Source organism: Phodopus roborovskii, unplaced genomic scaffold, assembly GCF_943737965.1.
Source record: "Phodopus roborovskii unplaced genomic scaffold, PHOROB, whole genome shotgun sequence".
NCBI classification, from domain to species: Eukaryota; Metazoa; Chordata; class Mammalia; order Rodentia; family Cricetidae; genus Phodopus; species Phodopus roborovskii.
The window spans coordinates 34,571,796-34,643,884 of NW_026126410.1; the positions used below are offsets into that span (position 1 = coordinate 34,571,796).

The 72,089-nt window shown below is 42.0% G+C and overlaps 1 protein-coding gene across 1 annotated transcript; it reads right to left on the reverse strand.

The window, feature by feature from the left end:
* Nucleotides 1–6,030: 6,030 nt before the first annotated feature.
* Basp1 (brain abundant membrane attached signal protein 1) lies at nt 6,031–52,716 on the reverse strand. The gene is made up of 2 exons (XM_051182584.1): nt 52,507–52,716; nt 6,031–7,655 (listed from the first exon to the last, which is right to left on the reverse strand). The coding sequence occupies exon 2, from the start codon at nt 7,644–7,646 to the stop codon at nt 6,972–6,974; it is 675 nt and encodes a 224-aa protein (XP_051038541.1). The 5' UTR covers nt 7,647–7,655; nt 52,507–52,716; the 3' UTR covers nt 6,031–6,971.
* Nucleotides 52,717–72,089: the final 19,373 nt, after the last annotated feature.

A 72,089-nucleotide genomic window follows, 5' to 3' on the forward strand; every position in this document is an offset into this window, starting at 1 on the left:
ATGTGTGCCTCAGAGAATTGAATAATTTTCTTAAACTCATAGATCAATACATTAATGCCAGATTGACTCCCAATCTTGTGAAAGTCATGATATCTCCGCTGAAGCCCAAAGTAGGGTTCATCAAGCTTCAAGCCCTTCCATAAGAACTGCAGAATCAGGAATCACAGTTCAGGAACTGGGTGGCATTTTTCTGCTTTAATATGTCAGAGATTTTTTTTTTTTTTTTTTCAGGATCTCACGGTGTAGTTCTGGCCTGGAATTTACTCTGCAGACCTGGCTGGCCTGGCAGATCCTGCCTCCCAAATTCTGGGATTAGAAGTGTAAGCCTCTAAGCCCAGCCAGACAAAGATTCTTTTATAATCAAATGGAACAGCACTTAAGAACCCACTTCTCTTCCTTCTGTAATCAGCTTGTGGTAGGACCTTCTGGATTCTTTTTGAAAGGCATTCAATGTGAGGACCATTTTGAATTACCTCACATTCTGACTACATCCTCTGTTAATCTCCCCATCATTCTTACAGACCAATGTAGGCAGAAGAAACATACACAAAACACGGGAGAGTGCCAAGGAACTTACATTTGTTCTCCCAGAACAAGTGAAGTACAAGGGTTCTGAAAAGCCAAAGGAGGCATGCTTGGATTGTGTGTAAGATGATGCATCTAGGGCTGCAGAGGTGACTCTGTGGTTAAAAAGTACCTGCTACTTTCAAAGATAACCTAGGTTCAATTCCCAGCACCCACATGGCAGCTCAAACTCCACTTCCAAGACATCCAACACCTCTTCTGGCCACCATGTACATCAAGCACACTTGTAGTGCACATTCACAAAACAATTGTGCACAGAAAATAAAATTAAGTAAACCCCTAAAGAAGGGCACATTTAAGATGTTTACACTTTTTATCATTCTAATCCATTGTAAGCCTGTAGCCCAGTGTGGAGTCAGTGGGAGGCAGGCAGACAGTCAGGCAGCGATTGGGAAATGATTAACCAACAAGAAGTAGAACCTGCAACAAAATGTGGAGAAAACAATAAGTAAAAGACAAAATTGTTACAATGTTCTGACTAGCCTCAGAAATTAAGGCAAGTCTTTTATATATGTTCTAGTAGTTCATCTTACAGTGATATTGCTGGGGGAGGGGTTGTTTTTGTTTGTTTGTTTTTGGGGTGTGTGTGTGTGTGTGTGTGTGTGTGTGTGTGTGTGTGTGTGTGTATTTTGAAAAGCTAGAATTTGCTCTGAATGCCAAGGCAATTTCAGCTCCTAGAAGAGAAGGCAGCTGAATAGATAACAAGCAAAACGCAGTCTCTATTATTCTTAGCTTTAAAAAAATTTTAAATACCCTCTGGGAATTTGCATACTAGTCAGACTTCAGTGCTGAAGTGGGTGGTTCCGGCTGAGGGCTGAGAGCAAGCTCTATTCTGGGATGTCTGTGCCCAGGCTGAGTAGGACAGAGATTGCTCCATGCTGCTATGGAATCTTATGGAATTGTAGAGTCATTTCTTTTAATGGGGTTCACCTGTCAAGTCAAATTTCCCAAACCTGTGCAAAAAGCTCTGGTAATAAGTCATGCCATCCCTTTTTCTTAGCACAGCTCGAAAACTGGACTGTTTCTGTCAGTGAAATGGTGAAACGTAGTCTTTCTCTTCCATTAATAGGATTGCTTTCTCTTCAGAACCAAAGCTCGAGGATCTCTCCCCCCCCCCCCTTCACCTCCAGCCCTGCACCCACTCCTTTTGTTAACAAAAGTGTGTCACAAGTCAACATATTTTTCCTCAAGGCAAAACAGGTGCTTTTTTTTTTCCTTCTTTGAGTAACAGCGTTATTATGTAGCTGGATTTCAGGTTATGTGACTCTTAACTACACAATGTCAAGCCTTCATCATTCAATTACCAGCCAGGAGTTTTTGCTGCCTCTTTAAATCTTTTGTATTTGAATAAACTCACAGTTTAAAAGGCTAAGACTGCGGAAGTTGCTAATACTCAACCTTTCCTTATAGTGTTTGAAACTCAAGATTTTAGAAATTGAATGAGTAAAATAAATTGGCTTAAAGCTTTAGTTTTTCTATGCACAGAGAAAACTTGAAACTAAAGATTTCTCATTTTGATTGTTATCTGAAACTCTGGTTAGCAATCAATAGGGTATACACTTTTTGTTTAGTTTGGTTTCAGTAAGAAGGTTACGGTGTGGGGGGGGGTTAATCTCTTAATTCTTGGAAAATATGGAGGCAAAACTGAATGAAAAAAAGCAAGTATGAGTGTCCTTTTAAATGACTTCAAATCTGGTCAGATTAATCTGCCCCGAGTCCCTCGGCATTTTAACACACTGACCTGAGGGAAGTAAAAGAAAAAGAGATGTGTTAGATAATGCCAGTTGATTTATATGTAACATTAAAAGTGAATTTCCTGAATCCAGAGGAGAAGCCAGGGGGAATATAAAATTACTTTCTGACAAAACAAGCTGAGAAACGAATGTGATGTTTGCATTTCAGAAAAATATGGAAGTTGAGGGTAAGTAAGATCCAAAGATATATGTATCCTGTTTTTTCGGTTTTGTTTTTTTTTTTTTTTTTTTTGTATTCATGAATACAATTACACTAGGATTTTTTCTTTTCCAGGATTATGTTCTTTTCAATCAGATTCTCTCTAGGAATCTCCTTGAATACAGATATGGATGAAAACAAAAGTCTCCACGATGGAAACTGCTCTTAACAACAGGGATACTAGAATGAGGAGGAATGTACTAATCCAATCAGCCTCCAGGCTCTGAGATGTCATATGCCACTGAAAATTCTGTCCTTAAAAAGTAAGAAAGCATATAATTTTATCGTGAAGAATGGCTTATTTTAAAACTAAGACACACCAAGTTGTCATGAAAACCTTCTATATTGCCCTTTTCACTTTTCCATTAGCAGACAGGGCTTTGAAAGGACTCTCTGGTAAAGAAACATCCATTGCTAAACACTTTAAACATCAAGTGCTGACAGTTTCAAACAAAGCAAAACCATCACTCTTTTTGCAAAGGTCCTACCAGTTGGGCATTGTGGCATATGTCTTTAGTCCCAGCATTTGGGAGTCGGGGCAGGCAGATGTCGGTGAGTTTGAGGCTAGCCTGATCTACATGATGTGCTCCAGCCCAGCCAGGACTATATAGTAAGTTTGTGTCCAAAAAAAAAAAAAAAAAAAAAAAAAAAATACACCTGGGATGAATCCTAAAACTACTAATGATGTTATGGTGTAAAATTTTAAGATTATCCCCTAAGGGTCCATTTTTTAATATTGTGCAAATTAGTTAAAGTAAATCTCAAATGAAATACATCTGCAATGTTATTGTTGAAAGACCTAACCAAATCAAAACAATGGCAGTGGATCTCACCAATCCTAACAGACTGGGTAACAACCAAAATTAAAAGGCCAATAAGCTTTCTAATTGACCTTTTCCCCAATAAATGAAATAACTGAATTTGCTGTATGTCAAACTCTGACATCCAGAAAGGAATAATATAAAACTAATGTTCCATTCAAGGCAAGTTTTGCTGATGAACTTAAGTTGCAATGTTGTGTGTCTTGGTAAGGAGCCTGTGTTCTAGTTTGCTATGCTATTTCACTCAGAGAAGATTAAAGCTCCAGGATACCCAAGGAAAGCAGACTCTGGGTACCTGGGAATCTAGAACCTAATAGCTGGCCCAACTTTGACAGCCAGAGAGTGTCTAGATCAGGTAGTTGATAACCATGTCCTTACTGTCCACCCAGCCTGGTCTTTACTAAGCAAAAGAGACTCCAGGAAACTGAAGGAGGCCCCTGCCTTTTTTCCAAGTTCTCCCTTCTTCAATGGCTAGAAGTTGTTTAGAGTGACCTCCTCTAAGCTTGAGGTCGCATCAGATGGTCCCAGGATGCATGCCACAACTCAGCTCTTGTGGGAATACATCCATCGCCAACATTCAGAGGTAACATCACCTACAGGGTAGGACCACCAAAGAGGATGAACAATCCCAGCAACCTTGGAAACATTCATTTTGATTCCTGTTCACCCCCCCACACACACACACAAGATACACACAGGCATCCAGTGAAGATGAGCCCTAAAGCCATTCATGTTTCAGAAAATATTTTGATGCCCAAGTTAATGAAGCAAATATGTGAAGAGTTGGAACTTGCTAAACACAGCCTACGCACTGAGGTGCCTTCACTTTATATGATTAAGGAAGGAATGACCTAGGTTAGTCCCAATTATATTATACTATGAGTACCCAACACTGTTTCCTTCCTATTGGAGCCCATCATCACGTGTCCTAGGTTTTCTACTGAATATAACAGTTTCAAGCATTTTTTTAAATGATAAAATTAAATAACATACACAAGATAACAGTTAGATAATAAGTGGAGAGATGTGCTCAGATTTGAACTGTTTCACACCACATCCTTTAACTCTATACATAAAGTGAAGTGTGTCTCCTTATTTCATTTATCCCACCCAGAAACTTAGGAAGATGATGTTACCCCGAGAGCTCAAGTTGATTATTTTCACCCAAAAGCCTGTGGACATTTTAATTAAAATGGTGGGAGGAGAAAATAAATCTATTGAATATTACTTCCACCAAGCATGTTTTATTGCAATAAACGAATGCCATTTAATATTCATAACTATTTTGCAGTCATCAATAAAAGTTAATTGATTTTTCAGAAATAAGTCTTCTTTTTAATTTTAAAGATAGTCTGCAGTTTTATAAAGGTCTTCCAGTTTGTTGAATCTGTCACCTCCCTAATACCAGAATCCCGCCCCAACCTGATTTTATGTATAACACCCCCCCCCTGTTATTCTTCTTACCTAAAACAGTTGGTGGGTGGTTAATGTTTTTACATAGTTCATGTGTGCTGTACTTTCATGCATTAAGAGTTCACAGCCTGAACTTGAAAAGTACATTAACTAAGCAATGAGACCATTTCTGTTTCTCCAGATGGGGTACTGATTCTAGACACTCAGAAATATCTGGGGAGGGTCTCTTTCCTTTGTGTAGCCCGCAGGAATGGAGCCAGGCTGACTCAGATCCACAACATCACTTGAGGTCCACGGCCTTGACCAATTCTACAATCGTCTTAGTGGCACATGAAATAGGAAACTGTTATTTTCCTAGGCATTTCTCTGATTCGAGCCTGAGAAATCCTTACAGTGGCTAGGTTTCTGTATGTAAAGTAGTTTCCAGTATCAGATTGGAAACTTACTCTCAGAGACCCAAGAGACAGTTTTCCCTTACACTCAAGAACTGATGTGTACTCACTGACTCTCACAGAAGCTGCCATCTTCCTCCAGCCTCTGTTCTACATGCAGAAAGGGGAACCCTGAGCATAGATGGTCACTACCCCAGTAATGAAGTCATCAGGGGTGACATATTTACACTTCTATTCATGGTATAGATGGCTCAGTGGCATGTGCACAAGCTTCTACATGTTTCAGATATCACAGGGTTCTTGTCTCAGAGGTCACAAGGTTGATGGTCCCTTGAAACTGAAGCAAGGGAGGTCTAGAGAAGGTGGAAGCCACTGGTAGAAGAGCAAGCAGGCAGCTTTCTCTTGGCTGTTATTGCATTGCCTTCATAGTATTCCCGATCCCCAGCCTTGCTCTGCTATCAATGAAGCTGAAGGAGGGGGCAGGCATAGATGCTAGTTCATGGCTTCACAATTTGTACACATAGGAAGTTTCTATAAGATCATGTTATTCTTCCCAGCCTTCAAGAGACAGCTCTTGACTGTCATTTAATGTCTCATTCAAAATATTCACTACTTTAAAGTATTAATAATTACGTCCACCCTATCCAACGGTTGGGTGTAAACCCAAAGAACTTTTCTCTGTTCATCTTACGGGATGACTGAACTGCACACTGACTCCACTGTTTGTGGTGTTTTGTTTGGTTTTTAAAGATAAGGGTCAAGAAGAAGACTTAGGATCCTGCTTCACACCTTCATCTAATCACACTCAGGAGAGAAAAAACACCCATTACAGACAAGGAAGGGAAAAGAAAGCCAACAGTCTTCACTACTTTTTAATTGTTTAACTTTATTACTGTTGCACCATTTATACAATTACATATAATTTCAATGCATCCATTGTACATTTTTTATTTATATTTTTTATTTTATTTTCCATTTTCCAATGGGTGGTATGTTGGTGTCTGTGACACAGACGGCAGAAAACTGGAACTTCAATGAAGGCAGACTTTTTTTTTTTTTCATTTCCACTGACCAATAAACAGAACTACAGGTGCACCCAACCACGGACATGCATTAACTCGTCATGAGAAATCTAGGTAGGCTAAGTATGATGAGAGAATGTTTGTTACTCCCAAAAATATCTGGAGAGGAAGAATGGAGGGTTGGCATCGAGATACATGTGGACAAGCTAAGTGGGCTCCGTCTGAAAGTTGGCATTCATCCACAACGTTAAAAAGAAAAAAAAAATACCAAAACAAGAAAGGCTGTAAATTAAAAAGGAAACACAGAAAATACTGCTTTCATAAAGATCTGATTGCCTTGGCACTGGCCCTGTGGGCAGAATCAAAGGCTTCCCTCCCCAGCTGCATTGCAGGAAAGATGTTGGGGTTTTCGGGGTGGAGCGCCAGGGGACAGCGGTTCAGGTACAAATGATGTACTTTCAGACAATGATCTCAGAAATCCAGGACTGACTGGTCAAGTTGACTGAAGGTATATTAGATATTTCCCCACAAAAATACTATTTGGATTCTCCCCACCCCCTCCCTCCCCTGATGGGACACATCCTCTTTTTTTTTAATTTTTTTTCCTTTTATTATTTTTTTTCCTTTTAATCCCTTGGGCAATACATATCCTTACTTCCAATTTGAAACAAGTTAGTTATAGGATAGAGAGACAGAGAGAGGACAGAGTGAGAGACAGAGAGAGCGTGAGACAGGTCGTTTGCAAGTGGCCTCTTCGCTTCGGCTAGGCTGTCCCGGTTGGTTGGTTACTCTTTGACGGCCACGCTTTGCTCGGAGCTGGCGGCGGCGGGCGCCTCAGCCTGCGGCTCAGGGGTGGCGGCGGGGGGCGCGGCAGGCGCGGGGGCCTTGGCCGTGGAACTGGGCGCCTCCGAGGCCGCGGGCGTCTCCTTGGACGAGGGCGCGGCCTCGGCGCTGCTAGGTTTAGAGTCTGAAGCCGGGGCCGCGTCGCTTTTCGCCTCGGGGCCGGCGGGAGCCTCAGTCTTTTTGGCCTCGCCCTCCTCCTTGGCCGCGCCTTCGGGCGCGCCCGTGCTCTCGGCACCCGCGGTGTCGCCGGCCTTGGGGACCTCGCCGCCCGCAGCGGGCCCGGGCGCGGCCGCCTCCTGCTCGGTCGCCGGCGCGGGCTCGGGCTGCTCCTCCGCGGCGCCCTCGCTCTTCTCGGGCTCGGCCTTGGGCGCCTCCTCCTTGGCCGCCGCCTTGTCGCCCTCCTTCTCCTCCGCCTTGGCCTCGCCGTCCGCCGCGTCCTTGGGCTTCTCCTCCGCGCTCTCTTTGACCTCTCCGGCGTCGGCGGCCGCCTGGGGCTCGCTCTCCTTCGGGGTCCCCTCCTCCTCGGTGCCCGCGCCTTCAGCCTTCTTGTCTTTGTCCTTGGCTTTCTCGTCGTTCACATTGTAGCCCTTCTTCTTCTTGCTCAGCTTGCCTCCCATCTTGGAGTTCTGCAAGGAAGCACAAGGAGAGACAAAGGGGTGTTAGGGACGGGCAGGCAAACTTACAGGACCAGGGCGATGGAGTGGCCTGGATGTCACATTCAATCTACCACAATTTAGAAGTAACACTTCGAAACAAAGAACAAAGAAAGGAAAGTCTCAGCTGCGAAGCCTGCAGGCCAGCAAATGAAGGAACTCTTAATGGAGGATCAAAGATTCAATGAGTGGGCCCGGCTGCCAAAAGGGAGGACAGGTGGTATGGTATTGGTTTCTACCTGTCTCCTTATACCGGTTTTAAACATCCAGGAATGAACACAGCAGCACAAAATGGCAGGGATAGCCATTTTAGAACTACAATACAGCTGGTTAAAAACAACAAAACCTTATAATTTATCCATTAACTTTCTGAGGAAACCGCACAGCATACATCACAGATCTCTCACCCATTGCTTCTGAAAGCACGTTCTTTGTAGCATCATATGCGTATGAGAAATCACAAAGATGTTGCTTTCTTGAGAAATTGTGATTGTTTTTCGTTAATGAAATGTTAATGTTAAATGCTAACAATCCACGGCTCCTGTTGGTCCCCACAGGAAAAGTAGAGAAACATAGTGTAAGGTTAGAGTAGAAACTCTCGGTGAGTTCACCTGGTTTGCTCACTCCTGGCAGGACCCTGAGTTCTCTTCACCCAGCTATTCCCCACCCCTTACTATCATCCATTCAGAGCAGAAAATGTGTTTTTTCTTCACTACACCTCTTGGGATCATGATTCATGACAGTGAAATAACCCACATTTTTTTTTTAAGTCGGGTGTTGCATTGAGTAATATTCTTCAGTCAAAATGTGTCTCGCCATTCTATGCTAATTTCCTGTCTGGGATGACTTTAAGAGTTGGAGGAGACAGAAAAAAGAAAAGAAACAAACACAAAGATGACTAAAATATTCTTCCTATTTTCAAGAAAGGTCTTTATTGTGTCATCCAAGAATTGTTGCTATATTTCTTAAATGGGAAAGAAATGGCTTGGAGTCTTTACTCACTTCAAGCAATGGGTCCCATTTTCTGTTGCAGTAAATATATGTGGTTGAAACCACAATTAAAAATATTTTACCACAAAAAAAATTACCACTAAGCAATAAATGAAAACACAAACTCAAGTAATAAATTGTAATTTGTAACACCTTCATCGAATTCTTAGACATGTTGCCAAGTGTTTACAATTAGGAGCAACTTCGGTTTCTATACTGCAAGTTACATTTTGTGCATTAGGTTGAGCCAGGAAATAGAAAATCTGACAGGTCTACCTTTAGATTTTTCTCCTAGTTGTATAACAGAAACCACTGCACCAACCTAGGCATTATAGCTTATTGAAGCAAAGAGCAAATGTATTCTCACTGTGAACAAAGAATGGAGTTCTGGGTTCTGACACCCACAATATGAAATTCTATATAGCAATCCCCAAAGGTTTAAAGTCCTGTTGGTTTACAAACCTAAAATCTAGGGTACTAAAATTGGTTTTCAGCAGCACAATTAAAGCCACATTCTATTCTTTGTCTTCAGCCCAGCTGTGCCTCTTTTCTTGGTAAAAATCGAACAAACACAATCAAGGTGTAAGAGAACGAGTCTCAATAATGTCGGTTTTTAAAACACAATCAGCCAGCGCTTTCAGCTGATTTACCTGTGTGAAACACAGCAGAGTTCCAGGAGGAGGCTTATGAAATGCACTAGAGTCCCGGGAAAGCAGTTGTCTGGTGAGTGAACACCAGTTGAATATGAGTGAACACCTACCCAGCACACAGAGGTAAATTAGAGTTACAAATTAAAATCAAAGGTGATGGGAACAATCCTAATCCTAAACAATTTACCTAAATGTTTAACCTTCTCGAGAGCATCATAAAATGGTATGTCATTAACATCCTCCTTTTACCGAAAAGGAAATTCTAACTAGCTGAGTTCCTGAAGCTGTGCAACAAAACAAAGGTCATAGCCAAAAAGAATGTGTTAGTTCAAGAAGCACCACCTGGCAGGTGATGGGGGAAATCTACCCATTAAGAAGCTGATTTGGCAAGGGAGCTGTAAACCTAGGAATGTTACCTTCCTGGATTCCAAGGCAGGACCTCCCAGAATGGCCCAGAGCTCAACATGTTAAGAGGATAGAGAATACAGAAGAAGCTTCCTAAATACTCTCTACCCTAAGCCTCTCCTTCAATTTGCTAGTGAAGAGTTTTTTGTTTTGTTTTGGTTTTTGGTTTTTCAGGATAGGGTTTCTCTGTATTGCTTTGTCCTGGAACTTGCTCTGTAGACCAGGCTGGCCTCAAACTCACAGAGATCTGCCTGTCTCTGCCTCCTAAGTGGTGGGATTAAAGGCATGCACCATCAGTGCCCGATGTGAAGCTCTTATTAGATCCTTAAGACTTGGCATCAAGCAAGGATCAAGGGCATGGAATTGAATAAGTCCTCTCCTTTCTATGACTTCTAGTTTTGAAAGAAGTGATTTAGTCTTGAAAGTTGGAACACTGAGTTTTTTGAGTTTTAAAAAAGTAAAGATAGCCACAGGGCTGGAGAGATGACTTGCCACTTAAAGGTGATGGCTCATTGGAGGGACTGGAGTTTGGAGCCACAGCCAAGTAAGTATCTGTAATTCTAGCACTAGGAATGTAGTGACTGAGGATGCCTTGAGCAAGACAGCTAGACTGGCTCGTTAACCAGCTCTGGGTGCCTCAACCAACTCTGGACATCAATCTTGAGCCTTCACACAAATGAGCCAGCATGTGCACACACACACACATAAGCACACAAACATGAGAAAGGGGGTGGGTAGGTGGAGAAACGGGTATCTTGAGCCAATAAGTAATCTGTCTTGGAAGTTACTTAAGCCTAATCCAAAGTGGCATCCAAAGCACCAAGCTTGTCTTCAAATTTCCTCACAGTTGATATCTACCAGCTATGAGTGGCACTTTGAAAAAGCATGGGCAGATGCTGAATGCACAGAGTGAAGATGTTTGTTTTTATGAGAACAAACTCTAGAGTTCATTGCAGTTTTGACACCTCCACAGGAAGCAGCTTCTACATTTTCTTATAAAAGGGCAAGAACATCCCCTGCCACAAGAGCCATAGCTATAGAATACAGTTTAAAATGCACATTAAAAAACAACAACAACAACAAAAATAAAAAAAATTAGCAACAAATTACAAAGAGAAAAAGTGTTCACTATATAAAAAAAAATAGTGGGCAAGAATGTCACAGGGCATTGGAAATTAGGCCATAGCTGATCCATGAATCCCACCACCAAAGTAAACCTTCCTTGAATCCTATGAGCAACTTAATGGACCTTGCTGTGTCTCTATTTCCTATAAAATAATAAATGTCAATTTTGTGGGCATTTAAAGTGACACAACAGTATATTTTTCAATTCCCAGAGAATTTCGCACTTAGAAATGCGAAAAGAATAGAAGAAATTAGGTTCTCCATAAATGAGCTTTAGAACCAGCCATTAGAACAGAATAGAAGAAATGAGGTTCTCCATAAATGAGCTTTAGAACCAGCCATTAGAAACACTGTAATTAAAATACTGTTTAAAAAAGCAAACACTTCTTAAAATGTGATCAGAAAGATGTTTGATATTCATTTTTCAAGCAAGCCCCTGCTGTCCTTGCAGATGTGCAGGAGAAATTTGCACAGAGCGCCTGGCACCAGAATCAGTTCACTTCTCTGCTCAGAACACTTTAGACCTTCATAATTTTCATGACGTTACAAGTCTTTCTAAACGCAACAATAATTCATTATACTAAGAAATCTGTTTCTAGACAAAGATTTGTAAAACCTTAAGTTAGGAGCTGGGCATAGGCCTGTAATCCTGGCAACTGCAAGGCTGAGGCAATGGTGTCTTGTATTCCAGGCCAGTCTGAGTTACATGGCAAGATCTTGTCTCAAAAACAAAACAAAACAATTATATGTGCATTATAAATCCATTCCTCCACATATGAAGTAGTCCTGAATGGTCATGAAGGAAGCATCATTTCACTTACCACTGTGTCCTCAACACCTTTCTGTCAGTTATTTCAAGGAAACAAGAAATTTCACTTTTTTTTTTTTTTTTTACATTGGGATGGAAAAGAATCTACATTCCTTACTTTAAAGGTCATCAATTGCTTCAAATTTATATATAAAGGATTAAAAAGAAAATCTCATTTTTATTTTGGTTATAACAGGAAGTAACATGGCAAATGTCTTTTCCTGGTGATTTTCTACACATGAATTTTTTCATATCAAAAGATGAAGCTGCACTTTAGTATGTTTAAAGCACTGACATATATATTAGAACAATTCTAATATATTCATATGTGATATATTCTAATTTTCCCATGACTGTCTTCTGCTTTTCTCTCTCTTTAGAAACTGGGTCTCTATTTAATTCATCACCTTTGGATACAAGCAGTATTCCAGAAGAAATGTTTGAAAGATCTGCTTTCTGTTGCAGAAAGAGAAAAAGTCTCTCCAACAGCGTTAGCAGGTGCAGGCAACCTGGGGTGAGGATCAAGAAAAAAGAGGAAGGTGCCAGAGAAGCACAAGGAGTCAGTGGCAGTTGTTGATCACAACAGCCCCATTGCATCCATCTGTCAGGGACAGCAGGGCTTGTGTCCATGCAGCATGAGTCATGAGCAGGCCACTCGTAAGACCAATTTCACAGATACCACACTCATTGATGACCCATACTACATCTTGCTCATTGTCAAGCAATGACTTTTCCTAAGGAATGCTTATTTAGGAATTTTTGCAACACTTTGAGAGCATGTACATGTACATGCGTGTGTGTGTGTGTGTGTGTGTGTGTGTGTGTGTGTGTGTGTGTGTATGTGTACAGGCACATGTAAAAACCACAGAACAATTGTGGTAGTTTCAAATGAGAATGGCCCCTATGGGCTCGAATGGATGAATGCTTGGTCCCTAGTTGGTGGAACTGTTTGGGAAGGATTGGGAAGTGTGGGTTTTGGAGGAGGTGTGACACTCAGAGCCAACTTTAAGGTGTCAAAAGCCCAGCAACTCCCAGTTAGTTTTCCTTCTCTGCCTCCTGCATGTGGATCAGGATGTAAACTCCCAGCTACTGCTCCATCCAGTGTCCTGCCAGCCTGCCTGTGACCCTTGACAATCATTCCTCAGGCACAGTCACTCTGGTTTTCTTGATTTAGTCTCTCACAGGCCTGGAACATGTCAGTTTGCCTAGATAAGATCCTCCTATCTCCCCAAGGCTGGAATTACCAACACACAGCATGCCTGTTTTATATTTTTTTTGTTTTTTTTTTAAACCTGGTTTCTGAGATGGAACTCAGGTCCTAGTAGCTGGCTCAATGACTTCCCCAGCCCCCGTTTTGACCCATCTAAAGCTACATTTCTTTAATGTCTTCACATAAAGAAACACCTTCCTAGCCAGATAGACTGGGTACAGTGATTTCTTTTGCCCTAAAAAGCAGCTGGAAAAAGTAATAAATATCCTTTAAAAAATTATCCTTCACATCGTCCTCTAAACCAAGTATTAGGATTCTAGGCATTAACAGGTTTATCTTATAGGGAGAAAACTATTTACAACTAATTTCAATTTCATAGAGAGGAGAAATGTAATCTTTTATATTGGTGCTCAGCAAACCTTAAAGATAAATTGGTTCTTGATCCTAGGAATTTAAATTTGGAAATTTTATAGCTATACAAAATTTAAATGGGTGCAAAGATATTTATCTTTTATGTATATTTTAAACTCAGAGGATTAAAGGTAACAAACAATTCAGAAATTATACTCAAGGCACTCTTACAGATATGGTCTGAAATGTTTTCTTGTTTATTGCTTCCTACCCAGGAAGTCTGTCAGAGAACAGGAATATATACCCCTTAACTGTTCACATTATGTAAGTTGTGCTTATTTTGTATACAATCCCCAGGACACAGCAAGCCCAAATCAGCTCTGTGCAATTGTCTTAGAAGCCCATAAAACCACCCTAATTCTCACCAACTACAGTGTGATTTGGATGCTGACAAAAATCAGCTCATCCCAAACATTCTTGAGCTCACATTTTTTTTAATCTTAAAGTAAGCCAGTCTATCAGTACAGCCAAATAAATTAAAATTTACTTTTTCTATCTTGAAAAATAAAGGTGGATAGGTCAATCACAAAACAACTTTTATGGAAAAAATTATAAACTATACATTTTTTTTCTTTTTCTTTTCAAACTTTCATTCAAGATGAAGTTTGCTTAAAAGTGGCAAGACTTAATTATTGAAAATTTGCTGTGAATCTAAGCAGGGCATCTTCCCTCTGGGTCCCAATTTCCCTGACCAGTAAAGTGATGATATTGAAGGTTTACTCAACATTGTCATGGGTTGGGAGGGCAGTATGAATGTTTATAGAACTATATGAAATGCTACATAGGATAAAAGTATGATATTATAAAGTTCTAGGTGCCTGTGATCATAAATCTAAGGCCATTTTGTTCCTTAAAAATTGAACTGACATGTACCTGGGTTGTTATTGTGATGAAATGTCTCACTATGTCAGTATTTATGACCCTTGTCAAAAACTAGAAATAAGAAAAGAATAATTTCAGACTATCACAAGAGTTAAAATAAAGCTGTATGAAATATGATCCTTACCAAGTATTGACCAAATAACAGAACTTTTTAGGAGATATTTTAATAGTATGTCAGCTAGTGAGTCGGAATGGGAGTTTGCACAGAATACATCACAGATGGAATCATAACTGTCAGAAAATACAGTTTCATTAGCATCCCTGGCATGGAATTATTGACAGTGTTGTGATTGTTTATAGAAGGTAGTTGTTTCCCTTTTCATTACTTTAGGTATGTCATCTACCACCATCCAAGGTCCTACCCAGCAGGATTCACCCTCTGCCAAGGGAAGAGACATGCCAAAGCATCCTTTCTGTGTCATGCCATATCCGTTCAAAACCAGCTTAAGTAGAAGGATGGCACATGACCCAATCCCATAAATTAACATGTCATTCAGCTTAATGTTGTGTTAAAAAAAACAAAAAACAAACAAACAAAAAAACGTTAAGTAGGCAGAGGTTTGGGGTCCTAATTTCTATAACATATCCACCTGACCTGTCTTTCTCTCAAAAAAAAAAAAAAAAACAATAACAGCTAACCTAATAGAAACAAAGAAATCCAAAACCAGTACAGAACCTCCAGAGCTAAATGAAAACAATTTCCTTTAATCACTCTATATCCTATGAGAACCATTTAAATCTATAAGGTCAGTTTTAAATAATCTAAGAGAAACTAAGAAATCTGTTTCCTGAATATAAAATACACTGTAAAACGTAAGTCTGTTATTGTGAATTAGGAACTATCGCGCCACCACCACTTCCAGAACAGTCCATAGAGAAAACATTGTCTGCGAGCCTCAAGAAGAAGTGACCCATGCAAATAGAGCCCGTGTGCTTTCGGAGGTGGGGCCATACTGCTTCCAGGGACACTAACTCTCACAGCTGAACCACATATAGGTGAATAGTGTACGAACCACAAAACTTGCTCTCGGGCATTTGCTGGAGGTGAGCAGAGTCACCTCAGTAGTGGCGATTCCTCCATGCACCTGGTGGCTCTTCCATTCCTAACCACAGACTCCTTAGTCCCAGGACAGAAAGCTGGGGGACAATCTCACAAATAACCAGGCTGATCTTCCCAGGGAGGTAAATGATCAAATACTGAATTCTGTGAAGAGGATAGAAAGAAAATCCCTCCACAGAAATAAATGTCAAGATATTACAGCACAAATAAGGGCAAATTTTTGCCACAACTGTTCCCTTTTCACCGGCCTAAGGGCTTAAATACACAAACAGCATCCTCTCCAGTTAGTACCTCTCTCCTAGGAAGAAAACATTTTCTGTTTTGACTTTAACTGAGCTTAGAAGCCATGGGAATTATTTTCTAAGGGAAAAATATTCAATTCATCTCTAAATACCCATGGCCTCTCTAATAGACTCAGGAACAATGAAATTATCTAAGAAATTCTTATCCTCTGCTTCTTTTCTCCAACTGAAAGGATAAGTTATTTCTATATTCACTAAAATGGGAAAGCTACATCAAATAAAACAAGGACACATTGCCATTTTGACGGAGTTGTAAAAGGGCAACATTTTTAGGGCTGAGAATGCAGCTCAGGTGATAGAGACTGCTTAATCTCTACAGGAGGCCCTGTGTGTGGTGGTCCATACCTACAATCCCAGCACTCAAGAGGTAGAGGAACACCCATGGCCAGCCTGGTATAGAGAAAACCATGTCAAAGACAAAACTTCCTTTTCTTTTTTTAAGTTTTTAAAGAACAACGTTTAGTAAGATTTTGTTTGGAATATAAACTGGGGATCTTGAAGACCAGTTGTGGCTTGTAAAGCCACAGGCCTTGCTTTGAGAAGAGCAAGGCAAAGCCGCAGGGACCTGAAGCACAGATCTTTTATTGTTGCATGAAAATCAACAAGTGAGAATGTTATCGGCAGAGGGGGAAAGAGATGCTCATCTTGAGAGATGTCAAGTGTCCACACCTCCAGATACTGTCTTTGGAAGAGCTTCTGCTCTGTACCTTACAGAAACTGGATTCCCATATTTACCCTAAATATACCATCCGAGGACAGGGAGAAAAGCATGCAGCAGCAGAGGAAGATGCCTTGCTTCCGTTTCTAAAAAGTGAAAGCCATGACGTGATGAATGAGGGGATGAGCCAAGGTCTTGTCTTTGATTCTAGCAACCTTGGCCCTGGACAAATTGCTTTGGAGAATGGAAACACCATATGACTCAATTTCAGGAGTAAAGAAGAGTGGTTGTATCCTTTTTAGAAGGTTACCCCTGGCAGTAATGGTATTCTTCAACCCCTGCCAGTAATACCCACCTAAAACGCATGACCAGCCCTACTACCTCTATACTCTTTTGGTTTTAGTCAAAAAGAATTGCAGTACATGCACAACTCAGCATGTAAGTGCCCTTACTTAATAAGCATGAGTACCTAAGTCCATATCCCCAGAGCCCACCTATAAAGCTGAGATTGCGTATACATGTGACTGTAATCCCAGCCCATCAGGGCATGAGAAACAGGAGGATTGTGGGGGATTGTTGGCTTCCAGTTAAATTCCAATAGTTGACTGTGTCTCCGGGGATTAAGAAGAGTGATACAGAAGTGATGTCTTCCCCTGGCCTCTTTGTATACAAAGGGACATGAATAAATAATGTGTGTATACACCATGTGTGTGCAAGCATGCTCTTTATCTCTCTCTCTCTCTCTCTCTCTCTCTCTCTCTCACGCACACACACACCATGCTTTAAAAAATAGAATGTTATGTCTTTAAAAACAAAAGAACTACAGTCATACAAAATTCGAGACCTCATAGACCCATGTATCAGGATAGTATCTGATCCATATATAGGTCATTGTGGAAGTTGTTCATGTGGTTTCCTGATAAAAGGCGGCTTTTGTGGAGCTCTTGTTAGCGTGTCATTTCTCTGTTCTTTAAATTAAAACACATTCAATGGTGTGCCTCGGTGTAGATAAAGGAGAATGGGAGAACTCCAAAAGAAATCAATTTGTGGGTAGGAGAAACAAGAGTTTTATTAATTTAACAAGCCTTCAGCCCCTTGAGACAGGTCTGAATAATGATATGTGATCAAGCTTCCTCAAAGGCCCTTGTACTGATTTGGGTTATCCCAATGGCCCTCAACTTGGCAGCATATAGAACCAAGGCACTTACATGCCGGTGTTTTTCCCAACCTGTGTTCTGAAGTTTGGACGAAGATGTATGGACTTGTAATTCATGCATCTGGCATGTATGGCATGCAGGTAAGCATAATTTGCAATCCCTCATTTTTCACCTGAGCAGAACTTTCTTGGTACTATTACTATGACTTAGGCTGCCCAGTTCTTTGAGAGAGTGAAGAACAGAATCCCCAGTCAGAGTACTGCCCCTCTTCAGAAAATGCACAGTTGCTCAAGAATGCAATTCCAGAGCATTAACTGACATTCTCCATGGTATACCCAATTCCATTCCTCACTAGCAAGTTCTATATTAACACTATGCCACCAGTGAATACAGCTTTGTAACTTAATAGAACTCACTGGCATGCATTAATCAGAGCACATTAACAGCAAGAAAATAAGAAAATGACATCAAACTCTTCCCTGTGATCTAAAAGCTAATATGTCTGCTACTTTACAGGTTCTCTCTATTTGTGTCTTCTTTCTTTGCAGTAATAATATCTAAGCCTTTCTTACATAAAAAGCTGCCAAACACTGCAAAATTCCTATTTTGAAAATGCAAATTTGGATTAATTGGCCATTTCATCTAGAATCCACAGAATAGAATTAAGTATGATCTCAAACATTATTATGCAGACAATTTCAAATCTGCAGCAAAACCTAACACGAATATACAACAGCCTGCTCAGAGACTAGAGTGTTAGTTACTTCAAGTGCATTACTCAGGACACACAAGAAGTAATCTTCTGATTGTGTTTCTATCTTATAATCAGAAGAAAATAGGTATGCCGTGGAAGTATGTTAGGCCCCAATCCTCCATTCTTGACAAAGTTTGGTACATGGCTACAGTAAACTACATCCTTGGACAAGCAATTGTCACTCTGTTCACACAGAGCTGCCAAGTTAAGCACTTTCAGACACCAGGAAACCAACTATTGACTTTTTTTTTAGAGCAATATAAAGTTACATTTGGCCCATGAATTACACCTGCTGACACATTTATCACTAGACAAGTTGGACTTGTAATTACTCAAGATGGAAGAATCTACGCTATTTGTCAAATCTAGCTATAAAAAGGTGTGGTGATATAAACATACCTCTAATTGCAATACTGGAGCTGCTGAGGGAAGGAGATTGAAATCTCTAGGACAAATTAGGCTACACAGCAAATGTTTCTCTCATACAAGCATCACAAACCACCACACCACCACCACGACACCATCACTATACTCATGTATACACACACACACACACACACACACACACACACACACACACACACACACAAGCTGAATCATGTTAGGAGTCTCCCCTTACCTTAAAGAAAGAATTAGTAAAGAATAAAGAGGCAAGAAGTGTTTATAGTAAGTATAAATAGAAGGGTCTAAAATAGTTTGTCAGGCCCACTGATTTCTATTTTAAACAAATGACTGGTTCCTTTATTTTAAATGCTCAAAACTTTTATTCTAGAATGGGAGAATGAGGTGAGGACAATGCAGCCTGTGTGTTTTGGCTATCCTTACCAGTGTGTGTCCATCATAATGATTTGCTGTCAACTTTCTTCAATGCCTGGTAAGAATCTCCATTATTAGACTTACCGTTTGTCACTGTCTGCTCAGTCAAAGCTTCTATTCAGCAATTCTAACATCACTACCACACAGGGACAGCAATGTTCTCCAGGAAAAGAGAAGTGTATTAAGAGTTGTCAACCCAGCCTAAGTTCCCAAGGCAAACCTTTGAAATATCATCAGTGAAAACTGAGAAAAGCATTTTGAAGACAAATTATCCCTTGCCACAATAAAATATTCCCAGTGTTATGAAAATATATTGGGAAGAAAGGAAGGAAGGGAAGAAGGAAGAAAGGAAAGAAGGAAGATACATACATTCATGCTTCTATAACCCAATTTTTCAAACATGATCAAGATGAATTTTTTTCTACAAAAGCTCAGAAATGTACAAGAATACAGGAAGCCTCTGCAGCACAAAAAACAACGGTTCACAAGTGACCTCCTGGTTGTACCTCACCCACCATACAGCAGCATACTCAGGGCATCTCTGGTGATCTCAAATAAATGAATAAACAGCATGCACGGGAACCTGGAGAAATTAGTGTGATTAAAACACTCTAGAAAATTAATCAGGATGGGAAAGGAGCTTTATTTCAAGCATATGAAGCAAAAGGGAATGAACATAGCATACAGAGACAAAGCTTACAAATACCATGAAAGTGAAAAACAAGAGATGACAGTTGGAGACAGAGAAGCAGGGAAAGTTTATTGATTAAGTAGAAACATCAAAATTACTTGCATATATATGACTTATTCTTCCTAACATGATTTTAAAGGCCGATCTTTGTATCTTTGTATAAGTCAATATAGTAACCATTCTATAATGAAGAAATTATTACTAGTCCCACCTAATAATTGATACAATTTGACCTCCTCTGTGACCTTGCTACTGGCAGGGAGAGGGGTGCTTGACTCTCAAGGAAGGCCCAGATAATATCTGAGCAGCATGAGAGGACCCCACCTCAATCAACATCAAGAGTCGCTGAGCAAAGTGATTCCAGGAATCCAGACTATTGGTAAGGCTGGTTTCTCTTTTGCAGCAATTTGGAAGGACTGACATATATATGGGAATATGAGATTAGACCAAGAATGAAGAAACTAAAGTAGAAAGATGAGAAAGTATTTATGGAGGAAGGTTCTAGAAGACTCAGTGATGTATGCCTAAACTAAGCTTCTTAAAGAGAGACTGTTGCTGTTCAAAGGGGGAAGGGAAAGAGAAGTGAATTCAACTCTAATGGTTGCTCCCTCACTCAATCCCATTCTTTTCGAGATGGCTATGGTGAAATATAAACTATTCCAAGGCAAGCACTTCACAAGATCTCTGGATAATGATGTTGGATTATAAGCTTTCAGAGTTCTGGCTTCTCATTGGGCCAGACATTTATCCTCTTGGCTCTTCCACAGTCCACATACAAGGTCTTAAGCACAGGGCACAAAGGGACAGGCATTCCACCAACTGAAAGACTACACAACTGACCTAGTGGCCATCAGACATGGAGTGGCCTTGTTGTGACACAGTGTGTCATGTAGCAGCAAACAGGGTCACAGCATCCCCCCTGGTTTCAAAGGCTTCTCAGATTTGAAGGCACTAAGCAAGAATTAAAGTGTATTATTTTAAAGCAAGACCAAAAGGGCTTTGGTTCATGTGAACCCTTATTCTCCTTTATTACAAAACCTGGTTTGGGTCTAGATAAACTATTCATCTTTAGTCATTCATCATTTGATTGTTTAGTCCTTTTATATTCTATTATGTTGAGAGTTTTAGCAGTCAAATATACCTAACGACCTAAAGCTTTTCTTCAATACTTCTTCAAATCCATCTGATGTATGTAGAACAAAGGTTTTGTTTGGTGTTTGTTTTATGGTAGTTACTGTTCAATGGGAGCTTGATAAATACTATAAACTCACTATACTTAGGAACATGAACCACTCTGGCTATAAAACTATAAGATGAAAAGAATCAATGATGTTTACACACTGAATTGTGTAAACTCTTCTTTCACGTAGCAGTAGAAAAATAAGTATGCTAAGCTACAGTGGAGATTTCCATTCCATTAAATGAAACATGACTAGGTCCTAAGCAACAATCATGGCAACAAACTCTGCCACTGTGACCCACAGCACAGTTAACATCCTACAAACAATATTGTCATGATTTTCCCACTTTAAGTGACTGTGTGTACATTAGCACAGTTCTCAAACTGTACCTCCTCTAACAGATCTTACAAGTTTTTAACCATAACAATCCGGGCTGGTTATTGTGCTACTGTCATAATACTGGCAGGTGAGGCTTCTCTTTGAATGCAAAGGTTGACTGGCTTCGGACATTATGCAGAGCCCCTCTTTAATACATCCTGCCACATGCGGCCAGCACTCTCAGAACTCATGTATTATGCATTTTCATCATTCGTGGAATATGCTTTTAGAGTCCACCGAGGCATCCCATTGTTATTTATTTGCACTTAACAGGCGACCCTTTTGAGAGCACTGGCTGCAGCATCCTCACACAATTCTCTATGAACCACCTGTGCTTTCAGTCAATACGGTAAGTGGACCACAACCTCAGGAAATGCAGGCCGCTGAAATCATTTCTAAGCCACATTTCCCTTACAAAGACTCAGGAAAGCAATATGGCATATTACCACAACTAATTTAGAACTCTCAAACTGAATCCAAAATAAAGTACAGGGGAAAATAAATAATAGCCTAGATATTTTTTGCTGCTTATTCATGGGCTAGACAGGACATGATGGGCTTGGAGCCATGACAGTTTCTCTCACTTGTAGCTTCCTGACAAAGAAGAAAGGTCCACCAACACCAGGAATAGATACAATGCATTTCTAATCATCCCTACCCCAGATATAAACAGATTTTATGACTGTCTAAACTTGCCATGTATTGATATTTCAATGTATCTTTTTTCTCAACTCAACAAGTATAGTTCTGTCTAGTCTTAAAACCACTTGTCCAGTTTGAACATTGTCACAGAAAAACATGTTACAGTTCTTTATGCCTATCCTTAATTAACTAAACAAAGGACAAGCTTTTCCCTGGTGTCTTGCTTAACACAAAGAGGGGCTCAACAAATGTTTTCTAAGTTAATAAAGGAATGAAAAGTCCTCAGGCAAACAGTACGTGCTAAGCCCACGTCTAGGAAACTGCAAAGTTTGAGTTCCGACAACACGGTGTACCATCCGATGGCTTTTATCATCTGGTTCTTTCTGACAGTTGACATGGCTCCCCCACATTTCTCTGTCAGCACTCAAATTCTCCTCCACACCATCACCTCCTTCAAGTCTGAGCCTCCAAGCTACCTAATGAGACCATTCAAGGAAGAAGCATTCCAGTGTGCTGTGAGATTTCAACCCGAATGAGGATCTTGCTTCTCACCCAGGGAAACCTGATGAAGATCCTTGCATCTAGATCCCAGCACATAGCTGAAACTCAGGACCACTTTCTGAATGAATGATGGGGATGAATGCTTAACAGAAATACCAGATTTCAGTATAACTTAGAGCATCCTCCTTCAAACTCTCTTACTTTGTCATCACTTCAACATAAGTCTGGCATGTACTGCAATCACTAAAGAGGTAGTAAAAACAAAGGCAGAGGCAGCCAGTGGGGTCACAGGGACATCTCAGGATATTAATGGGGGGGGTTGACAGGAGCTAGCCTGGATCCTAAGAACCTGCTTATTCATTAGTATACCACATAAAAGCCTATGATATGGCCAAGGGTACATACTGAGAAGTCCAGTCATGGAGTGTAAGAGGCCTAGGACATTTTCATGGCCTATACATCCTGAAGCACCAAAAGAAAACCAGTAAGATCGTTGTTAGCTACAAAGAAAATTAAATAAGGAAAAGTGAAAGCTAGGAGACCTAGCCTGGCCTAACCCAGCAATGATGAAGGTACATAGAACGTAATGGTCATCAACTCTTACCCAAGTTGTTTTTGCGGACAGAGCTATAGACGCATCACAATTGCAACAGTATATTCCACAGTCCAAAAATCCTCCAACAGCCGATCTCTCTCCCATCCCAACCACCCTGCTGCTCTCTTGCCAACTCCTTCCAGTCAGTGCCAGTGCCACAGTTTAGCTGTAGAGGGAACAAGACACAGCATCCTTTGCTGAGCAATGCCCCTGATCTTGGAGCAGAGAAACCCTGCCTGCATGAACCAGGATTAGGCAGGCTCTTGTCACCCCCAACAGCTTCATTCTTAGTCGTGGAGGGTGCAGGACAGGTGCTCTTTGGTTTTGAATGATCCCTTCTTACATAAGCCAAAGCTTTGATTGTTGTTCAAGATTTGCAGCCTAAGCTATGAGCCAATACTGTTCTCAGAAGCATCCACTTTATGTAATTAGAGTCCCTGTTTCAGAAAACAGGTTTTTTCTCTTTGGTTTCAAATAGAACGTCAATGATTTGAACTCTGGCCAGGTATACTTTATACCAAAAAAAAAAAAAAAATGTGGGGTATGAGGTCAGTAGACCTGGTTGAGGTATGTGATCAAGGCAGGAAAGTCAACCTCCACAAAACCAAACTTGGCTGAAGAAGACAGGGTCAGCCAGTCATTTTTGGATCAAATGCATTATCTGCAGGGAAGGAATGAAACCAGCTCCTGACACACAGTGGGTCTCCGATCCATTTTTGTTTACATTCTTCTACCTGAAACAAAGTCTCTGTTGTATTTACATGTAACAGAGTCAGACTGGAATTCAAGTTACCCAAAAACCCAAAAGGAAATAGCAATCAAACAATTGCTGCATTCACAACTGAGAAACAAGAGAGCATTGATTCAATTATAATAAAATAATCACCTCCCTCAACGTTATAATTCTAGGTCAGACACTGCAAAAATGCACAATCTGTTTTGTACTCTAGGGTTCTAAGAGCAGGTGACATAAATAAATCTTCCAAGGATGAAAACAGACAGCCCACCATCAGGAAATGATGAATACAACCCATAATACCAAATGGCTGGGATCAGCATTTAGAAAAATAACCCCCAGACAACAAGCAAGAAGGATTTCATTTAATATGCTCTCAGAAGACAGAGTACTTCCCAAGATATTTCCACCTTTCTTACTTCAGGTTAGATTAGGCAGCTGTGACAAAAAGCATGCAGTTAAACACCATGTTCTCTTTTGCTCAATTGACTAGTCCAGAACTAGTTTTTAAAGTGAACTATTTTTTCCCCACAAGAAGATTTTATTTTCCATCCAAGGCTGTAAAGCCATATATTTGAGCTCTAGATCTAAAAAGAGCTAACAGAAACCTGTTGTCAACCTTAGCACAAAATCCAGGGGAAAAAAATCAGCCAACACCATTTTTTCTTATAGGTTTGGAGAAGGCAAGTTAAGAGACTGAGCTTGGAGGCCACATGTTGCTAGGATGGAACATGGACTCCATGGTTTTTGAAGACATTCAATAGCTCCCAAGTTACTCTCCACAGAAGACAAACTAATTTTGTTCACTACATGTTTTTTTGTTTGTTTGTTTTTTAATTTTTAAATTTAAACATCTGTTCAGCTCAGGACTGTACTTTACCATAGCTATGATACTTTTAACTTCTGTGCTATACCTCAGCTGCTCACTGAAACACAAGGTCAACCCTGACCTCTCCTAGATATTTCCTGCCAGTATCACCAGTAAACTATGCTTCTTGAAAGGGTCAAAGGTAACAGAACAATTGTCATCCCAAAGATCAAAGTCAGAGAAAGCAGCTTAAACACTCTGAACAAAGTAACTACAGTAGAAAGTTGATTTACTTTGCAAGACCTAGAGTAGAAAAACCTAGAGTGAAGGTTTCTTCATTCTCTCTTTACTCAAACTCGTGGTCCACTGACTGGTGGTTCATGTACCAAGGTGTGAGTTGCTAATAAATGGGGTACAGTGAGGTGATGTGGGAAGTATGCTAAGGAGCAATAACTGAATCTCCAATGCCAGTACAGCACATCTCCAGATTCATTGACCAGGCACAAATGCTCTGTCTCTAATGGGTGGAGGAACAAGGTAGCCTCTCCTAGGCACTCAACCATGCCTCCTGCATGTGGCTGTGGTACACAGCCGTTCTTGCACCAGTCCAACTCCCTACCCTATCATACTGACATGAGCGGAGAAACATGAATTACATTTCCCAATCGGCCCAATGTAGCCACTTAAGCACAAGAAATTCAACACAGAGAGCAAGCGCACACGGGGACCAGAGATTCCATACACCCTTCAGATGATACAAGCCTCAGAAGTACTAGTCTGACTCAGAAGCCTGCCTTGAGGGGGGAAATTCTAGTGAACCTCTTATAGTGTTAAGTGGGTAGATTGTCTTACTATGTCATTAACAAAAGACAAGGGGACAGAAAGTAGATTTTTAAACCAAATTTTTTGAGCCAAAAACCTAGGGCCTGCCCCTCACATATCATATCGGTACACACAAAATCTCCTCTACAAAACAACCAAGCTACTTCCCTTCAAAAATCCCATGGATGAAAGACACAGATATAATAAATGTAAAAATTTTGTTTGACTTTGTTACATGTGAGTACAACAGAGCCACTGTTTTGGATAAAAGGATATAAACAAAAGTTGACTGAAGACCTACTGTGTGCATCCTGAGTCGACTTCCCTTTCCTGCAGAAGATCCACTTGGAGGTTCAAACTGGTTACATATTTAGGAAATGGATGTCAAAACATTGCTGCTTAGAATTACCACATTGGGGTGGGGCTGGGGGGGGGCAAAGCAGCATCTTCAGTCAGCTGAAACAACCAAGGAGAAGCAGAAGGTGAACTGAAATTACCCAAGACCATGCTAAGCCAGGGAACATGTATAGAGATAGTGATCAGAGCCAGAATGTTACTTCCTTTGGCGCCAACTGAAACAGGCTGTACCGAGTGATAGCTACTGAAATAAAGATAGCCAGTGTTGATGGCACTAAAGATCAGCTCTCTTCACTTGGTGATCTCAAGTTCCATCCATTTTCCCACAGTAACATTATACTGTGTTGTTTATGGCAGGATAAACTCCATGGTGGTCTCGTGTGTGTGTGTGTGTGTGTGTGTGTGTGTGTGTGTGTGTGTGCGCGCGCGTGTGCGCGCGCGCGCATGCATGCATATGCTCACGCCCGTGTACAAACGTGAATGCAGGTAATGTGTGCGCCACAGGGGTGTGGAAGTTGGAGACCAATGCTCAAGAAGCAGCTCTGCCTTTCTACCGTACATTCTGATCTGAACTCAGCTGACAGGCCGGCATGGCCAGCACCTTTAGCTGCTCAGCCATTTTGAATTTTTCAGGAACTTCCATACCGATTCCCATAGTGGCTGGACCACTGCACATTTCTACCATCCTCCCAATAATGAACAGTCACGCTTTGGCCCTGTGTCCTTACTGCTTTGGTTGTTGGTTTTCCTAGTCACACACCTGACTGAGGGGAGAAGTTAAAGGAGGCCAACTCAGAAGACAAATGACATATTCTCCTCTCATGCATGGACCATGAATGGTACATAGCGAGAGGAGAAAGAGGACAACTTGGGAACAGAAAATGAACTAGTGGGCTCAGGGACAGGAGAAGGTGCTGTGGGTGGAAGCAACCAAACTCCAGGGTACACCTGAATGACGACATTGTGAAACTCTCAGTGAATATAAGATAAAATTTTAAAACTTTATAAAAAGACCAAATACTTATTCTCTCCATTTTTCCCTGGTCTTTCTTCCTGCCCCCCCCCCCCCCCAATCCTAACATGTCTCAGGATTGGATCCAAGTGAGACTTAAACGAAACTGTCAGTGGTCTGGGTCAAACAGTTCACATTTTGTGATGGCTTCCACTTGGGACTTGCACTTTTTATCAAATTAAATTCTGAAAAAATAACAGGCAGCTATTTTAAAAACATCATCAGAATCTCAGTATATACAAACACTAGTCAAACACCTCAATCTAACTGTGGCCTGGAAACTACACTTCAAAAAAAAATCCATAAGAGCAGAACGATCCTCAAGGACAAAACCGCACCCCTGTCCTTAGAATTAGTGAGCAGAACATACCTGGGACATTCCCAGCCTCAGCAGGTCTTCCCACCCCTCCCTCAATCTACCCCAATCATTCTGGCATGCAGAGGTTATTCAAACAGAACATCTGTATGCTTTATAGACATCCTGGAGGGACACCAATGGCTAGATATGTGTCCCTACACCCCTGCAATGCACACAGCCCTTCATACGGAAATTAAAAAAAAAAAAAAAAAAACTTGAGCAACAGCAGTTTTCATACAAACTTACTTTTTCAAATATAAGAAAATATGAATCAACTGATAACAAAGACTAGAGAAACTGCTTTTGAGTCTTTTAAAAATGAATTGTACTCATTTTTCATTTTTTCCCCCCTAACCGGCACTCATTTGCATAGAATATGCTAAAGTGCTATCTTGCTCTTTTTTTTGAGAAAAAAAAAGGTCCCCTTCAAGATTTGTCTAGCTCAAAATACTAAATACTCTCAAGTATGGTACAAATAAAGATTTCCACTTAGAATACATTGTCAAAGTGCCTAAATGCAGATTCCTTTTAGAACATTTTTTCTCAAGTAGCCACAGACATCCTTACATAGCACAAGCAAATACAAAGCATCATATGTGATAATGAACCCCTAAGGGTTCTTGTGCTCCATAAAGCCTCCTGCATGAATTAGTCATATTCTCACTGCTGGTGGATAAAACGCACACCGGTTGACTAATAATGTGAGAAGTCAAGCCTTGCCTTGACCGTAGATTCCAGCCTGTCAGTACACAGGCATTGACGCACACAGATGTGGTGATCATACTCGGCCTCACAGTTTGGTAATCAACTGAATTCAATGGGAAGTTTTGAAAGGTATGGTTCATTTTAAGCTACTGGGAAGTTTGCTCTATCAGAGGCAAGCAAGAGAAATTAAAATACACATCCAAAGGACCCTCTAACTTCAAACTACAGCTGTTCTCCTAAAGTAGGATCCACCCATGAAATGTAACATTGCAAAGATGGAAAGAATTTTCAGAGACGACGCTAAGTCCCCAGAATCCTGCAGACGAAGAATGGCAATGGCTGATTTTTGGTTTTGTCACGTGATTTTATTTGTCGGATTAAAGCTGGAAATTCCAGAACTTAACCTCTTCTTTAAGAGCAGCAAGCAGCAAACCAGCCTGCCTATGCAGAGATGAGTACCAGGAACTCAGGCCTGGCCATTCACTGACACTGCCTGTTGCTCCTTCCAATGCCAAGGACAAAGCTGAAGAATTGAGATGGACACTATGTAGCCAGAAGTGTAAAAACGGTTCCTGTCTGGTCCTTTCAGTTTGCTAAGCCAGGAGTGGTGAGAGTGGTGACACATTTGTCATCCCAGGTCACAAGTTTCAGGTTATCCTGGGCTACATGTGCAAGCCCAGGATGAGAGGAAAATGAAGGAAGTAGATAAAAAGGGTTTGCTGAACTGTGTGTCAATCTTGGGTGAAAGTTCCCTACCCAATGACCAGATTGGGTGGGATCTGATTTGAGGCTACTGGAGGCTGCAAAGATGAGTCAGACACTAGTTAGCTTTCAACATTATGATCACAAGGAGGAATGGCACATGGGATTCACGAAGACTGCAGGCTGGGAAAGAAGATAGCTGGGGGAAGGGGATGTTCACCGGTATGAGTGGGGTTGTTTGTTTGTCTATTTATAACTCAGACTTCTTGACAGCAAAGAAACATAGGATGTAACAGAAACACAGCTCTTGCAGGTCAACCCTCTGGGCAAGCCATAGGGGTTGGTATTATGTGAGAAGTTATCTATAAAATTTGAAGTTACAGATTTTTAAAAATACTCTCCTTGAACAGAGGATATGGCCCTGTGGGCTCCTGTGGTCATATCATGCCTGGCCCACTCCAAAGTTAAAATACATATCTCTGTGATGCTTGCATGATATCAAAGAATCATCTAATAGAAAAAGGAAAATAAAAAAACCATGAGTTTCTTCCCAGACCACTCTCTTCCATCACTAAGTCTAGCCTGGGTTCTTCTCCTGTCCAGGGCTGGATCCAAACATTCCTGAGAGTACCACCTTGGACCCCACTGGTCTAGTTTTTCTCTTGTTAAAACGTTAAGCCCCTCTGAGTTTCCAGAGCCTCTGAGATTCTGTAACATCCAGATCACTGACTCTCATGCTCAGGCTTCATATTCAGACACAATGGTACACCAGATGGACAACTGTCGAAACCATCCCACTCAGTTTCCCCAAGGAAGAAGATTGCTACCTTTCTCATCTACTTGAACCTATTCTTTCTGTTGTGTTCAAATCTAAGAGATGAGAACCACTAAGCACTCTGCTACCAGACAGAAATGTTGGGATCTCACTATGGCGTTACTACCCTTGCACGCAATTGCTTGTGATCTCCTCTCACTTAAAACCTTCTTGCAATTCCATTACAAGATACAAAAATAGAAAAAAAGGAAGGAAGAGAGAGAGAAAGAGAAAACGGGAGTACACGGTAGTGCACACCTCCCATCCCAACAACTGAGAGGTAGAGGCAGAAAGGTCAGGAGTTTAAATCTAACACAGAGAGTTCAAAGCCAGCTTGGACTACAGGAGAACTCGTCTTCCAAGACCAAAGTGAAAGAAGCAGAAGACAGAGAAAGAGAAGCATGCTTATATATGCTGCCAGTTTCACTGTATATGGTTTATTTACTCAACTGAAAATACTTACACAACCCCTTTCTCTTCTTAATGTTCTTACTTTGATTCTACCTTGGTTGAATAAAACAGAAAATATCAAAGCAATAACTCCAACTGACTTTTGAAAGATATTCCTTGTCTCACAGCTCAGGAGACAACTGCTACCCCAAAAGCCTGAGAGGGGAGTAGATGGCATCCTCTAGTCACTAGGTGGATGAAAGAAAATAAGAGGGATAAAAGGGTATAATAAGATTGGCATTTACTGCACCCCACACAGGTTTTCCCCACCAAGAGAAGAGTGGAGGCAAGATCAGCAACAGATGGTATCTGCAGAGGCAGGCAAGGGTGGCTGAGCTCACAATCATTCTAGAAAGTGAGATCTCAAGTCAGTAAATAATGCCCCTAAACCACAACGATGAGGACCTCCAGATTTTAATTAGTGTTCTTCTGCAATAATAGGTATGCCAATTAGTTTTACAAGTCAACAGATTTCTAATTTTGCAAATTATATTTAATTTAGGATGTGAGCATATGTTAATGCTTAATAAGATTTGGAGCTAGGCCTCCCCCAGGAGATGGTAGAGCCATAGAACAAGAAATGTGAAGGGAGGAAAGAAATTCAGACATCCTAAAATAGATGCCAAGGTATATGCGAGCATTATATATATATTCCCCCAAGAGACAGTCCTTCTTGCCATCTTGTTTGCTGTGGGCACACACTGACATGCTTGTTTTAGGACCTTGTGCTATCTTGCAGGTGAGAAGTCATTTACATTGTACAGTAGAGCATGCTGGCTTCCTTTCAGAGTTTGAAAGAACATGGTGGTGTATGAATTTGGTTTTATTAATGCAACAAGAACTGAACTCTGTCTCCCAATATTTAAGAACATGAGACATCAGTTATGAATCCTCAACTGTGCTTCACAGTTTACAATGTAAATACACACAAAGGACTAACTCACTCAGTTCCTCATGGAACCCAGAACTTACTGTGTGTGGCGAACTGTAGCAAGAGTTATAGTGCCCTTCCTTGGCAGTAGTCATATTTCTACTGAAAACCAAGACGTGAGGTCTCAAAGGCATAGCCAAGAAGACAAATGCAGGGCCTGATAGCACAGTGCTTACACTGCAGGCTAGGGAAGAGATGGCAAGTCACACAGCAAGACAGGCTCCCCAACCACAGCAGCCTCCAGCTGCCCAAGCAAGAAGGACAAAGTTACCGACAGAATACTGAAAGTGTGCCACAAGGGCTTCAAAAGAAGCAAAGACCCAGACTGGAGGAAAGAGCGAGGACGTCAGGAACAGCACCCAGCAGGCAGGTGGCTGTGTGCCTGGCTTATCTTTACAGCAGCAAGAGGCGGACGTCACAATGTCAACTTGGAAAAGCTAAGATAAGTAAAGGAAGTAGGGTGGGCTCATGCCAATACAAATAATGGATGAAACAGCAGCTTACAGCCAGGTGGGTTTATCACGGCGCCCATTCATCATCTACCACAACAGCCTGTTGGAGACTATATATTGTAAGTGTTCCACAATATTCCCTTTTACATCAGACATATAAGCTACACTACAGCCCAGATTTCATGAAGGGCACAGGTTCATTGGGTTGGAAACACTGAAACAAAGTGTAAGTACATGTCCACTTACTTAGCTCCTCCCTCAGGAAAAAAAAAATTACTTTAAAAAGCAAATAGTGTGCATGTGTGTGTGAGAGAGAGAGAGACAGAGAAGAGAGAGAGACAGAGACAGGGACAGAGAGACAGAGAGAGGGAGAGAGATGGGGGTATTACTGGGATTAAAACCCTAGTGTTCTATGGGTGAGCTACATTCCCCGCCCTTTTATAACTTTTAATGTTGAATCCACTGTGACCATGTTTCCCAGGCTGGGCTTGAGGCTGGGCTTGAACTTGCTCTGTGGCCTAGGCAGGCCTTGGACTTGCAGTACTCCTGACTCAGCCTTCTAAGTGTACACTGTATCTATGTCTGGGCCATCAGCCCTGAGTGCCTTTTGTTAACTAGGCTGACTTGTTTCCACCCTGGAAAGACATGAGCAAGCACAGCTAGTCTGTGCTGTTTACAAACAATGCTACAATGTCTGTGATGTGAAGTCGTAATTGGAAACAGCACACATTCTTTAAAGGGGCATAGCGACCTAACAAATGCACTTAAAACAATTTAGCCCTCTTAAATTAAATGAGCAGTACCAATGTGAGCATTTCTTACGTGACATCTAGTCAGGAGAGGTAGCTGAGCAGCAGGCACACTTGCCTGCATGTGCACAGCCCAGTACTCCAGCCCCAGAACCGTAAGAAGAAGAAGAGGAGAAAACATGGTGTGTTATCATGGTGGACACGAAATGCGCTTGTTATAACCTATACAGTGTACAAGAGTGAACACAAACGCTACGGAAAGTATGGACTGAGGGTGGTTAGCATGCATCAGTGTAGGTGCATCAACTGTGGCAAAAGTACCACTCTGGTAGGGAACATGGAGAATGGGGGAGGCTGTGCATGTGTGGGGAGGGAGAACATATGGCAAGTATCTGAACCTTCTGCTCAGTTTAGCTGTGAAAATGAAACTTCTCCGGAAAATATGCTATCAAAGAGGAAGAGAGAAAAAAACCACCAGGTCATTCTTACCTCTGCTCGTTACAGATGAAAACACCCTCAAAAACTTGAACCATTTCCTGCCTTTCTTCTCCTCTGCCATCTTGTATTAACTGACTCATTGACAAAATTTAGGAGCAAAAAGAAAAAGAAAAGAAACTACGGATTTTCTACAATTCATTATAATTGCTAAAACTATTACTGTAAGAATGAGAATGACTTCCTATTCCAGGGAACAGCATAATAAAACTGTGTTCCTTTCCCCATCAATCAAGAGATTGCAAGTGAATGAGAGGGATGATTTCTTCTAAAGATACCCACTTACCCTTGAAATGTAGTACTGCATTTACCAGAGACATAGTGCCTCAACATCTCAATTCAAGTGCCCTCTCAATTTGATTATTTAAAAAACAAAAAGCCCCAGGTATCGGAAAGCCTAAGTTTTCCTCTAGGTGCTAGTTTTCTGGCCTATTCTTGAATTGTTCAGCCTCCAACCTGCTTCTGCGATGTGCCCCATAGGCCAGATTCCCACCCATGGCAGTGCAACAGTCTGGTACAAAGGGCCTCATTGGGAGAGGGCATCACTTGAGTTCTGACACACACCTAAAAAGTCTAACCCCCAGGATTGCAGCCAATGTATAGCACCTGCTTAAAGGAATCAGAGAACTTACTTAAGCTTGGAGCAACAAATTAAACTTTATTTTTAATTGACTGGAATATTGACAATCAATAAAAACAATATTGTGGGTCACACTGACTATGACTCACAGTCTCATCTCTACTAAGAGGCTTTCTATCAATAGAACCTACCTCCCCCAGCTGTGTATTCTCGTCAACCATGCAAGCAAGACTGCTTGGAACACAACAAGCACAAGGCAAGGGTGTGTTCCACAGACTACAAGATTTTATTTTAGTACATTATAACTAAAGGAGACCATAACGTGTTTTTTAATTCTATTTTAAAAATAAATCTTTGACTAGCTTCAATTTCCCTGAAATAATGGTTTTATATTATCTGCTTAGGATCAAAATTATAACAATCTGACCTCCTCATCAGTTCCTTGTCTGACTTTGTCTTAGCCCACTCCTATGCCTGTAACAAAATCCTTGAGTCTGAGTAAATTATAAACAAGGTATTTCCACTACTCTCAACGATGTGACATGTCCAACAAAGAACAATGAGGAGAGGATCTTCCAGTTAACTTCTGTGAGAATCCTTGTCTCCTTAGTGAGGATGGAGGCAACACACATCCCGTTATGTCATTGGGTACCAGGCTCCAGTGTTTAAGTTCAGGAGGGAGACAACACAATGAAAGCATAACACAGGTTCAATTGTCTACCTGGTCTCTATAAGCAGTGCTCGCTACTGCTGAGACTACTCAAGAAAGAAAGCAAATATTACCCTTCTGCTGTATTAACACATCCTTCATGGCAGTTCCCAGAGAAGGTTTAGGTCAGCGTAAACCAACAGATCTGGAATCCAAGCCAAGAGTCTTTTATTATCTGTTATGAATGTAAATTAATCATTGAGGATGATGGATTTCCTGTGACATATTCATATCTGTATGCCATGCTCTGGTCAACTCACTGCTCCCCATTACTTCCTCTTCCCTCCCCCTTTCCACAGCGGAGGTGGAGTCTCATTTCACTAACTCAAGTGTGTGCTGCCAACTGTGAAAGGACATGATCACAGGCAAATACGCCACACATGTCAACAGGCTCAACCCGCTTCAGCAAAAGTGGATTGTAAGCTAGAAATCTTAGTACAAGTGCCAAAGTCACTTCTGTGGCACACACTGAGCATAGGAGCCATGACTGTCTCCAAAATTATGGCCCTCTGCTTTGTCTACTAACAATGACCTATTTTGCAGGACAGGGTGGTACACGCCTTTAATCCCATCACTACGGTGCTAGAGGCAGGAGGATCTCTGTGAGCTCCAGGGCAGCCTAGTCTACAAAATAAGTTCCAAGACCACTAGGGCTGCACAGTGAGACAGTCTCAAAGATTTAAATACAGGCCTACTTTAAACGTGCCCTCAATTTGTTATCCCAAATAAAGGGTTTCCTACAGTAAATGAGAGGACTTTGCTCATACTTGGTGTCTTCGTTTAGAAAGTGCTGAAGGCCATGTGTAATATTTAGACATGTGCTGATTGATTAGTCAGATAAGCAGAGTTGTGTGGGTTTAGTTTCCACTTCATTCAGACACTCCACCAGTTGAACCAAGCTAAGTAGCCTTCTTACATGGCTAAGAGTGGAGATTAAACCAGTTTTTCTTCTTTCCTAACCATTTATTATCAAGCCGGGAAGTCCCCATTTGGAAAGACAAGGAAACTTTGCTGAAGATAAACAAGGTTACACAGAAGATAGGTGTGAAATAGTTGGCACCTCCCTCTAAGGTAATTCTACAGTCTCTGAAAACTCATGAAGTCCTCCTATCAGTAATTAAATATAATTCACAAGCCATACTGTAGTAGCTATACACCTTGGATCTCACATTACATATTTATCAGCAGTTATGTACAGTTCACAGTGCTGGGAAAGAGACAACAGAAAGGGGTGGGGGTGGGCAGTAAAAATGTCTTAATCTCAGATGGGAACTAACCATGGCAAAGCTTTAGACATTCCACTGAGACGACCTGGGATCAGACGAGCATTTATGTCCCAGCCCTCACAGGTTCCACGGATCTTTTGAGTGTAAGTCTCAACACAAACTATTAAAAGTCTATCCACATGGTCCTACGGCTGGCTTGAGTCTCTATTAAACACACACTTAACTACAGGTTTCATCAAATAGGCATCACATTATTTCCAAGATAAACATCAGTAGGTGTCAGTTGAAAGGGAGAGGAGAGAGGCCCCAGGTTCTTCCAATTCTTTGAAGTTTTATTTTAGTGAAATAAAAACTCAGCATGCCAGCCACGAAGGTGAGTTGGATGGAAAATAGCAACCACCTTTGCCTGCAGAACTCTGAAACAGTGAGGAGAAACAGTGAATTGTGGGATTTAGAGGAAATCCAGCGCTGTTCTGAAAAAAAAAAAAAAACATCTAAAACAGACACACAGACACATACAGAGAAAGGCACCCAGACAATAGGTTAGGTATTGTTCACAAAAATGTCCTAAGTTGCCCACAAGAGGTGCTCTGGGGAGTTCCAACTGATGGGTGATAGATCACTCAGAGCAAGACAAGTGCCTGATTCCCGAGTAGAATGACAGGGTCCTTTGTGCATCCATGTGGCTTAGTGACACCAAACCATAAGCACTTCATGTCAGGGGACATTCAACAGAAGAGGCAGGTTACAGACCACTGGAGTCCCTCATTCCTAGAGTGCTCAGCTGGAGTCTTGGAGATTGGTCATTCCCTACATTGTGTTAAGAACTCAGTCTGTGCCTGAGTTCCAAAAACCATCCCAGATGAACTCTGAGGGAGCCCAGGCTAGACAGCTTCATCAGTTTCCCTAATTCCATCTCCATGAAGAATTCTTGGTTTTCTACTGCAGTGTGGGATGGACTAGGGAACTTGCAAGGGATGCTGAAACATCCCAGGTTTTCTCAGTTCCAGAGTTACACACTATAGCATAAGCAGATTCTTTGAGACATAGAACTGTGTTTGTGCAAACCAGGATGACCCATTAAGAAAAAAGATGAGAATCTAATAAAGAGACCGCACTACTCACTACATTTGAACTACTAGAGTCCCAAAAATCAATGTCATTAGATGTATCTTTCATCCCTACTGTTAAACTATGCCTGCTTCTTGTCCAATAATGACAAAGGATCTAAGCTTCCAGGACCTGCTTTCAGGGTATAGTGGTCATGTAGCATTAATTTCCATTTATTAATCTGGAAACAGACACCAGTAGTAGTTCCCAACAGTGTAAATAAAAGAGTAACAATAAGTTTGTTGTGTTTTTCTTCTAGCAAGGTAATAAAAATTGCCTCAAAGATCACATTAAACAATCATTCCCACATCTGTCTGGATACATACAAAGTACACTTATGGAAAACAGTTATGGGTAATATTTTGGTGTCAATGCTAGCCTTGCAAAGAAACTTACATGGACATGTTCAGATCACATTTTATCAAAATAAAATGTTCCCCTTATAGGTCAGAGTCCTTTCCACAGCCATGAATTCTTTGTTCCAGCCATTACACTTTTGTCTAGATGCAGAGGAAAGAACAAACATTATTCATTCCTTGGATTTGATAAGAACATTTCTACAGGAAGGAATTGAAAGATCTTGTAGACGGTTGGTTGCTTTTCTTAAGATTTTGAAGGTTGGAACCATAGCAATTTTTCCTGTTTTCCAAACCAAGTGGCCTGTGCTATTACAAGTAAACTGTCACCTGGAACATCTGGGGACACTTCCTCAAGAAATCCAACAGCTCCAAGAATTCACTGCCCATAGATAAAGTACACTGTCACTGTGGCTTGACATTGGCAGGCTTTTCCTTCTGTATCTAATCCCCTAAAGGTTTGAGTTTTAATGGAAACTTAAGATAATTAAATGTCTTTTCATTTCTGGTGATTAAGACCTTTGAATTAAATGGAATCAATTCAGAATTCGCCTGCATTGTCTAAAGAGCTCTTTACATTAAACTCTTCCAATAATAGATAATTGAACTTGGGCTATCTCACATGGCTTAAGATCTACAGACAGACAGCAGCAAAAGAGGCAGGGCAAGGCCAGTGACTGACAGAGTTGATCTAAAGCCTGTTCTGGGGTGGTATCTAGTCAATCTCTCTTTAATTGCTGGTTTACTTACTTACCTGTAAGAGAAGAAGAGGAGGAGGAGGAAGAAAGAAATCTTTATCTTTCTGAGCTCCATCAACAAACAAAAATTAATACACAACAACATTTTACTTTGGTTTGTTATCTTCCCATGTTGAAATGAATAAAAACCATTTCTTCATCATAAATTTCCAGGGCAGACTTGGGAAACACATGGACCCCTTTTACAACTGTGACTCATCTTTAATACAGAAAGGGAATTCATTCCCAAAGTAAAGTTTGCGATTTTTAGCAACATAAGAAACATATTTACTTAAAGTCTCAAATGCTTAAGTGTGTACCACGTTCTTCTGACCCAACAACAGTGATGAGTAGGAACAGTACAATCTTCCCACATTCAAAGTAGGGAGAAGGGTCCTCTAACCTACAAACAGACTGAGGCCTACCCATGGGGTTTCTAAGAAAGCAAGATAGCACAGCCTTAACATCTACAGCGGTCATGCCTCCAGACCCCTAGTGATCCATGGTGGCTTTTCTTGCTGAATCCTCCAATTTTAAAACTAAATATCATCATCAGAATTTCAAACAAATGGCAGGATGAGGGAAAAATAGAGAGAGAGAGAGGAGAGAGAGAGAGAGAGAGAGAGAGAGAGAGAGAGAGAGAGAGAGAGAGAAACTACCAGATGCCTGGAAATAGATGGACTTGTCACCCAGATACTAAAAATAGATGTCAAAGATGGACTTGTCACTCAGATACTAGCTGCTCAACCATCATAACATGTCCTTCCAGCTCTTTAAACATTCCAGTGGAAAACCCATATGAACCAAAACCAAATGGCAGATATGGAACTTGGTATATGAAGAATCAGGAGAGGGAATGGAAAGTCAGGGACTCTAAATTTATTCAGGATAAAATAAAATTAACTATAAGGAGCTATCTACTCTATTGACTCCGTTCTCACTACCTTCTTATTCTATTAGTTTAGTCAAGCAGACGTGACCCTATGCCTTAGAATCAAATGCATAATGATTGTGTGGTTCCTTTCCCCATAGGCAGCTCCTCCAGATCTATCCAGGGAGTGTCCTGAGATGTGTTAGAAGAGAGTACCATAAAGGAGGAGGATAAAGGAGTCCCAACAGAAGACACACTGAACAGTTTATGAACTGATCTCATACCCCATGACAGTTTTTTTTTTTAAAAAAAAAAAGATGTTGATTTAATAAAATACCAAATGTTTGTTGTATAAATTATCTAAAAGGCATGAGGCTATCTTGTACCCCACCTCTACAGCTACATCAAGTATAACTACAGTCTTAGTATGCAAAAAAAAAAAGAACCAATTCAATTGTTTAAATAAAGTGTCTAGAATATGTATAAAGGGCCTCCTCAGAGATAGCAAAACCACTGAAGCACAGAGCTATTCGTCTTCAACCAGAAATTACTTCAGAAACCAATGCTATGCTACAGTTCTAAGGCACAAAACTACTAACAGAATAAGCACTCCATTGGTAAGAATAAGCTTAAGAAACTAGATATAATGGGGCTGAAGAGATGGCTCTGTAGGAAAGAGTACTTGGAGGATCACAGCTCAGTTCAAAGTACCCAAGTTGGACGACTCACAGTCACCTGTAACTCCAGCTCTGGGGTGTGTGTTTGGGGGAGATTGTGTCCAATGCCCTCACCTGTCCTCTTCAGACACACCCACATACACATAAAGAATATTAAAAAAAGAAAGAGAGAGAGGAAGAAAGGAAGGAAGGGAGGAAGGGAGGAAGGAAGGAAGGAAGAAAGAAAGAAAGAAAAAATAACCTAACCTCAAATAGTTAAAAGTAAAGCCAAAGATATTTCTGAATAAAACAATGGGGAAAAAAACATCAGGGCAGACTGTCGTGGAATACATCAAAACCAGAGAAGAAGGGGATAAATCACAAATGTCACTCTGTTTGTTTGAAGTAAGGCCAAGGGCAGCTTTCTGCAGCAAGCCTTGTTTGTCTACCTGATGTACGTGGCAATGAAGCATGGCCTTCCATGCACTCAGGCCTTTTCCAGGCCTCAGATTCAGTTAGAAATGGACTCATAAAGACGCCGTGCCACAGTTTTAAAACTATAAAGTTGGCAAAGTGCTGACCTCAAAGAACTCACAATTTAGAGTAAGCAATCTTAGAGTGGAGTCAAGGAACAATTCATTGTCCCCTCAGTAGGTTTGGAAGTGACTACCGTGTCACACACGCTTATTGGCAGGCTGACACTCCCGACTTCACATAGGCTGGTTAAATTGCTTACTGCTGATCGACCCAAAGCAAACGAATGATACTCAGTGATATATGGAAGAACAGACAAGCAATGTCCACTGCACTCTGCCCCACCTCTAACTGAGTTGTACTCTGCAAAGTTCCCACAATACAATATTATTTGTTGCCCACAAATAGCAGTTTTATTCTTCATTTGAGACTCTTCCTCAGGAGGAAGCGCAGATGCATGAACCATCAACACTAATTACTTGTAATGTCTCAGGGCTTTAGGACAATTACTACTGAGGTTACTGCCTGGAAACAGAATAATTACACTAATTGGAGTTCATCAGCTATTCATCTTCATAGTAAGCACAACTGATGAGGTGAAATTTAGTGTTTCTATATGAATGGCATCTCAGCTGCCATGAGCAACCGGCAGAAGACATGTGCCTGCCATGTTGCACATGTCTTCTGCGTGTTGAACAAAACAGAAAGCTTGGGGTGTACGGAATCCATACAGGATACTGTAAGAGTTAACAAGAGTAGCACAATCTTGCTTCCTGGGTATCTTGATCTAGAAGAGCAAAGACATCAAATAAGCACAAAAATGTCCACAGTGCTCTGAGAGAGTGTCCCGTAGCCTTTCAGTTGTGGAAAGAATGCCGCAGGCAGACGAAACAGTAGGTAGGGACAATCTTGGAGTGAGGTAAGAACTTGAGTAGGCATTGTAGCCAGGCCACTGAGAGTGGATGACAGTGTATATGAAGGAAGTCAAAAAATCAACATACAGGACTTCACAGATTGACCAAAGGCCCCTGTGTTTTATTCGAGACGCAACAGAGTTATGATTGCAAGTATGGGGTGAAGAGATGTCAGGCTAGAAAGCAAATGTTTGAGTTGTGGTTCTGAAGAAGGATGGGGACTCCACACCAGCTGTGGCCCAGGCATACGACAGTGGGCAGCTGTGAGAGACCACAATGTCCAGGATGGGCTTTACACAGAACAGCAGCTTTTAGGCCTGAATGGAAGAAGATCTACTTAAGAAAGTATATACTTAAAGAGGACCACTGATGATGGTCTAAAAACAAACACTGCACAGAGTGAAAACGTTGAAATTCTAAAATAATTACATCAAATATCTTCTATCTTTTTAATAAAAGATACTATATAGAATCACCTTTGAAGGGCCCAGGGCTTGTTTATTCCCATGTAGTAAAATTAAGTTGTCACCTTTGGTTTCCCAGTGGGCTAATAAGGTCATATTTGCACTGCTGTAGTTAAAACTACCTGGCATGACTTGAAATGGAAAACCAGAAACTAATGGCTGATTCACTCGAGAAATCACCCTCTACAACTGCAAACTGCTCTTTTAAAAAGAGCAAGTGGTATGAACAGACATATCTGCAGCTGCACGTGTTGAGAATGTCCCTCAGAAAAAAACCCCTTCATGTACCACTCCTTGATTTGTTACATGGAAAGACCCCAAATTTTATTAGTCTTGGTTTGTGTAGTCATCAGCATGGACCACAATGTCCCTATCTTAATGTTTTACTGATCTCAAGCCTTTTATGAAATCCTAGACTCTTTCTGATACCTGCTTTGGCCAGAGTCCCCATTATCCAAAGAAAATAAATAAATAAATAAATAAATAAATAGATTATCCCCCCCCCAATAAAAATAAGTCTAGTGAATTCCTACTAATAAGCACCGATGGTAGGGTAGGATTGGAAGAGGCTCACACATCTGATAAATGTTTCTTTCCCAATACCACTTCTGCTGATAGGACTTTACAAGGAGCTCCCTCAGAATAACCCCATTCCACTCCAGAAAACTGAAGACTTGCTCCATCTACCTGCATTGAGAAATCCTGCCTCTTGTCCTTTTTCCAGACTCTTGCACTGAAAAGCTTTATAATACAACATCAGGAGGAAAACTAAGTTTTACTCTATATTCTAGATAACTACTAAAGGATGATAGCTGCCTATAGTATTAGGCTCAGATTCTGAGGCCCCTTCCATGCAGCCAAGTCCTTCATGGGAACAGTACAGGTAATGGGACCTACACAACCCATTTACCATCATCCTTGGCTCAATAGTCTAGGAACCTGTCTCTGAATCCTGCATCAGCTTTGTTCAGTGATGAGAATCTGGGGAAAATGAGTTTTCCCTTCATCCCATTTGGTACCCATGCTTGGCTCCCATGGCTTCATGAAGAGTTAACCAGACCTCTAGCTGCACTCCCCTAGCTTCTTCTTGAGACACTGAGCTTCCAATGGTCAGGAACTGTCATTGGCTGAGTTGTACACCCCTAAAATTGCTAAATTGAAGCCACAACCTCTGGTATTCTAGATTGTGACTGTACATGAAAAACAGGCCTATCATGGGGGTAACTCAATGAATACCAAAGCGGTAAGGCAGAGCAGTCTGGCCTTAACAGAAAGGAAAATCGGGACATCCAGAAAGACAGAAATAATGTGTCTATAATCTATGATGATTGATCTTCATCATTAATTTGTCTTGAGAATCACCATGGAAGCATCTCTAGGTATGTCTAAGAGTATTTCCAGATACATGTAATTAAGGTAAGACCCACCCTGGAAGTTGAGTGGCACTATTCAATGGGGTAGGGTCCTGGAGTTAATAAAAAAAGGAGGAAGCCAGCTGAGCACCAGCATTCCCTTCTCTTTGCTTCCTGACTGTCGATGTGACCCACTGCCTCCTGCCCCTGCCATCATGATTCACCAGTCATGACTGACTGTACCCTATAACTGGAGACTGAGCTTTCATTTCCTGAGTAATCACACAGAAACTTATATTAATTACAAACTGCTTAGCCTACTAGCTCAGGCTTGTTATCAACTCGTCCTTACCCATTAACCCATTTCTATTATTCTACATTTTACCAAGAGGCTTGTAGCTTTTTACCTCACATCTTGCTTCTCCAGTGGCTGCTGGCATCTCCTCAACTCTGCCTTCTTTCTCCCTCTATCTCTGCTTGGATTTCCCACCTAGCTATATTCTGCCCTGCCATAGGCCAAAGTAGGTTCTTTATTAACCAATGGTAATAAAACATATCCACAGCATACAGAGAGGTATCCCATATCAGTACCCTCTGGAATAAACTGTCTCCTGTAAGTTGTCGGCTCTCTTTTTCACAGCAGTGAGTAAACTAATACAAGCCCCTTTAAGATAACCACAAGAGCGACCTCAGGAAAAACGACTCCAGCAGTCCTCGATCTTGGATACCAGTCCCCAGGAACCATAAGGAAAGAGTTTTTACTGGCAAGTGAACCCAGGCTGAACCTTGTGCTGGCTGCTGGAGCACACTAAGGGGAGAGCAAGGCACAGGTGCTCCCACTTCCCTAATGTGAGTCTTCCCACCCTCTCTCCTCCCTCCTCGGCTCCTCCCCTTCCCTCTTTTATACTATTTCCCTTCCTTCCCTGCAAGACACTACGAAGAGCCATTGGTGGTGCTGGGATCCCAGAAGTCACAGGCTGCTGACGTCAGGTGATACAGTTCTACTTCCTATATTGTACTTATCAGGAAACCTTCCCACATTAGGGGAATCCAGGCTCTTCTAGAAGCAGAAGAGAATGGCTTTCCCCTCTCGACCCCCACCCCCTGCCCAGATCAGAAATAGGGCTACAAAAATACCCTAGTTCAGACTTCCCTCATGTTCAGCCATTTCCTACTTTGCAAAAGGGTTTTGTTTTTTTGTTTTGTTTTGTTTTAACCAACATCTCTATTTACAGAAAACTACTGCTCACAATGCCTCTTCACCCCTCAAGATTGGAGCTGCAGGATCAGCTGCAGAGGCAGATAAATGTGTTACCAGAAATTCTCATGGAAATACATCCCAGCCAGTTAAATTCACACTAGCCTGTGTACACTAGTATTCTAGAACTTTTTCTGATAGTTGGTTATTTCCTCTACTAGGTAAACTAAGCAAACTGTGGCTAACATGCCAGGGCCTGCTGGCTCGCCATGTGTGAGCTACTAATATTAACAATTGTCTTAATACCCTAAGGGCGTTTCTTTGAAAGACATGCCTCCTCCAGTTCTCACCTTCCTCCAGTAGAAATCACACCCAACTCAAAACCAGCTCTGGTTTCAATCCTCCTACAAACAGCAGTTCATTTTGGGGGAGGGGTCGGTGCTACACTGCATCTCTCTGAATTCCTGTGCCATTTTTCTGAGCTCCGTGGCTTGTGAATTCACTGTAGATATGACAAAGGCCCCTGTGATGGTGTGCCTAGCCAAGAGGTATCAATATAGGACTGAGATCCATCAAATCCCACCCCTTCCTACAGAGAAACTCCAGTCCATTGTCCCAATCCACCAAATACCTTATCTGTCCCTTCCTTTTCTCCTTAACACAGCATCTGTTGCTAGAAACAAGGATGCAGTCAAAGAACGTGCTGCTGTTGGCAGCCTTAATGTCTCAAGAGTAACAAAGTGATTTTTGTTAACTAACACTGTTTGGGGGTCACTTGAGAAAAGAAGCTTGGTGACTTTTGCATTTGTTTTGTTGTTACATTGTCTTTTTGTTAAAGTCTCAGCTTTCAAGGGGTCATCAGTTAGACATAACCTGAAGTAGCATCATTAGAATTCCTTTTCCTTGAGAGATCACAGCTGCCTTACCTTAGTAAAATCAACTGCTAGGCTCCTGTGGGATGCTTAGCCTGCTCTGCACTGTAGTCTGGTGAGTTCACCCAGACCCTGCCCATCCAAGACTTCAGTGCATACGACTTCAAAGCCAAGCTCTCTACAGGGCAGAATCAGAGGCAGTTAGAACAGAAAGGCAGTGGTAGGCTAAGTAAGCTAGTGATGATTTTCTTTTTCCATGCCTTTGGTTCATCCACCAATGAAAGGATACCAAGCCTTCATGAAGTTTTTCATTGGCTAGTCATTGCACCACAGGAAGGAACAGAGCTCTCGTTCTGTTGTAAATCGGAAGGAACACACACCCTGGAGACTGCCATCAATCTAATGAACAATACTTCCAATTGTTTGTAGAAAAACCAATCACCAAGTTTCTAAAGTCCAGTTGAATGAGCCCCGGAAAGTCAAAGCTTGGAGTATCAACAAAAGATCACCAGGGCTACTAAGGAAGCCCTGATACCATCATAACCCCTGTCAACGGGGTGCTACTCAGCTTGTTTACCTAAGGTTGTGTGGTCAAAAACTCCAGGAACTATGGTCACCATCAATTGTTAATCTGGACTCTTTGCATTGTCTTTGGGAATATGAGTCATGAAATTCCAAGCTACCTTAGTTGATCATATCAGTGTCTTTAGCAAACATCCAAGTAGTCTCCTAACTTCACCCCAACCATGAACTACAAGACAAAGGCATGGGACACCTGTGCATCTATAAGTCATAGATTTCTCCCTCTTTTCCTTCTTTCCAATCATTTGAGGAGCCTAAAAAACAAATACAGAATGCTGACACTGTTTCCCGTGTTGAAACAGCTAGGGACATCTGTAAAGGTCAAAGATAGCAAACACCCCCACACCATTCTCAGTCTCTGAGCCAACCTCAGGTGGCCTGGGCTATGGACTTCTGACGCTCAACAATCCAAGAACTCTGTTCTCTGTATCATTAAGAAATAGGAACAGGGCACTGCTGTTTTCCCTTCTGATACACTAACTCCCCTGAATAGGAATTGTTAGTATTTAGCTCTCCTCTTAGTCTGTAGCAACAGTGTTGTGTATAAGTCACCAATGGGAACTAGCTGTGCACCTTTTCAAAGCCACTCCACCAGGCAATCCAGGAAGTCCATAATACACAAACTTCAATCAGCCAAGCTTTTCTTATATGTCTGTTTCTTCATCAACTTGGGATGAAAGTTTAATTTCAGGTTACACTAGGAATATATTGACTTCTGAGGGTGCATGAATAAATGATTAAAAGTACAAAAGTATTCTGAAAGCTGTGAAGTCACTTACATGCTGCAGATTTCTCAGGAAAAATGCAAATTCCTCAAAGCTCCAGTCATACAAACTTCTAGACTGTTTTAAATGTGAACTTAAAAATTCCCTACCTAAAGCTAAACTAAAGTTTGCTCAAATCTGAATACATGTAAACAAAGCTGGCTAGAAAAAAAAAAAAACTCCAGACATTCCAATATTAAGCTCCATATTAAGTTCCATATTTAACAGACTACTTCAGAGTGCCATAGCTCTTTCAAATCCCTAAATCAGCTCAAATAGCATAACTTGGAATTCTAAAGAAAAGCTAAGCCTCTTGTTTCCTGAAGCCTCCATGTCAGACGACACAAGCAACGGGCACAAACACTCTGGGCATCCATCACCTGTCTACAAAAGTGCACACACTGGATGTTCCCAGAGGTCTTAAAATATCTCTACATCATTTTGACTCAAAATTAATCCAAAACTGATTTTCTTATCAAACATGTACCTTCTACCTACAATCACTTAATCCTGCAACTGTTGTTCACTTTAAGAACAAAGGCAAGACAGGGTAACAAAGGCTGGTGTTATGAGTCATTTTGATGCATGCTGTTAGTCTTTGTAAGAAGCAGAGACAAGTAAGGTGAAGGAGATGGATGATGTGGGACTAGAAGAATTACAGGTAGTTTCTAGAAAGTTCCCCATGTGGGCAAATGTGCTGTGATAAAGGTGGAAAAGGCCCTTTAGAGAGAAACAGGAATACAGGAACCCAACTGACTGTCAAATAGTAGTCACAGGGCAAAAGAAATGATATGAAGTTTTTGTTGTTAGTTTCAGGCCATGAATATGAGTAACCCAACTGGACATTTTGATATTTCAGTACCTCGCTTTCTCTCAGTTGGATGGGATAGCAGAAATGACATTTATATTGGGAAATAACCTTGCTGCCCCCTTAGCTACTGAGCAGCTCATGGCATTGTGGGCAAACCCCTGACTTCTCTAAGATCCTTTTGAGTTCCCAGATAAGTATTTCAGTACTGAGCCTTCTAACTTTCTACTCCAATGAGGCAGGAATTTACAAAGAGCTGAGGTTTGGATAGTAACTGGAAGCAGCCAAAGAGTTTCTGTATGTGTACCCTGTGTGAAGGTAGATGGGCTAATTCTAACAGGATAACCCTAAATGGAAACAAGTCTACTACTTACTACTCCATTCATATCTCCACAGCCAAGTTCCAAATAAGACATTTGAGACATTGCTTCTACCTGTGAGGTAGAAGGCAAGGGAGGTTTCAAGTGAATCTACACTTATGGAAAGCCTGAATAACAGCAACCATCATGATCACTATTCTAGAAAAATGTGACTTAAGGACATTAGTCCCTAGACATGATGACAAAGGCATCTCTAATCAATAGGCCCTAAGTGTATATGTGTTCCTCAAATATGTAAACTATTCAGTAGATCTCTTTCATTGAGAAATTTAGTCTCACTCACTTTAAGGGAAATTGAGAGTGTTCACTTTAAGAATTATTTACTTAGCTTTAAGAGTCTGTATTACATAAGATAAAATGGCCCGTTAGCACTGATGAATAAACCAGGGCTGACAGCCACAAATCTTTGGTACCCTATTTGAATCTCTACTTTCCAATTATTTATAGGTGAAATGTTATCATTAGTCTGAAGGCATTAAAATTCAATTTTGACATGCTTCATGACAACATACCAGCATCCTGGAACTAGGAAGTTTCCTGCCGACATACTCAAGGAACTATAGCTAGGAATTTTTGGTTTTTTTTTTTTTTTTTTTTTTTTGTTTGTTTGTTTGTTTGTCTGTTTTTTTAGCCATGAATTTCTAAGTTTCTCCAAAGACTTCCCAAGGTGTCCTCGAGGGCCTGGCTTGTAACATTGACCTAATTTGTAGAAGCATGTGACTAGCTGTCAACACAGAGGATGAAGTAAGGGAAATGGGTATGTCCACCACTTCAAAGTGAATGGAGACTCAGAAGATGTGCTAAAGATGTATGGGCCATTGTCCTAACTTAATAATTTCCTTTCATCCTTACAACAACTCTGTACTTCAGTCTCCACTTTCAGGATGAGTGTTAGGCACACTGAAGCTACATATTTTGTTAAAGTTCACCTAAATGCCAATGCCTGAGGCACCTGAGACAGGATTCTATGCAGGTGACCACAACCCCAGCCATACCAAACCTGTAGAAATCATACTCTCTAGATACCATATCTCATATACAATGCCCAAACTATTGCTGAAATCTATACTTCAAAGAAGGGTCTTTCTGAAGCTACTGAAGCACAGATCCTCTCTTCTCTTATCCAAATTGAGCTTTTATTAATTAAAAGTTCATAAAATGCTATTAACTGACAAGGAGGAAACACCATGCAAAGGTTTTGTCTTCTCCACCCTAACCCACATCATTACTACATCATCCTGAAGTATTTCCTGATGTTTGGGTTCCCTGTTGTGCTCCCAAATAGGATCCCTTTCCAAATCTCCAAAGCTTGCAAGAATGCCTTGCCAGTCTCCACTCAGCCACACCAAGTGCCTAGGCTGCTCAAACTTCTCTTCTTTATTATGTGTTTCCTTGGATTGGTACCTAATTCCTCTTGGGCACAGAGGGAAAAACCAACTACTAGGCTCCCCCTGCCTCTTTCTTCATCCCATGCCTAACTTCCAGAGGGAAAGTGAGAATGCTGTTTGACACCTACTGTTTCCTATATTTGTGTCTCCTCAGAATTAAAACTGACTTGCACCCTAGTGAGAACATAACTATGATTCTCCTTGCTTTCAAAAGGTTCCATGTGACATTTATCTGCGCATCTGTCTTTCTAGCTACAGAGGGATTGACATGTAACAGCAGCTCTCCTTTGGAAGACTAGTTGTGGCTGTGGTTTTGGAACACTACAGGGGTTTCTGTCGTTTCTCAAAACAACTTAAATGGCCCTCTTGGTTTTCATAAGCAACCTTGGGATCAAAGGGGCCAGGCTGAGACCATGCAATCCATTTTGGAGAAAATCCACACAGTACACGCTTATTATCAAATTATATACACAAATCACAAATATGTATATATCATAAACATGTATTGTGATATTTACATATGAGATATCTGAGCCCTTTCATATTGAGATAGGCTGTTTCTGGCTGAATATTGCTAAGTGTTCAGGTCTTCATCTGTCAGTCTGGGTCAAAAACACATCTCAATACGGTAGAAACTGGTGAGTAATGTCAGTTCCATGTACTATATCAAACGTCACAGAGAGATTAAGGAGCCCTCAAGAGCCAGTCACTATTCCTAGTCATTCATGGACATGTATAATCCTTGTTATAACCTGAAAATGGGCATTACTATCGCTATTCTACAACTGAAAAAAAATGGGGGCGAGGGAATTCATCAAGATGTAACATCATTTGTCTTAAGTAGACAAGCCACTGTCTAAAGATCCTCCACTCTAGTTTCTTTCCATTAGACCCTGGGGAAACTTCCCTGCAAATTTCTTCCAAAACACATATTTTATCTTTAAAGCAATTCTGCCTGTTGGCAACTCTGTAGTTTCAAAGAGTAAATCTCATGCTCACAGGATTTGCTCAAGTTTTTGGGAGAAAATTAGTAGGATTGAGTTGAGATGATAGACAGGACAGTGCCTGCCCTGGAAAAGGCCAACTTGTCTGTGTTATTGGTAGGCTGTATTCAGCAGCCACCTAAGTTATCAGCTAAGACCAGCATCATGGTGAATGCTACTCACACCAGTAAAGGCCTATGCAAATCCAAAGAACCAGATACGAGGGCACCTGCTTTGACGTAGTTTCCAGGAGTTTTGAAAACAAAATTTTATAAGAGATCGCAAAAATAAGACCAAAAAAATCTGTATAAATCCTTTATTTGGTGGTGTTTGTTCCAGCCTTTCAAGTCTAATGGTGGTTGAAATGAGTTTGAGGCCTGAAAATGAACAGCTTAGCTAAACCTAATACAAATCATTTTAGAAGTATTGTTTTAGGTTATGTTTGTAGGCTACTAAGACTTCCCTTTTCAAATATGTATTTATAAAGACAGAAATCAATTGTTTTCCAAAGACTAATATAAAACTACTACAAAATAACATTCTATACCAACTCATTTAGTATTGTTATTAATAAGATTGCATAGTATACGTTTATGTGTATGTGTGCGTGTGTCTGCACATGCTATTAGAGCTGTTTGAAGAACAGGATTCTTATGTACAATGTTTTACAGAACTACCACGGATAACACAATGAACAACATTCTCAAAAGGTAGGTATTTCTCTGGCTTCATGAACCATTTATTTTAACCATGAAATGCAAATGGCTTGAAGTTAAAGGGAAATAAAAATAAAGAAAACATGATTAGTACATTTAAAACCATAATGTGATTTGTTCTGGAAAATCCTGGAGGATTTTAAAGAGGTCTCCAAGCACAGGGAGCCTAAAGCTGGGGGCTCTTCCACTGAACTTTTAAATTAGGGTAATGGAGGAAGATCCATTTCATACGCCATGGACAGCTTGAACACCAGTTAAGAAACATAAATGCCACTGTCCAGACAGTCAATATAGTCAACTGCTCATGCAATATATCTGGCTTTTAAAGAGTTCCCTTTCTCCATCTGCTATTGCTTGGCAAGAAAGCTGACTAAAGAAAAAGAATGTAACATAATATTTTTAATTGGTTTTAAAATTATTTTGTTAAAAATCTAAAGATTGCTGACTTGAAAGCTATTGATTTTTGAATATATTCCAGCACTCTCCTCCAAAAGCACTACCTGGGGGTGGGGGAGATTTAATTTAAGTATAGATAGCCCTCTAAATTATACTACTCAATGTATAATTCATAAGAATGATAGAGAAGTCTAAATACATAAAACTCATTGCTAAGGATAAAAGAGAATAAAATCCTCGCCACTTAAAAGCCAGCCAGACACCCTACCAATTGAAAGCTGTGATATAGTAAACACAATCAATACTGAGGGTATTTTTGGTTTCTTTAAAGAACAAAGGAGAGGATTGCCGTTTTCTGCCACGTGTTATTTCAGCAGGACATACTGGAAACCCTTTAGCATGAAATCCTTTCAAACACAACCCACTATGGCAAAAATAGAGAATTAGCTCATATATGATACATACAGTCACTCTTATTTTAAATAACAGAGGTAAACCAGCCCTCCAAAAATCTGATGGGCCATAGTCTGGGAAATACATCATTTGAAAGAAAATCTGCCATCAAAAGACTATCATGGCTCCTGGGGGGGAGGGGGGGGCTGGGTACTATGAACTTGGTGCTTCGCCATCTTCTTCCCAGCAACCCTAGCTCCAACTTCCTCTCCATCTCAGTGGGGTTTGCCTCTTAATGAAACAATAAAGTAGGAATCAAGAGAATTCGGAAAGGCTTAGGCTGATGAAAAGGTAATCATTTTCTCACGCTGGCTTCCGAAGGCCATCTTGTTCGTTTAAATGCCAAGATGTCTTAATCTGTCCCAGGTGGTATCACCAGGGGCAACACACCATCACTGGTCTGAGACTAATGTTCCTTGGTCAAATGACCGGCAATAAAGATCTGTCAGGCAAACAGTTAATTGATGCAAACTAAGAAAACCAACATCCCTGCAGTGCTGTTGGAACAGAAAGAACAATGGACAGTTCTAGAAAGAAAAAAAAAAAAATGCAGTGTGCGGTTAAAAGAAAATAAATAAAAAAATATAATAAATCCACAATCCCTCTCTAAAAAAAAAAAAAGAAAGAAAGAAAGAAAAAGGCTGAAATATATGGGAGGGTGGCTAACTGAAATCTGTAAGAATGAGTAATAAGTGATGGCCTAAAAAAAAAAAAAAGCATGCACATGACCATAACCGGTTGGGAGGGGGTGTCATTGGTGTCCAAGGGTTTCGTGAAACATTTAGGGCAAACGCCTTTGTTCCTGAGCTCGGAAGGGGAGTGGGTGGATGGATGATGGGGAGATCAGATGGGGCTGCCTGGCCCTCCACACCCTGCTCTCTGGCGCATGCGCGAGGCCAAGACAAAGGAATAGGTAATTACAGTCCCGATTCATTCATTTTGCCCGCAGTACAGGAGGTCTGTGAGCCCTTGCTAGGTTCCCAGGGGTGGAGGCAAATCCACACCCCAACAGCAGGCCCTTTAATACTTGTGTTTTATTTTAACCCCGCCACGCAAGTGGCCAGTGGTCTTGATCAAGACAGAGGTGTGTCAACCCTCGTACAAAATCCTGAAACTGCACCCATGTGCGTTGTGCTCCTTTCCACAGAGTCACTGGGGCAGAGGCCATCCACCGAGTTCGTTTCAAGGCGGAAATGTCTCGGGGGAAGCAGATTAGGAACAGGGCCAAGCGTTCGATGAATATTCATGAAAAGAATGCGGTCCGCAGCCACGCATTGTGTGCCATCGGATCCAGGCATCCTACAATTTTCTTTTAATGGTGAGGGGAAGCGGGGAGCGGGCGTTGGGTTGCAACGTTTGGGCTACGGGCAAATAAAATAGAATAAAAAAACCTAAAGAGATCTTGTCTGGCAGCAGGGCTGAGCCCGTTCGGGCCCCGCGCTGTCAGGTTCAAGCCCACACCCCCCCAGGCTGGGGCGGCGGTGGAGGCGCTCGCCGCGTTCTCTGAGCGCAGGGCTCAAAAATAAATTTTAAAAAAGAAAAAAAAAAAAAAGAAAAGAAAATGCTGGAGATGTCCACAGGTTAGTTGGAAAGCTGCTCAGTCGCAGACCTACTGGGGCTTTGATGTACCCCGGACGTGCACACCGCCTGCTGAACCTCGTGTTCCTTGGTTACCCCAAATCAAGATCCAGGAGTCCCGCGGGCCAAGCCAACTCCGCCCCTTCTGATCGGACCAGATTCCGTGTCTTCTTTCTCCCTCCCCACCCCTCCCCCAGCCTCCATCTTCTGCCGCGGCGCCCCTCACACGGAGCGCTCTCTCCGTGGCTGTGCGGGTTCCGATGTCAGAAGGCTGGGTTCAGCCCACAGAACCCTGGCTGGCGGATTCGATGCGTTTAAAGGGTTTTGCATTCGGTATTTCCCGGTCCCTAGCAGCTTCCCATCCTCCACTCCCTCCCTTCCGAACTCGGTTCATCAGCCTCGCCACCACCCGCCTCAAGCTCCCCACCCTACGAAAGGCCGAAGCTGTCCACCTGGGTGGGGGGGGGGGAGATAGCATCACCCAGTTCCACAGAGCCCACGTAGAGAAACCCCACGCCCACTGTGTCCGATCCCGGCAGCACCCGGTTGCATCGGTGGAGAAACCTGGGCTTCAGGGTGGGGCGGGGCCCCGGGGAACCGGTGGCCCTGGGTCCGCTGTGGCGTCAGGGACCCACGGCGCGCCTCCTTACCGGCTTTGGGTGCCTGTGCCGGCCCTGGGTGAGCGCGGTGCCTCCAAGGGGCTCGGGTGGCTGGCGTCGTCCGGCCCGGTGCCTGGCTGCTGGGCAAAGGTTCTCTCCCCGCTCGACGGCGGAGCCCGGAGCGTGGAGCGAGTTGGAGCGCTGCCGCCGCCGCCGTCGCCGCTGCCGCTACTGCCGCCGCCGCTGCAGCCTCTGCATTTCTCGCTCGCTCCCCCTCCCCTTCCTGCCCAGCGCCCTCCCCCCCCCGCGCGTCCGCCCGCCCAGCTCCTCCGCTCGCCGACCCCGCCCGCCTCGCGCCCGCCCCTCCGCTCCTGGCCCAAGCCCGGCGCCCCTAGCCACGCCCGCTCCGTTAGAGCCCCGCTACCCGGGGGTCCCCCACTTCTCTGCTCCTGCAGCCCCTGCGCCCCGAGATGCCCCGTGATCCAGCGCCCCCCCTCCGTCACCACACCCACACAGTCACCCCCACCCTCTCCTACTCTCATCCAGATCCCTCCCCTCCAGCCCTGTGTCTTGCCCGCCTCCCCAACAGTTTCGGCTAGTCCCCCCCTCCTTGCACGCCCCTCCATCACCCCACCCGCGGCGGGACTGTCTGTGGATTTCTCTGCTCTCTCTGTCTCACACACATTTTATTTGAAAGCATTGAATAAGTAGCTCAGGCTGTGGTTCAGACTTAAGGGACTGAACTACGCCCCCGCCGCAGTCAGCCCTCTCCAGACGTCGGGCTGAGATTCTGCTATCACGTAGGCAGTGAGGCTGGGGGAGACGCGATGCTTCCCTTGAAATCATCAAGGCAGATGTCCGCGGGTTTTAGGGTGTACCCCCAAGGCACGCACATCTGGGGCGTCTCCGGGCAGATGCTCGCCCTCGGGGCTGACCAGGAGGCTGCAGCTTTGCGAGGCACCACCGCCCAGAACCCAGGTCCGGGAGGAGGGGTGGGCGGCACCGCCCCTCGGGGGGATGCTCTCCCGACTTCGGAAGGGAAGAAAGGAAGAAATGCACCCTAGGAAATGGGCTTCGACGTTTTGTGTCTGTGCTTTCATGGAAGTCACCAGCTGCTTAAGATGCTACTCAGAAGCGCGCCCAGCCAGGCTGTGGCCAGCCTTGCTAAGTCCTCGTGTCCCTGTCGGCGACCACTCAGGGTAGCACCGGGTACACAGTAGCCATCAGGTTTAGGAGATATGTTCGCCAAGCTTACCTGTTGGCAAAAAAAAAAAAAAAAAAAGAAGGGGGAAGAAAATGCAAAAAAAAAAAAAAAAAAAAAAAAAAAAAAAAAAAAAGATTTGGAAAATAACACTGGTGACATCTTTGAGAACCACGGCTTTCTTCAGACAAAAGCCAGTTTTACCATCCCGAAACCCATGGAGCCCTGGAACTTCCTTTCGCGGCACTTTGGCGCCCTCTGGCGGTGTTAGCATTGCTTGCTCGTTCTGCTTCTTCCCAAAAGACTAGGGGGAATGGAAATGCATGTTGTTCTTTTAGTTGGATCTACCATCCTGAGAGGAGCAGGGGATTCTGAAGGAGCTTGCCCTCCGTGGTTGCGATGACAAAACATAACCGTATTTACGGAAACTGATGCCAAGAGGTAAGTGCCTGCCATGAGCATCTCACCTGGGAAAGATAAGTCTCCCCTGACAGAAAAATAAATAATAGAGCTTTAATAAGAGTGGTAATGATGGTAATGGAAGTATCAAATCTTAATCAAAAAGTGATGGGGAAAAGTGAGTATGGTTTGTGATGGCTGGCTCCTCCTCCCCCACCTCCTCCTTCTCTTCCTCCTCTTCCTCTTTTTCACCCTCTTCTCCTACTCCTTCCTATTCTCAGCCTCGTCCTCCCCCCTCCCTCTCTCTAAATAGATAGGTAAATATACAGATAGACAGATCTCTCTTTCAACCTCTCTCCTCTCCCCATCCCATCCTCACACTGCTTAAACTGATTAAGAAACAAATCGTGCAAGAACAGGGAATCAAATCACAGTGAGATTTATGCAATTGAACATTTCTCTCTCGTGTCAGTATTAAGCTAGACCTATTTGGGGTGCTGTGGTTCCTACACCATAATCAATTATGATAACCAAAACTGTTTCCATATATGGCCTAATGTCCTCTAGAGGCCAAAACTATACCAGATTGATAGCAACCAATGAGTTGTGTTTTTTTTTTTTATTAAAGCAAGCCTCTGTTTCACTCTGTTAATGAGACAAACATTTATGATTTATGATATTTACCATTTGCTAAAGAAACTGAGTATGTGGAGGTGGTGGGGTGTTACATAGTGTGGCATCACACACTTAGGGTTCAGGTACTTTTATCCCAGAGATCACATCAAAATTAATAGACAATTCTACTGTATTTGCAGGATGAGACTCTAGGTATTGTCTTTCTTTGTATATCCTCGTGTTAATTTTTTAAAATAACAGATAAGGTAATTATTATTCAACACCTCTGGTGCTCCTGGCTAGGTTTTTAGGATGGAGAGAGAAAACAAGCCTTCCAAAGGTGTGACTGGAATATAGATCACTGGTTACCATGGAAACAGGAGGCAAAAGCTTGTACCGATGAGCAAAATTGCAAGTCTCTCTCCTTGATGCTGTCTTGCATTAGATTTAGCTGTTTACCCCTTTTTTAATTAAAAAATTATAAGCAAAGAAAAGGAGGCACAGGCCAAGGGTGTGTCTCAGTTATGGAACACTTCTCTGGGATGCTGAAGGCCTTGACTTCATTCCACAGTAGCATACATGTGCATGCATGAACTCATGTATGAGATAGATTCAATAGAGACAGAGAGGATGGTGAGGGATGGATTAGTTTCATCTTTGGCCAGTCCTCTAACATCTCAGGGCAGATTATCTTCAAAACATCTCTAAAATATACACTCAGGGAATTAGAAATCTAGGATATGAAGCTTTGAATTTTAGAAAATCATTGCACTACCTGTTATGAATGTTACAGACTAAAGGATTAAGGATATGATTAATAGTGAACTTAATTAACGTTTGCCATCCACAGCCATAAAAAGGAGATGTTTTCCTTTCCAAAAGAACAAACATTTATTTAAAAAAAAAAAAAGGCTAGACTACACAGCTTATATACTCAATCTCACTAATTTTAGTTACCTGTATAACTTGTTCCAATGGGCCCCAACCTACATTGTAAAAGTTTTCATCAAAAAATACAAACTGCTCCATAACTATGTATTTGTTTGTTTGTTTGTTTGTTTGTTTTGCTAAGTGACTTGCCACAAAATTGCCACAAAAAAAAGGGGGACTGTCGTTTGTCACTAAAATTACCCAGTTTAAAAAAAACAGTCACCCACATTTATTCCACTTTTAAAATCATGACTATGCAGAACCCTGACATTGGCTTATGTAGACAGATCTCATCTCACCTTCCAACCTCACCTCTGACTCCCTTGGCCCTACCTCCATCATCACCCACCAAGGACATTTTCCAAATAAAACAAGATGTGTAAACCAAGCACAGTGACAGTAGTGTTAGTTCAGCCACCTTTGCTTGAAGTGAATTATTCCGGTCCATGTCCCTAGAGTGACCTGAACCCCCCAGAGATCCATTTTGAAAGTATATTTCACTCTGCTAGCATAAAATTCAGACTAACAGATCCATCTATACATTACAAGCAAGCAAAGGGTTAGTCAGAATTATACATGAAAGTTCAGACTCTTTTCCCCTAAATACATTTAAGATTATCTTTAAAGGAAAATATCAAAATCTGTGTGTTGGTTTCTTTCTTTTTCTTTCTCCTTTCCAACCCCAGCCTTGCTATTCACGTGGCCATAGGAAATGATGGTCTTGGCTAACTAGGTGCTGTGAGTAGTCTTGCTTCCCAGATAACATCTGGTGATGTCACATGAGAGTTGGAGAGATGGAACTGTCATGTAGTTAGAGGCCTGGAGACAGCCCCACAACAGTTGTCCAGCCCAAATTATCAATCATTGTAAGAATGAAAAGACAGGGAAACTCTACTTGAAAACTGAGTGTGATATTCTATCCATTTGGGCAAGGCAAGACTTTTTTTTAATTTTTGTTTAGATTTATTTGTTTTTGGTGGTCCTGGGAACAGAGGACGATGCTGTTTTGCTGTGTTGTCTTCCTCGAGGCATCACAGACAGATAGGGTTAGGCTTCAGAAGAGAGTTCCCTTTACCAGCCCTTCCAGGCCCCCTCCATCCACTGCAACAGAAATCAGGCAGGTTGCTTCAAGAGCAAGGGCGAAGATTACCACTGAGGAATTTGAATTCCATCCTTGTTACTACAGGCTGGGTAACTGAAAGAAAACAGCTTAACTCCAACTCTCCATTTTACCTGCTCTTTATGTTTGTAAAAGGATAGCCGAAAACCTGAGTAGACACTTGTTTATGAGGAAGGACAGGGCTTGAAGTGGGAGGGACTGGCTGATGTTGGTATTGTACTAGCAGAATTTTCTCCAGATGAAAGCAACCTGAGTCCCCCTGCATAGTTCTCACTCCCTCCCATCACCCATAATTCCCCCACAAATCCCTCTGTTCCCAAGTACATTTCTATTCACCAGCACTTTGTATGAGCAAACCACATAAAACCAAAGGGAAAGCAGGGTCTGCTTGCCAACCAGCAAGGGCTCTTCCAGGCAAGGCATGCCTGTTGGCACAAGAAGCCAAGCAAGGGATTAAAGTGCAAGGGCTTTAGTCTGGGGAAATAGTCCTTAATTTGGGGGCTCCCTTCCCCCTTAAATCCTTTAGAGGATAAGCTATTATGGCATAAAGAATGCTGTAGACCATCCACCAGCTTTACTGAGACTGCTGAAGGGGCCTGAGGAGCGGAGCAGGGAGAGCAGAAAGTCTGCCTCTGGCCATCGGTGGGACCCGCTTCTACTCAGACCAGCCCCTGCAGGGTTAAACTAATGAAAATACTTCTGATTTAAGGCCAGGGCAAAGAATGGTGCCAGGATTAAGTTGGTAAATGCAAAATCAAGTTTCCACCGACCGGTTGAAAGCAAAGCAGAGGGTGATGCATTGCCTGCTTGAAGTGTAAGTACTGCCCAACTTCCAGTGTCTGCCTGTCTGCTCCTCAATGCTGAGGATCCCAAGCTGTTTCTATGACTCTCGCCTCTCAAGCCCAGGCAGCTCCTGCTCAAATAAAGCTGAATGAATGTGAGAATGCAGATAGTTCATCGAAATAAATAAGGTGATATAAAAGGAGAGAACCAGGCTGGAAATGTATGAAGTGGATCCAAACCCCCTATGTAAAAATGGAGTGGACAGTTCCATGAACATGCCCGGGAAACTTGACACAGTAGAAAATTCCTGGCCCCCATGCTAGAGTGTCAGTGTTCTTGGGGGGGGAATGTAAGTTTCATTTCCTTCATTGATTTTATCAAAGCCAAGCACAAATAAAGGTGTCAAAAGCAAGCTCTTGTGTGCCTGAAGCGAGTAGCTGCATAATGTGTATAGTATTGTCCCATTGAGGTTATAGATAAATACAGGTGGTGTGTCTGCAGGGTTTATCCCCAAATTACAGACAGTGGAGTTCCCTGAGAGTTGATGTTACTTCTGAAGTGGGGCGGAAGGTAAATTAGCTTTCTGTGCTGTCTAATTGTATGTCAATTTGACACTAGCTTGAGTCGTTTGAGAGAAGGGAAGCCTCTGTAAGACAGAACTGTAGGCAAGCCTATAGAGAATTTTCTTAATAACTGATGGGAGAGGATGAAGCCCATGGTGGGTGGTGCCACTCCAGGCTGGTGGTTCTGGGTTCTATAAGAAAGCAGACTGGACAAGTCATAAGGAACCAGCCAGTAAGAAACACCCCTCCATGGCCTCCACATCAGCGCCTGCCTCCAGGTTCCTGTCCTGTTTGAGTTCCTGCCCTGACTTCCTTACATGATGAACGGTGATGTGGAGTCATAAGCAAAGTAAACCGACCCCTTCCTCCTGTGCTTTTGGTCATTGCGTTTCATCACAGCAAGGGTAACTCTAAGACATTTTTTAATGATATGTTATAAAATTCTATGTGCAGTGAAGGATTTTTGCAACTGACCATTTATGGCTTTAGTGACTAGAATAAGAATAATCTGGGGAGTCATTTAGGACTAAGAAATAACTGCTAAGAGCCTTTCTTCTCTTTCTTCTCATCAGCTCTCCCTGCCCTGACTTTTTCATGCCATACCTCCTACATGTTTCTGCTTCACTTGTATCTGACTGCCCCAACCTAGATAAAGAATGTGCTGCATCCTGCACTCAGAACACAAAGACCTGGCTTGGCACCTGGACTTCTAGAGCAAATGTCCTCTCTGTTCCAGCTTTTCTTGGTTTTAAGGTGATGCATCAATGAACAGTAATTACAGGAACAAGGAGCTGTTAGAGGGTAGTTAGCCTCCTCTACTCACCTATATATTAACTTTTTTGTTGATGAACCCAGAACACAGCACAATGTTCTGCCTTCTATGTAACACTTTTGCTTCCTCCCAGCTGTATCTGAATGGACTATTAGATAGAATTTCTGCCAAATCAGAGCAGTTCAGCACTGTATATTGGCAAGCCATTACTTCCCTCTTTCCTGTTCATAATAACAGAGCTATGACAGCTTTAAACTTCAAAAGGTTTTTCACCCTTTGAAATATACTGGATATGGGTCTACTACTGAGTCTATCAACCACAGCTGTGTTGATTTTTATGGCTTTTGCCTTCCAATAAGATTAAACAAATTCAGTACAATCAAAAGAACTTAAGAAAACCAGTTTATCCAGAACTCTTCTATCAATACACCCAATAATTCTTCATAGGTAGAGAGTGGTTTTAAGTTGCACATATTTTTTCCTTTGTGTACTGATTCTTTGAGAATTTCATACAATGTATTTTGAGCATATTCATCTCTCTTCCCCAACTCCTCCCAGAACCCATCTCTTTTCTTACCCACCCAACTTTGTGTCCTCTTTTTGTTTTTCTAAACCCATCAAGTCCAATTTGTGTTGCACATGTATTCTTGTATGTATGGCCTTCTACTGGTCACACAAAGGAAACTGACTCTCCATTTCACAGAATATATCATTGCCAGTAGTTCCTTGGTTAGGGGTAGGACCTCATGCCCCCTTCCTAACTCCATGCTTGTGCACACTTCCCATACCACTGTGAGTTCACACATGGAACTGTACTACTGTGCCTGTGAAATACTGTTTCATTAGTCACCCACTGCCTGTCTACTCCAGTCTGTCTGTCCCTCTTCCATAAGGGTCCCAGAGCCTTGGGAGGACAGGATGGGACATAGTTGTCCTATTTAGGACTGAGCATTCTGCACTCTGTTATTCTCTGAACCTTGGCAGTTGTGAGTCTCTATTAATTACATCTATTGAAACAGAAGCTTCTCTGATGAGAATTGAGAAATTCACTGGTCTATGGGTATAAGAGTGAGCCATTTGGAGTTGGTTTCCTTAAGCAGACCAATAGTAAGAATTTCTTCTCTAGAGCCCATGCCCTCACTAGCCACGGGTTAGTATGCCCCCAATAATTAGTGACAGGAATGGGTTTCATTCTGTGGAGCTTGCCTTAGATCCAAGCAAAGAGTGGTTGGTTGCTCCCATGACATTCATACCACTGTTGAGCCAGTAGGCATGTCTTACCAGGCTAGTCATTATTGTATCTACTAGAATTCAGAGCTGCTTAAGATTGATGGTACATTTATTTCATTACCAGTAGATGAGACCTCATTTTTCCAATGCTGATTCATTATTTGTGTTTTGTTTAGCTTAATTAATAGTCTGAGTCTCCTGTGAAAGTGTAATTACCAGCTCTGTCAATCAAAGATTTCTAACTGCCCATTCTTTCAATCATCGTTTACAATGGAAGAATAGGTTGGTGACTCCCCTCACTCTGCTTTTCTTCCCACTGCCCTTAGTCTGGTTTTTCTACCTGTCCAGCTATTGGCCATTTAGCTCCTTTATTAAACCAATCACAGAATAATTTACACCCTGAACAGAAGGGTTTTTCCACACCATTTCCCCCTTTTGTCTAAATAAAAAAGGAAGGTTTTAATGGTGACATAGTAAAATTTTATACAACAAAACAGTTATCAAGTAAGAATTATAGTTATAATGTCCAGTCTATTTATATTTGGCAAAATCAGAGAAAATATGTTATTATCTACCTTATCTTTGTGAGTCTAAATTTTCATATCTAGTTTGCCTTCTTATTATAACTAAGGAAAACTTTAAGTCTAAGAATTTAGTTTTTAACTACATCAAAGACCTCAGAAGGTTTAAATGTTACCTACTGATAGGGACCTCTGGTGGCCTAAACAATCTCTCTAGGTTCTTTTGTAACATTGGAGCATTCAACTTTGTATATCTGACAGATATTTTTGAGAAGCAAGGATTTTGAAGGACTTTCCTACCTTGTCTTTACAAAGTTTAGCAGTCACTTTTTTTTTGCGGGGGAGGGCACCCTGCTGGTCAGCAATTGAGGCAATAGCAGTTTCTTTGCCCATGGCTAGTTTTTGCTATAAAGAAAGTAAACTGTTTATGGAGGTTCTTTAATGTCCATCATCTTCTTTTGAAGTAAATGGGTGCTGTCAGTAGTAGATGTGTCTCACTATCATGAAAGGCCTGTTGTTAAGCATATTAAGTGCTGTATTCTGTAGGCCTTTGAAGTGCTTGAAAACTATCTATCTAAATATATCTGTTTAACCTTGATAACATATCAATATACCTATAAGTTTAATTATTATAGATAATTAATAATAACCTGAATTTTTTTCATTTTTCAAGACAGGGTTTCTCTGGATAGTCCTCGCTGTCCTGGAATTAGCTCTTGTAGACCAGGCTGGCCTTGAACTCACAGAGATCCACCTGCCTCTGCCTCCCAAATGCTGGAATTAAAGGTGTGCACCACTACCACCCAGCTTATATTTCTTAACTATACATTACATTTTTAAATAAGTTGCATAAGCACAATACCACAAATGTAGAAACATGCACACAGACACACTTATGTGTCTGTGTGTTGATATGTGTGTGTGTGTGTATGGTATAGCAAAAATAACTTTAAATTTATATCAATAAACCAAAATCCATACCGATGTAAAATATTTAAGACTAGTAGTTGCTCTTTTAGTTTAAAAGTAGATTCAATAATCTACCCTTTTATCCTATCATTTCTTTATTATATCATATCCCCACCCCCTTCTTTTAGAAAGAGAACTTTGAATTTAACTCTTTTTTCTTTTTTTAAATTTTTTATTATTTTTTCTTATTTCACATATCAATCCCAGTTTCCTTTCCCTCCCTCCCTACCATGCCCCAGCCCCCCCTTCCATTTCTCCCCCCTCACTCCACAGGGAGGGTGATGCCTTCCAAGAGGGATCAACAAAATCTGTTAAGTCATTTGGACTCGGGACTAAGCCCTCCCTCCTGCCTCTAGGTTAAAGGAGTATCCCTCCATGGGGAATGTGCTCCCAAAGTCCTTTCATGCATCAAGGATATATCCTGGTTCCACTGTCAGAGGTCCCTTAGACTGCCCAGGCCTTCTAACTGAGACCCATGTTCAGGGGATCTGAGTCTGTACAATTTAATTCTTTTGCTTAGCTTTTTTTCCCATAACCAAACTTTTGGGTATGTGGGAGTTGGTTTTTCTCAACTGCTTCATGTTGTCTGGGGACACTGGAATCTTTAGAGAAAACTTAAGAAAAATCAGGATAATTGTTAAGTTTTGCTAAAGTAATTTAAGGCTGAATCATCTCAGCCAGCAGCCTTGGAACTGTTCTGGATGCTAGATCAGCTGAACCATCCATTTTTATTGGTGTCTGGTCCCCTGGCTCTGAAAATACATAAACTTTTAATGGTAACATACATATCTGCATTAACACAAATATAGGCTGGGTATTAAACACAAGTAAGCCAAAGATGATTTTTTTGTTTTGTTTTTGAGCAGGTAAAATATACATCACATGTCTTGTAGTTCTTCTATGTTTATATCTTTATGATTGTAGTCAGGATTTCCAGAGGGGCCTTTCAGAAGTATTTTTAAGGGACAGTCACTAGCTGGATGGCTCAAAAGTATCCTGACTACCTCCTGGGAACTTTGAGATCCAGGCTGGAAGATAATGAATCTATCATCCCTGTGGAGCCCCCTTAGGGTAAGGGATGTTGAAATGCTCATTGAGAATGGAGAATCCAAACACACATACACACATACACACATACACACATACACACACACACACACACACACACACACACACACACACACCATGTTTTCTCCAATGAAAAGAGGAGGGTGGGCCAAGGTTGGAAAATGGCTATGGAAGTTTTGCAGGTACTGCCTCCCCATAAACCTAAGATGAAACTATTTATTTAAATTGCCTTCTCTACCTACTGCCTTCTTTTATGGGCTGCATCCCTCAGAACCATAAGCCAGAAATAAGCCATTCCTCCATTTAAGTTGCTTTTGGTCGTAGTATTTTATCACAGTACTCAAAAAGTAATTAAGACACCCACAGAGAAGCTGGGGTGATGGTGCAGATTACTACCATATGGATTTTGAGGACATACAAACTGTATGTGTCTATAGAGCCAGAAACTAACACTGAACGATAGAGATTCAGCCATCACCAAGAAGAGAAGGCTCTTGAGGCTGCAAGGTCATTCCCAGATAGTCATTTCTCTCTGAAGAGCGGTAGGCATCAAATGGGGAGCCTGTTTGTGATAAATGCTCAGGGACAGCATCTCCTAGCACAAAGCTGATGCCTGATTGAGGAGAGCCAGCCCTGTAAGGATGTGGAGGAGAAGATAGATGCTGAGCACAAGGGATAAGCAGTCAGAACCTCTAAGGCTTACTGGAGAGAGAGAGAGGGACAGAGAGAGGGAGGGAGGGAGGGAGGGAGGGAGGGAGGGAGGGAGGGAGGGAGGGAGGGAGGGAGGGAAGGGAAGTGGTCCTCTAAGTCCAAAGCTGAGAGACAGGATGAGCTGAAGAAAAGGAAGTTTGGGCCTAGAGGTGATGGGTGGCTGAAGCAGGGGAATTCAGATAGCAAAAGCTGTGGATGAAGGAGTTCATGAGGACCTCCCTAAGGAGGACCTGCCCCTCCCTAAGGACCTAAAAGCAGCCAAGACATTTGCTTAGCGAGTATGGCCATCAGTAAGTTTCTCCATGTTCCTATAAGTAACCCTAATTAAACTAGTTGCTTCATAATAAAAGAAAAGATTTGCTGCTTCATCGTGGAAACAGGGGCAGAAAGAATATAAGAACCAGAAGATCATAGGATGGGCTGTGAAATGCCATGGTCTGGGCATGACACAATCATTACCCTCTCCACCTCACAGCAGGTATGGCTGCCTGCAGCAGGGTTGCACAAGTCTGGGGAGGGCATCAGCCAACCATGGATCAGGAGGGACTCAGAGACAATCCCCCATCCATCCCCTCTAGTGGATTCTGAGCAGAGAGGCAGCCATTATCTTGACTTGTGTGTCCACAGGTGAGCCCACAAGGCTCCAAAGAGCACATGACCACAAATGGCCCTAGTTTAACTCAGTGCATCACAAGACAAAACAAAAAGAATTGAATAAGAGAAAGTGCCTCTTGAGGAGGAAGGGCTGACAGGGCTGGAAAGGAGATGGGAGTGGGTGAGGTGAGAATAAGTAGAGTACATTGTATAGACTGATGAAAATGTTAGATGGAAATTAATAAAAGGCATATAAAATAATAATTTCTTTCATACAAAAGAAATGTAGCCAGGCAGTGGCAGCACCTGGCTTTAATCCCAGCACTGGAGAGGCAAAGGTAGACAGATCTCTGTGAGTTCAAGGCTGGTCTGCAGAGTGAGTTCCAGGACAGGCTCCAAAGCAGCAGAGAAACTCTGTCTCGAAAAACAACAGGAACTGAAATTATTACATACATATCATTGCATACATGTTGTAACCAATAATATTTCTAGCATTATGTTTATTTGTTTATGCATTTATTTATTTATTTATTTATTTTGAGCTCTTTTTGTTGTTTTCTGTTTTTGTTTTATTGACATAGAGTCTCACAATTAGAGATCCACCAGCCTTTTCCTCCCAGGTGCTCAGATTAAAGGTGCATGGCTACACCTGGTTTCTAGCTTTCTTTTTGATCCTGAGGGTATTTTTTCCGTTTTCCTGTGTTAGTTTGCTGGCCTCACCAGCACAAGCTTGAACAGCAGCAGTGGTGGTAAGAAGCCTCCATTTGCACCATCTCATTTTAGCACGTGTAGTTCATGCCCTAAGCTTCCTTAGTGCAGAGACCTTTATCGGTTTGTGAGTCCTGCCACTCTTTAGTGAGCAAACACATGTTTCCCTATTTTTGTGTATCTCATTTACCCTGGCTGATTTCCCAAACAGCCACGAGGGGGCAGACTCATTCAAGAAATTCCACGGACACCCATATGGTTGGCTTCCACCCTGTAATGAACACTAAGCCAGAGAAGTGTTCTCATGAACAATCTTAGAATCTGAAAAGACCAAGTGTCAGCGTTAAGATATGTCCTGTGACCAACAATGCCTTGTGCACAACCACAGGAAGGAAATGTGCTTCTAAAATTCATGGAGAACATAACAGCTAAAGATATGGTTCTGTTAATAGGAAATCGTTTCCCCTCTAGAGATCTCTATGTTTAGCTCTCTGCTGCAATAGATGGGAATAAATACAGAAGCTCATAGGTGGGCAGTGAGCAGGGAATGAGAGACGTTGGATGGGATGTCTCCATCAAATCCATCCCCTCAGGGCTCAGGGAATACTGTGACAGAGGAGGCAGAAAGACTGTAAGAACCAGAGGGGTGGAAGATACCCCCCCCCAGGGAGGAGGGGGAGCAAGGTCTTCTAGACAAGCAGGACTGATGCACTGTGATCTCACAGACTGGGGCAGCATGCACAGCAGGGCTTATGGGGTCCCAGCATTGAGAAGAGGAGTAGACATAAGCCCCGCCCTAACTCAGAAGCTAGCTCCAATTGATAACTGATCACAAAAGAAAAAATTAGTTTCTCCAACGGAGTATCACTGGGTATACAAAACACGCTTAAGGCCAGGCCCCATAACAAGCAGTAGGTGGCCAACAAAAAACTCGGTGGTAATTTTGGGGAGGCTTTTTTGGTCTCACAGTGCTTTGTCTGGTTTTTGTTGCTGTTGCTGTTGTTTTGGCTTGGATTTTTTATTTAATAATTTATTATTTATAACCTTACAGACTTTTTGCTTATATTTTATGGTTTCCAATTTTGCTTGTATGTGTTTGAGTGTGTGTGTGTGTGTGTGTGTGTGTGTGTCTGTCTGTCTGTCTGTCTGTCTGTCTGTCTACATGTGTGTCTTCTGCTTGTTCTTTGGCCCTCTATCTCTTCCTCTCTTCCTCCTGTTTTTTTTTTTTTTTTTTTTTTTTTGGTGGTTGGTTTTTTTTTTTTTTTTGCCCTATTCTGTTTTGTTGGGTTTTGTTTATTTTTTATTTTTCAAACTCTTTTAAGACAGAGTTTATCTGTGTAACACAGGCTGCCCCAGAACTTGCTCTGTAGACCAGGCTGTCCTCAAACTCAGAGATTCATCTGCCTCTGCCTTCTGAGTGCTGGGGTTAAAGGCTTGCAGCACCAAGCCTGGCTGTTTGTTTTATTTTATCTTTTTATTATTGTTGTTGTTGTTTTTGTTGTAGATGCCTGTTTGTATTATAATAAGAAAGAAAAATAAAGGATATGGTTTGGGTGGGTGGGGGAGATATGGGAGGAGAAAATGGTGAAGAAAACACAATCAGAATTTACTCTATGAAAAATATCTATTCCTTTTAAATAAAAAGAAATTTCTCTCCTTAAAATAATAATGTTCCTTTCTTCTTGGCTGAGTCTCATTGAGTTGGTAAATTTCAACATTGCATGATAAATCTAAGACACAGGAGATTCTCTGGGGTGAACAAGACAGCCTATGAGACCTCGTTGGATATGAGAAATCTAGATTTTTGAACCTGAGTTTTATTTGTATAAAAATGATTAGGGCTGGAGGTTGGTGATAGAACATGTGTATGACATACCAAAGGCCCTGGGTTCAATCCCCTGACGAAAGCAAAATAAGATTCCACTTAAAAAAAATAATAATAATATTCTGTTTTCCTTCCCCAGTGAAGTAATAACCCTGAGATAAAAATTGTTTGCTTGAAGAGTACCAGGTGATCCTATGTTCAAAACAGCTGGACAAAGCAGCCTTATAGTACAGCCAGGATTTCTGTATCTTCTTAGAATCCCCCATGACAGCGCCCCTTACCAGCAGGAAGTAGTTTGGAAAGAACGATGCCCAAATTTCCAAATATTGTCTATAAATGTTTGTTTTCATTTAAATGGACTTGGTTATATAAAATAAATAAAAAAATATTTCAATGCAATAAAAAGAAAAGAAAAAGAAAATAGTCAAAGTCAGTCTGTTGGTTTGAAGAAGTCAATGATAATATTTGTTCCAATAGTAAATTGTGAGCTTTCTAAAGAAAACTAGAATCTGTAGAAACCCATGTACATGGTGCCTATTCAATATTTAGGAACACTTTTAAGGAGACTGGTGTTGATGTTTATAAAGGTAAATGTTTCAGAAAAAAAATTGTTTGCTTGTTTGTTTTTCTGTCTGAGAAAATGTAGCATGCAGAGTTTGACTCCAACAGCTTTTGAGATTACACGTACTCTACTCCATTTTCTTTAACTTTGCTTGCATTTATTTTTACTGTTTTATTATTTTGTTTCATTGTTGAGACAAAGTTAAAGATGTATCCCAGGAACTCAGTCCATCCTACAACAGCCTCCTAAACACTGGGATTGTCCATGTGTGTTGGCACACTTGTCAGTTCCTTGCATTTTAATTACACACTATTGTACATATTCAAATACTTTTTCTTTATAAAAATTAAGAACTGAATGACATTCTTAAACTCGTTTACTTTTCCCACCAGGAAATCAAGAGCTGATAATAATAATAACAGCTATCTGAGGGAAATATTATTCAAAATAGTTGCCGTCTGTGTTAGTCATCTTCCTGTTACTTTAACAAATACCTGCCATTCTCCTTGGCCAAGTTTCACTGAGTTGGGAGAGGGGTTCCACAGTCAGAGTTTTGAAGGTGTCAGTGCAGGATCAGCTGTCCCGATGGGGGGTTGGGGTACCTGTCCACCTCTCCCACTCTTCTCTCCTCCTACTCCCCCACCCCCACCCTATCCGGCCCTCCCTTCTGCTTTCAAAGGCTCCTTCCCAGGATGGATTGGGTACTAGGAGAACCACAATCTAGTCTACCAACTATCTTTGTCCTGTTTCTTACTCTTGCCCTGTGTCTTATCCTTGCCCTGTGTCTGACTTCAAACCTGAGACCTGTACAATGTGAAGTTACAATGCATTTCAATGGTTGTAGATTGGAAATTAAGTATGTCGTGTGAGCAGTTTTTAAAAAGAATGTCGTGCCATTGCTCAAAGGCACCACTTGACTCTGATTCCTTTTAAGACATCACTGTTCCATTCTCAACTTTGCCTAGCATTTTGTTCCAGAATGTGTGAGGCTAAAATAAGCCTGTTTCTTTTCAGCTGACTGGTAAAGACACACAAGTCTCCAGTGCTAGACACGAATTGGCAGAGATAATTGATAAAGTAGCACACTCCAACCTATTACATGACTGGAACTCCATGAATAAAATGCAATGAGTAGAATGCACAGCCTGACTGAGGTAGATGACTCAAGATGTGGGATAAAAGGCTTGGGAGGGAGGAAGCAAGATGGCACAATGGGAAAAGGCACTTGCCACCAAGTCTGATGATATATGAGTTCCATCCCCCAGATACACATGTGGAACAAAAGACCCAATGCCTGCAAGCTTCTCTGACTTCCACATGTATCACAAATACATACTTTCATATATACATAAATACATACATACGTGTAATAATCATCTAACATTAGCAGTTGCAAATAACATCAAGTATGAAAATTATGACTGTCAGATACCAGGAAAGGTGTGGAACACAGTCTCAGAACATTGAAAACTCCTGCAGCCTTCTGTGGGTGCTGTAACAAGTTCCAGCCACTTGGTTACTCAAAGCAACAAAAATGTTCCTCCAGGCCTGGAGGCCAGAAGCCAAGGTGTCATTGTGGCTGTGCTGGGAAAACATCTCCTCCCCTCCCTCTCATTAGCACCTGCTGGCCATCAGCATTTTCTCCATCCCTTGGCTCCCAGCCACATCAAGCCAGTCTCTCCCTCCTTCATGTCACACTGTCAGGTCCTTGCACTCACAGCAATCACTGAGTCCCCTCAGCCATCTCCACAGCCCAACAAAACCTTTAAACAGGGGATAAAGAATGTGAGCCTGAGGGGAAAAAGGCTTGACTATCAAAGTAATGGGTTCAAGACCAACCAAGACTCTCAAAAACAGAACTGTTAATGTTGATTCCTCTCAGGGCAGGTAGGCACACTCATGCCATTACCCCATGGTGTTATGCATTACTGGATGTCAGGGTGTTAGGGTTAGGAGTGACATGCAAGAGGTCCCAGGTCATCTTCCCACCTAATGAGACAAGGCCATGCCCTGGATTGAATGGCTCATACATCACCACCCTTACAGTCTCTGAGAACCTCCAATTGCCTTTTGCCTCTTTGAGGCTAATTACCAACTTTTTAACACAGGAAATTCAACCACATAGTTTTATAATCTTTCCAGCTCTAACTTGGTGAACACAGGGGTCTGTAAATTTCTTTTGTCAGAGTCTGTGAACTCTTTCATCCGAAGTCTCGAATGTGGGACACATCCCAGCTGTCTGTGGGAATTCATATAGGGAGGGCTCTGTGCTGATGTGGGAACAGTAACCATGTGTTCTCCAGGGTACCAAGGGTCTGGAAAGCCTACCCACCAAGAGCCTCCACAAACTGAGGGCAACAGGGAACAGGTTCTGTAACTCAGAAGGACATCTTTCTTAGTCCATCCTCTTACACACAATGCCCCCTCAGCTCTGGTCCTAAAGACACACTTTTACAGAGGTGTCTACATCACACACCAGAGACTCAAGGGTCTGTTCCCAAAAGCCGGCCCATATAGGTGGTCAGTTTGTGAATCTACATCACACCATCCAACACATACACATTTCCTCACATACACATTTTACATTTCCTTTCACTGGGATCTCTTCTCTCCTGAGGAGGAAGAGAAAATTCATGGTTTGTGCATGGAGTTTTACATTCACACACTTCAATCCTGTACTGAAGTCCAATGCTGTAAAATGAAACAAAAACAAGAGGCAAAATAGGGACCCAATGTAGCCAAATTGTGAAAATCGATCAGCCACAACAACCATAAGTACCACAGATGCCCGCTAGGGGGAACTGCAGTTTTTTAAAAAAAAAACCCTCCAGAGCAAAGTCAAACCCCTAATTTGGGTAAACATGGGTCATTTTTATTAACACTGCCAAAAAGGAACTGTTTCTGAAAAATAAAATGCCACTGTGCCTCAGACTTAGCAAAACAATTTCACAAGGCACTCCTGAAAAAAAAAAATGCATTTTTTGGCCTCAGTAGCTAGAAAGCAGCTGACTCAAGTGTGCAGAATTGGCCCCGACTAAGGTCAGTGTGGATGCGATCAGGAAACCGGAGCCAGTCCAAGAATGCATGCAAGACTTCAGGCCCGAGATAACGCGGGAGTCTTGGAAATGTCAGATCTGTGGCTCTGCCCTGGTGAAAACATCCTCTTTCAGGCCACGCCCACACCACCTCTGCTGACACTAGAAAGCCAGAAGACCTAGGCAACTCACAGACACTTGAAAGTAAGACTTAGGAGTGGAGGGGGTTTAATCTCAAATGTGTCAATGTGTCGCGTGTTGCCAGCTGCAGCTGAGTAAGGGACACAACCTCCTTGTGGAAGGGGTCACTGTGATGAAGAAAAAGTCAAGTAGACACTTTCCTCATAGCTGAAGCAGACAGATGTGAAGAAAAATAGAACGTCAAGACCAGAAAGAAACTCATGCTCTGATTCAGTCATGAGTTTTGGGTTTTTTTTTTATTAGTCATTTTCAAAGCATATAAATTATTCATTAAACTAAAAATAAATTCCTAGACTAGGAGTTGAACACCCTAGGGCTAGGACAAAGCAAACGGAAACCAGGGAAGAAATGCCATGCAAAGCTCGGGCTATGTGTGGTTGGGGATGCGACAAAGCTTGCTGTAGGCTGGCCTTCCCTGACGTTGGAGGCATTGTTCTCACAGAAAACTGTCCAACGCCCGGGGCCAAGGGACCATTTCTGTTCACCAGCGCTGTGGTCTGGACAGCATTCCAAACTGCATCAACATCCCAACTGCCTCTTCCTGTGAGTGTGGTGCTGTTTGGAAAGAGGGTCTTAGCTGATGTAATCAAGTTAAAAGGAGATCATGTGACTGTTGTTTTTCCGAGCAGAGGACATCTGAAGAAGCAGAGCGGCATGCCATAGTGCCCAGAGGCAAAGACGGGGATGGCACGTGTCTAAGACAAGGACTGCCAACCGACCAGTGGTCAGGAGGAAAGTCTGCCCTAACCCCATCTGCCAGCCTCTGGAACCATCCCTTCCCGTGTCTTCACCCAGACCCCCGCCTCTGCAACTGTGAGAATGTACGGTTGTGTTGTTCCAGCCACCCAGTTTGTGGGATTGGTTCTGGCAGCCCCAGAACAGTCTCACCAAAGTCAGAAAAAGTCAGCGGAATTGAGGAACCCCTGAGAAGAGACACTTAACGAACACAAGGGCCTGGGAAATGCTCTCTCCCCGTCTCCCTTTGTGTCTGTCCAATCCCGGTTATTTTTAGTAGAGGCCACTGTTTCCCGTTCTCCCCCAAGTGAACGGCTCTGGGTGATTTCTGGAGCCATGTGTGTTACTTTGCAGATCTCCTTAAAAACCTGAAAACCACACAGTCTGGTGGGCATTTTAAATAACTGTGCTCCCTTGAGTCACCCAAAATATTTGCTGTATTTTTTTTTTTCTTGTCCTTCATGTGGCGAAAAGAGAAAAATAAGAGAAAGGTATTTTGACTGTGGCCATAGGTCATTGGCAGAGTGGTTCCCTAGCAAGTGTATGGGACCAGGTTCAATCTGCTATAAAGGAAAACAGGAGGAAGAGGTGATGGAGGGCAGGTGGATGGGAGAGAGGATAGGAAGGAAAAAAGGAGGGAGGGAGAGAGGACAGAAAAATACAAAAGAGCTCTGAGAATGCAAAGGAGAGACGAGTTTCCTAGTCACACAGCCTTACTGTGGGTGAACAGAACTCTGGAGACAGGTTTTCCAAGCTCCCTATATCACACAATTATGTTCTATTCTTAATTTTCATTAGTAAGAGTGAATAAATGTTCCAAAATGACAGCCAATAAGTAGCTGCGTCTGGGAGCTCTTTTGTGCATGATAACAAGACACCTGGGGACTTTGGCTGCAGACGGATGTAATGGCGGTCCCATAAGACTCGGTGGAGCTGAAAACCCCTCTTGTCTGGTGGTGTTAGTCAATCCTTTTGGACCCACCATGCCATTGGGTTACAATTGCCCACAGCATATGGCAGTTAGGTGCTGCACCATTGTTAACTTAAAAAGCTGAGGGTTATATATAGCCTATGTGTGAGGTAGACTATACA

Excerpts from the sequence above, each read along its gene's own strand:
- Basp1 (XM_051182584.1), bottom strand. The coding sequence starts at position 7,646 with ATGGGAGGCAAGCTGAGCAAGAAGAAGAAGGGCTACAATGTGAACGAC.